Below are 72089 nucleotides of genomic sequence, written 5' to 3' on the forward strand. Positions count from 1 at the left end.
TATGAACCCCCCATCTTGGAAAAGGGCATTATATAGGGGAGGAATGCTCGACTGCCGCAGGGTCCTAAGAGGAGTCCTATGCGGCAAATACCCTCACTGAGGACACCTGGACGGCAGTTCGAGCCTAAGAGCTAAGTGGGTATGGTTGAATATATACACACAGAGTATACATAAATAGATAAAAGTGGTCATATACTGCAAACTACAGGATTACTAAAAGAAGAAAATTACAGACATGATAAATAGAAACCTAATAGTAGGAAGTATTGTATCTGGAACCGATCCTAAAGGCAGCAAAAAATAATAAAAAAAAAATAAAAAATAATAATAATAAAAAATAATAATTAAAAAATAATAAATAAATAAAAAAAAAAAAATAAAAAAAAAAAAATTGAAAATAGATGATGGAAAACTGGATGCGACTGATAAGAATTACTGTGGGAAGGACCAGGAATAAAAAATCAGGAATAATAAATAATAAATAATAAATAAATAAATAATAATAATAAAAAAATAAAAAAAAAAATAAAAAAATAAAAAAATGTATAAATAAAAATAATAATAATAAACATAAAAATAAAAATGAAAATAATAAAAATGAAAAAAGAAAAAATAATAATAATAATTAAATGAAAATTAAATTAAAAAATACTAATTAATAAAAATGAAAAAAATTAAAAAAATGAAACAAACTAAATGAAACCTGATGGAATAAATTTGAATGGATGGAGCTAGTGACAATTTAAATAAAAAAAAAAAAAGGGGAGTAGTAGGCATATAGCATACACTCTCGCAACCTTCTTTTAAATGTGAAGAAGGGGAACTGTGTGCACATGCAAACAGTGTCGCAACCTTCATTCACTATCAAGTTTAAAATACCAACTAGACTTGTATAAAAACTATCATATACCGCCTGAAAAAATACACATACATATATGTATATATGCACATACACATATATATATATAAAGGCATGATAGTAAAATGGTAAAACATATAGGTTGTGAATTATAAATTGAAGTTAAAATAAAAATAAATAAGATGGTAATATTAAAAAATTCTAATATTAAAAAAGGAGTGATAGGTGGTGTCCAATTCAAGAGAAACTAAATGTATCATAGCACATGTGACAGAGGATCATCCATCTCCCACTCTCCTTGTTGGAGTGACCCTATTCTTCCACATGGCTGGTCAGACCCCAATGGGTCAGGAGCCTCATACCAGGGAGTTGGTCTCTACTTCCTCGTTAAGGCCCCCAGGTGTTAGAGTGTCTAAGGTATATATCCAAAAAGCTTCTCTTTGGCACAGCTGTTTGAAGCGTTGGGCTGCTGAAGGCATGGCGGGTATGGATTCTAAAACCCAGACTCGTAACCCTAGAGAGGAATGATCATGGTGGGTCAAAAAATGGCGGGGAACACTGTGCTTGTCATTACCTCCTTCCACAAACCTACGGTGCTCACCAAACCTCTTCCTTAGTGTGCGAATGGTCCTGCCAACATAAAACAAGCCACAAGGGCATGTTAAACAATACACCACAAACTCTGTGGAGCAGTTAAAGAATTTTTTGATGGGATAGGTTTGCCCTTTGATGTTGTACTCTTTTTGCCCATGGGTCACATGTTTACATGTCAGACATAGTTTTTTCCGACACTGAAACATGCCCACTAATGGAATCATGTTTAGATGGGATTTTAGGGGGATACTTTTAAGTTTGCTCGGGGCCACCAAACTCTTAATGTTTCTGGCTCTTCTGTACGTGATTTGGGGCCTAGGGGGCAAGCTACTCCTCAGATGTGGGTCTTCCAAGAGAATAGGCCAATGTTTCATAATCAATTTCTCCATCTTCCTAAACTGGTTGTGAAACTGTGTAACAAAACGTGGACCTTGGGATTGTGTGTCCAATTTATTTGTTTTCTTAGCCAAGGGGCCTTTTAGATATAAATATTGTGCGGTGTCCACCAAGGTTTCGGGAAAGGATTTTTCAATAAATTTAGTTTTCAGATGTCCACTCTGTTCCAAATAATCTTCTTTATTTGTACAATTTCTCCTCAACCTGCAGTACTGGCTCTTCGGAATGTTTTGAATCCACCTGGGGTGGTGACAGCTGTTAAAATGGAGGAATGAGTTCCCCGCTGTCGGCTTAGTATAATTTTTGGCTTCAATTCTTCCTTCTCTGTGGTACAACAACAGGTCAAGGAAGGCCAATTCCGATGGGCCAGAGACCGAGGTGAAGGACAGATTGTACGAATTAGCATTGCAATGTTGGACAAAATCCAAGAAAGTTGACTGTGGGCCATCCCAAATCACTACAATGTCATCAATGTACCTCCCATAAAATATCAAATGGGAGGCAAAGGGGTTATTTCTGAAGACATAGTGGGATTCCCACATACCCATTGTCAAGTTGGCGTAGCTGGGGGCAAAATTTGCCCCCATCGCCGTGCCATTGGTCTGTAGGTAAAAAGACCCTTCAAATTCGAAATAATTATGTTTGAGACAAAAACATGTGGCATCCAAAATAAACTGGGCCTGTCCTGGATTGATATTGGAACTATTGTGCAGAGAGAGGGAGACTGCTTGGAGGCCAACCGAATGGGGGATACTAGTGTACAAGGAATTAACATCCAAAGATGCCCACATGTAAGTGGGTTCCCAATGGTAGGGTGCCAAGAGTTCTAGAAGATGTACTCCATCCCGTATGTATGAGGGCAAGTCCTGTGCCAAAGGCTGGAGAAACTGGTCCACATACAGGGAGAAGGAATTGGTAACACTTTCCATTGATGCCACAATAGGCCTCCCAGGTGGATTGGTTGGGTCTTTATGGACCTTGGGAATATGATAGAAATAGGGCAATGCATAAAAATCTCTAAGAAAAAATGCATATTCTGTTTTGTTAATAATTCCCTCTTCTTTAGCCTTATCCAATAATGATTTGGCCTCCAAGGTGTAGCCTGGCAGAGGGTCACAGCTCAGTTTACAATAAGTAGAACTGTCTGATAATAGACGCTGGGCTTCCCTAAGGTAATCATCTTTATCTTGGATGACAATGCCTCCCCCTTTGTCGGCTGTTCTGATGACCAAATTGTAGTCCTTGGACAAATCTGTGAGGGCTTTCCTTTCACTGGGAGTCAAATTGAAATTATTGAACCCAGAAAACTTTTGATGTTTGTGATTGTTGGCATGACACATGTTTTTCATCTCGGTGAATACAACCTGGTAAAAAGTCTGCACATAGGGCCCCTTGGATTTAACTGGATTGAAATTAGATTTGGGACATAGGCCCGTATGTTTAACAGGCGGGGATGTGGGTGGGTGCTGGGTGAACAACGCCAAATCCTCATCCTCATCACTGATGTAGAGTTCTTCCAGCAGCTGTTGACCAATGGCATCCAATTGGGGACAAGGTTGGATATCCTCCAACGGAGGGTCTAGCCGGATGCCTGCCTGTTCTTTGGTAGCCTGTATACTAAAGTGACGTTTGAGGGTCAATAGACGTATAAAACTATTGAGATCCTTGAAGAGTGTAAACGGATTGGGAGAAGAAGATGGGGCAAAATTCAGGCCTCTATGCAGCAGAGATGTTTCTGCCTCTGACAATATATGTGAGGAGAGATCTCGGTGAATACAACCTGGTAAAAAGTCTGCACATAGGGCCCCTTGGATTTAACTGGATTGAAATTAGATTTGGGACATAGGCCCGTATGTTTAACAGGCGGGGATGTGGGTGGGTGCTGGGTGAACAACGCCAAATCCTCATCCTCATCACTGATGTAGAGTTCTTCCAGCAGCTGTTGACCAATGGCATCCAATTGGGGACAAGGTTGGATATCCTCCGACGGAGGGTCTAGCCGGATGCCTGCCTGTTCTTTGGTAGCCTGTATACTAAAGTGACGTTTGAGGGTCAATAGACGTATAAAACTATTGAGATCCTTGAAGAGTGTAAACGGATTGGGAGAAGAAGATGGGGCAAAATTCAGGCCTCTATGCAGCAGAGATGTTTCTGCCTCTGACAATATATGTGAGGAGAGATTGAATATTTTCATCGTCTCACTAGTCGTAGCCTTTTTCTGATGAGAGTGTCTTCCCCCCCGCTTGCCTCTACGTCTAGCTTTCGCTTGACGTGGGCAAGCAGAGGGGTGTGGCCTAAAAAATCCTGGTCTAATGGATAAGGGTCCGAACGACAGGTGGACGGATCACTGGTGGTGAGTCCATGCAGGCCAACATGATCCGGACCACTGGGGGCATCCGAACAGGGCGACGAACTAGAAGCAAGCACTGATAGGGCAACCTCTCCCAAAGTGGCCTGATCAATCTCTTTTTCCCTCAAAGGGGAGGAAGGAGATGGATCAACAATATCTCTAGTACATGAAACATCCGAACCTGGATTGTTGGAAAGAACGGTCTCAACAGTCCCACTGTCAATCTGGGAAGCACTAGCAATGGGAACTCTAGGTCTCGATCTTCGTATACGCTGTGATTTGGGCCTGATAGAGCTGGATACAAAGGTGGGATGAGCAGCATTCCTAAATGTTGGAGTTCGCGGATGGGGATGGGTGTATGGTCTATTGTATTTAGGTTTGGGCCCATTGGGAGGTATTACAGGAGGAACATGACCATGAGTTTGTTGAGGGGCAGATACCTTCCTTGAACCAGAGATCGCTGGGATATCTAGTTCCATAAGGGATGGTATATGTGGGGGAGGGCCTTTCTTATTCTTCCAATTAAATACCCGGTCCAGGTTGTAATCCTCCAGATCCCGACGTATTTTACCTAATTTGGTTTTAACTTCCTCATCCTCTTTTTTCTTTGTGTGCACCTTCAAGGTGCGCAACCAAGAACTAGGCAGATGTGGTGTTATGGTGACTAAAGTGGATATTAATTCCTTTAGTGAGCGGATGTCCTCAATATATTGGGTCTCCCTCTGTTGGATTAGGAGTTGCATCCACTTACGGGTGCAAAATTCGGACACCTGACCCCATTCCTTGCTCAAAGCTGCAGAGAGGAAAGGGCATGTTTTCAGGACTCTAAGTCCTCTAGGGGAAATCATGTGGGCAATATATTGATCTAAAAAAAACCTATCCCACCATTGGTGGTTGGCTGATGTGATAAGATGTTCAATTTTCCTGAACTGGGCACTACACTCCTTTTGAAGATGGGATGGAATTGAAAAGTTGGATAAAAATAGATCTGATGGAAGGAGATCATACAATTCGTCCAAAATCTCAAATTTGGCAGACTCCACTAAATCCAAAAATTCCATCATGGAAAAAAAAAAAAAAGGGCGGGGGGGGGGGGGGAGGGAGAAAAGGGAGGGGGGGGAAGGGGAAGAAAAGGAAAAAATATATGCAATTCAGAAGGATCGGTACACTACCTATTAGCACTGTGCTAGCCACTGGGCTAATACAATGGTATGGTAAAACCTAAATTGGAAAGTGAATGGAAAACAACAATGACATTTATAAAGAAATATGTATATAAATATATATGTATAAAAATATATATATGTATAAAAATGACCACAATATCTAGAGTGTCCACAGTGAGTCGGCTATATTGCAGGTCACCTTCAATCCTATGCTGCACAGTGACCTTCTTAAAATCAACAGAAACAAACATAAAAAATTGGCGCAACAGGACTCAAAATGAACCTCAATAGCCTCCTAGGAAAATTATAATGGGAAGATGCACGGACCTGGATGTTGTGTGGCAAAGTCCAAAAGGTCCATAAAAAGCACCGGTCTGTGCACTCCAGAAGGCTGCTGACTCTCAAGTGGAGAAGTAACTTGCAATATACTGGAAGATAAGAACAGCGCCACTCTAAGTGCAGTAAACTCAATACTTTATTTGACATCTAATAATGCTGGGTAATCACAATATAAAACGATTAAAAAGCATGATGAATGTGTGTAAAAAGATCCATTATTCCAGTGCCTGGGCGAGGAGGGGCTGATGTGCTCCAAACAAGTCCGTCCGACTGCGGGAGTAGGCAGTATCCGGACCCCGAGGACACCTGCAACGCCTCCGGCGGCGGACTTCCGGGTTGGGCGTAGAACGTGGGCGTGATGACGTAGGCGACGCGTTGTCGGAGCATGCGCTCCTTCCTCAGGCCTATGAACGCGCCATCTTGGAAAAGAGCATTATATAGGGGAGGAATGCTCGACTGCCGCAGGGTCCTAAGAGGAGTCCTATGCGGCAAATACCCTCACTGAGGACACCTGGACGGCAGTTCGAGCCTAAGAGCTAAGTGGGTATGGTTGAATATATACACACAGAGTATACATAAATAGATAAAAGTGGTCATATACTGCAAACTACAGGATTACTAAAAGAAGAAAATTACAGACATGATAAATAGAAACCTAATAGTAGGAAGTATTGTATCTGGAACCGATCCTAAAGGCAGCAAAAAATAATAAAAAAATAATAAAAAATAATAATAATAAAAAATAATAATTAAAAAATAATAAATAAATAAAAAATAAATAAAAAATAATAAAATTGAAAATAGATGATGGAAAACTGGATGCGACTGATAAGAATTACTGTGGGAAGGATCAGGAATAAAAAATCAGGAATAAAAAAATATAAATAATAAATAATAATAATAAAAAAATAAAAAAATAAAATAAAAAAATAAAAAAATGTATAAATAAAAATAAAATAAAAATAAAAATAAAAATGAAAATAAAAATGAAAATAATAAAAATGAAAAAAGAAAAAATAATAATAATAATTAAATGAAAATTAAATTAAAAAATACTAATTAATAAAAATGAAAAAAATGAAAAAAATGAAACAAACTAAATGAAACCTGATGGAATAAATTTGAATGGATGGAGCTAGTGACAATTTAAATAAAAAAAAAAAAAAAAAAGGGGAGTAGTAGGCATATAGCATACACTCTCGCAACCTTCTTTTAAATGTGAAGAAGGGGAACTGTGTGCACATGCAAACATTGTCGCAACCTTCATTCACTATCAAGTTTAAAATACCAACTAGACTTGTATAAAAACTATCATATACCGCCTGAAAAAATACACATACATATATGTATATATGCACATACACATATATATATATAAAGGCATGATAGTAAAATGGTAAAACATATAGGTTGTGAATTATAAATTGAAGTTAAAATAAAAATAAATAAGATGGTAATATTAAAAAATTCTAATATTAAAAAAGGAGTGATAGGTGGTGTCCAATTCAAGAGAAACTAAATGTATCATAGCACATGTGACAGAGGATCATCCATCTCCCACTCTCCTTGTTGGAGTGACCCTATTCTTCCACATGGCTGGTCAGACCCCAATGGGTCAGGAGCCTCATACCAGGGAGTTGGTCTCTACTTCCTCGTTAAGGCCCCCAGGTGTTAGAGTGTCTAATGTATATATCCAAAAAGCTTCTCTTTGGCACAGCTGTTTGAAGCGTTGGGCTGCTGAAGGCATGGCGGGTATGGATTCTAAAACCCAGACTCGTAACCCTAGAGAGGAATGATCATGGTGGGTCAAAAAATGGCGGGGAACACTGTGCTTGTCATTACCTCCTTCCACAAACCTACGGTGCTCACCAAACCTCTTCCTTAGTGTGCGAATGGTCCTGCCAACATAAAACAAGCCACAAGGGTTGTTTTTACACACATTCATCATGCTTTTTAATCATTTTATCTTGTGAGTACCCAGCATTATTAGATGTCAAATAAAATATTGAGTTTACTGCACTTAGAGTGGCGCTGTTCTTATCTTCCAGTATATTGCAAGTTACTTCTCCACTTGAGAGTCAGCAGCCTTCTGGAGTGCACAGACCGGTGCTTTTTATGGACCTTTTGGACTTTGCCACACAACATCCAGGTCCATGCATCTTCCCATTATAATTTTCCTAGGAGGCTATTGAGGTTCATTTTGAGTCCTGTTGTGCCAGTTTTTTATGTTTGTTACACCGATGTAACTATGCAATACAAATCATACCTGGATTTTAAGTGTTACCAAACACAGGACCCTGCATTCAGTAAATCTGGTCTACCACAGTACACAGAACATGGACATGCAATAGCTTTCGTAAATATAAACTGCTAAATATATTTTTTCATCAGCAGTATATAGCAGTCGTGTGAATTGTATCAGTGTCTGCTTAAGCTTGTAGGAGGAGTTTTCATTCTCCCCTGACCCTCTGTATGGACAGTGCTGATTGGCCCTGTGCTGATCACATGCACTCTTCCAAGAAAAAAAAACTCTGTCGGAATACACACCAAACTGAGCATGTGGAGCCTGACTCCAAACACTCTGTTTTATGAGGATCAGAGAAGACAGGATCACACAGCCTTTATAGACAATGCAGAGGATTAACCCCTTAGGTTGCACAGTGAGTTTAACAAGCATGCTTTACTGCATATACAGACTGATTTTACTGTTGTGGGTTTAGTAACACTTTAAGCTTATTTAACAGAAAGTAATATGAAAATGGGTATACTGGAGCAGCAGCTGGCACACTGTATCTACCACAAGAAGTCATAGGTTTAGCAGTAGTTCACGTAAACTAACTTTGTAGACCAGAAAATTAGGTAGATTTTTGTCAATAAACCTACCAATGATTGTATTATACATATATGATGCTGCAGAGTTGTTTTTTATGTATGGATTTTAATAAATGGTGTTGCACTATCATTATGTTATCTGTCTTCCATGCCTATTGACATAATTTATCTGAGGGGAGGAAGCGGCCATATTTGGATCATTCTCTAGGCCTTCCAATGGTATTTCCCGGGATATGCCTCTGACCCAAAAAGGGTCAGAGGCATATCCCGGGAAATTATAGGCCTGTCAGTCTGACATCAGTAGTATGTAAACTTCTGGAGGGGATGATAAGGGACTATATCGTAGAGTTTGCTAAGGACAACAGCATCATTAGTAGTAACCAGCACGGGTTTACAAATGGGCGTTCTTGTCAAACCAATCTCTTAACATTCTACGAGGAGGTGAGCTGTGAGCTAGATAGGGGCAGACCAGTGGATGTGGTGTACTTGGATTTCGCTAAGGCGTTCGATACAGTTCCCCATAAGCGCTTAATTTATAAAATAAGGTCTGCAGGTATCAACGGCAGGGTTTGCTCTTGAATACGGAACTGGCTAAAAGGGCGTGTCCAAAGGGTGGTAATAAACAGCGCATACTCAGACTGGTCTGAGGTAGTAAGCGGGGTCCCCCAAGGCTCAGTCCTAGGACCAACCTTGTTCAATTTATTCATAAACAGCATTGAGGACGGGATATGTAGTTCAATATCAGTTTTTGCAGATGACACAAAATTAGGCAGGGCAATAACAGCACAGCATGAAGCAGATATCCTACAGAATGACCTGGCCAAAATAACTGAGTGGGCAACGACTTGGCAAATGAGGTTTAACGTGGAGAAGTGTAAGGTTTTGCACTTGGGGACTAGCAACATAAAAGCACAATACACGTTAGGAGGGGAACCCCTGGGAGAATCAAAAATGGAGAAGGATCTGGGAGTCTTGGTGGATGATAGACTAGGCAACAGCATGCAATGTCAAGCGGCAGCTGCCAAAGCCAGCAGAATATTAGCATGCATAAAGAAAGGGATGTATTCCAGAGATAAGACTATAATCCTTCCACTTTATAAAACTCTGGTCCGACCGCATCTGGAGTATGCTGTCCAGTTCTGGTCACCAGTCCTCAGAAGGGATGTGTTGGAGCTGGAGAGGGTCCAGAGAAGGGCAAGTAAACTAATTAGGGGATTGGAGGACCTTGATTATGAGGAGCGTCTGCAATCGCTTGATTTATTCTCCCTGGAGAAGAGACGCCTGAGGGGGGACATGATAGCAATATTTAAATATCTCAATGGGGATCTAGGCTTAGAAGAAAAGCTGTTCAGTCGCAGGGATTGCATGAGGACTCGGGGGCATACAATGCGATTAGAGGAGAAGCGTTTTAACCTCAGGCAACGTGGGGGGTTCTTTACTGTTAGGGCTACAAGATTGTGGAATTCTCTACCACAAGAGGTGGTTTCTGCAGGTAATATGGTGCCTTTCAAAAGACTTCTAGACGTACATCTCAAGGATCAGAACATTCAGGGGTATGCGAGATGATTACAGCCACACACACCTACACAGGTTGAACTGGATGGACTATTGTCTTTATTCAACCTCACCTACTATGTAACTATACTAAGATCCATCTGTTATTTACATGTGTTATGGTCCCTGGGGCCTAGAGGCTCTGGTGAGTGCATTAAATATATATTTTCTGCACGTGGTGGAGCACTCTTTATTTGAAAAAGGCATGCATATTGCATGGATATGGATATATGGACTTAAAAAACTCTCACCATTTTTTCGAACTGTAACTTTTTATATTGGAATTTTTTATACATGACGATTTTTTGGAGTATCACTTTTTATATTGGACTATTATTCACAGTATCAACTTATTTTCACTGATTAAAAAAATGTGTTGATACATTTACAGTATAAACGTATTTTCACTAATTAAAAAATATATGTTACAAAATATTGCATATGTTTATTACTCAAGTTTTAACACTATTGAATTGTTATTCTGATACCCACAATCACTATAAAAAAAAAAAAAAAAAACATTTTTGTTAGATATATGGGAATAATACTTTATGGTTTATGATTGTGTGAAGGATTTTTATATATCTATTTTTTGTATGCACACAGGCATGTTGAGAACCATTGATGTCTATTTATATTGTGTAACTGTGCATACTTTATATTTTGTATTTGTATTATTTGTGGTTTTTGCCACATGCTAAGGGGCTGCTGTTACGTGTTAGGTCGTTTTCCAAGTTATGATTGGCACCGTCCCAAGGTGTATACACCTCTTTTTGGGCAGTTTCTCCCATTCTTCTTTGCAGGACCTCTCAAGCTTCATCAGGTTGGATGCGGAGTGTCGGTGCACAGCCATTTTGAGATCTTTCCTGAGATGTTTAATCGGCTTTAAGTCTAGGTTCTGGCTGGGCCACCCAAGGATATTCACAGGGCCACTCCTTTGTTTACTTGGCTGTGTGCTTAGGGTAGTTGTCCTGTTAGGAGATGAACATTCAGCCCAGTCTGAGGTCCAGAGCATTCTGAAGCAGGTTTTCATCAAGGATGTCTCTGTACATTGATGCATTTATTGTTCCCTCGATCCTCACTAGTCTATTAGTTCCTGTTCGCTGAACAAGCCCACAGCATGATGCTGCCACAATCATGCTTTATTGTAGGGATGGTATTGGCCAGGTAATGAGCGGTGCCTTGTTTCCTCCAGACATGATGCTTGATGTCTGGAGGGATGCTTGATCTTTGTTTCATCAGACCAAAGAATTTTGTTTCTCATGGTCTGAGAGTCCTTTTGGTGCCTTTTGACGAACTCCAGGTGGGCTTTCATGTGTCTTTTACTAAGGAGTGGCTTCCGTCTGGCCACACTACCATACAGGCATTATTGGTGGAATGTTGCAGAGATGGTTGTTCTTCTGGAAGGTTCTCCTCTCTCCACAGAGAAATGCTGCAGCTCTGTCAGAGTAACCATCAGGTTCATGGTCACCTCCCTAACTAAGACTCTTCTTCCCCGATTGTTCAGTTTTGCCAGGTGGCCGGCTCTAGCAAGAGTCCTGGTGGTTCCAAACGTCTTTCATTTACGAATGATGGAGGCTAATGTGCTCATTGGGGCATTCAATGCTGCAGAAATTTTTCTGTACCCTGTCCCAGATTTGTGCCTCAATACAATCCTGTCTCGGAGGTCTACAGACAATTCCTTGGATTTCATGGCTTGGTTTGTACTCTTTTTTTTGTTTACAAAAGATTTTATTAGAAAGTCGTATAAAAAAACATCGCTGGAAGTGACAGTAGAGGAGATGGTTCCATCCCGCTGAGTCCATTGGAGGTCCCTAGGTGGTCCCAATCAGCCATAAGGATTATTGCACGGATTCCTTGCCGGACTTAGCCTGTGTGACCCTTACACAGTATTGTCTAGGGGTCCATTCCGTCCGGTAAGTGTAACATCCTGGGGGAGAGGAAAAGTCACCTTTTTTCACTGCACCATGGCAGCATGATTTTGCACGGAATATCTAGCACCTGAGCACTTTTTGTCTTGGTGGATTACCTTTCACTGGCTACTTGCTGAAGCACTTTTGAATTTTATGGATTTTTTGATTGACTTTTATTATAGTATTTATGGACTTACACTTTTATGAACTTTATATATTCACTGCACAGGGTGTACGTTAGTGCTTTTTATTGACAGTTCGTTTTGTATTGAAAATATTGCACAAAGTCTTTTAGGTATATCTGTTTCCTACATTCATATTTATATATTTATTTATTCATTTAAGGCACTTTGGTGGTTCATCACCATATGCCAATCGCAACCAATTTGCGCTGTCCTTTTATATTATCACATATAAAAAAACATAATCCATACAATACAAAAGATACAAGTGTACATTAAGGATAAAAGTATTACATACAGCAAAAGAACAGTAAACATGATAAACATGCAGATCGGATCAGGATCAATATAACATTACAGTTAGGTACTATATCCGATTTAACCAAAAACCATCTCATCCAGACATCAGTTACTAACAAGAATCCCAGATATCCCATTTGGCATGAAAAATTGGCATAGACCCATGCAAAGAATGAAAGACCCTCTCTGAAAGTCTGATATCTTCCATTCTTGCTAAAACTTGTGACCAAGCAAGGGTATCTGACCTCCAGTTCAATGCAATCATCCAGTGGATGGAGCCCATTAACTTGTGGGTTAACCTAGAAACAGGGGTGGGGACCCCTGGGACACGTGCAAAAAGGAGGCATATTTTTGGGGAGAGGGTGACCTCAGAACCTGTAACTTGTGATAGTTTGAGTTTAGCTCTATCCCAAATGGATTGTAAATAACTACAGCTCCAGAAGAGATGTAGAAGAGTACCCTCCTCCGCACATCCCCTGAAACATGAAGGGGAGACCGAGCTGTAAAAGGAGTGTACCAGGGAAGGGGTCATATACCATCTAGTAAAAAGTTTTAGGGGGGGACTCTCTGCTCGCACTAGAGCGTGTACATTTACGTAGATTCCCAATCATACCCTGCCATTCCAGAACAGAGAAAGTACAATTGAGATCCTCTTCCCATTTGCTCATATATTTTTGTTTACCCGGTATAGGGGAACAATTAACGTGATTGTACAGCAATGAGATCAAGCCCCTTCTCCTGGGAGAGGAGCAACAGATGGTCTCAAATGGTGTATAGGGTGGGTGAAGAGTCAGTGAGCCATGAGATTAAAAAAAGTCCCTTATAATAATATAGCGTTCAACTTCTGAACTAGGGAGTTTGTGTATATGCTTGAGCTGTTCAAAGGTATAGAACGTGTTACAAACAGATAAGGCCTTGAGGGAGAACAGTTCTCTGGAGATCCAGGGTTCCAAAATCTCCCTTTTTAATGGTAAAATAGGGGAGTCTATATTGCCCAGAAATGAAGTTAAGGGGGGAACCTGAGAAACCAACTTATGAGTATCTTTAAACTTCATCCACATCTGATATAGATGATTAATCACCTTGTTGGAATGAGTGATGTGCCTGGGGGTTACAGAACTACCCCAAAGTATGGAATGTAAAAAATATGGAGTTATAGAGGCCTTTTCAAAAATCAACCAGGGGATGTCTTTCTCCTCCGAATGCCATTATGCTATCTGCATAAATTTAGCTGAAAGGTAATAAGACCACAAGTCCGGGAGTCCCAGACCTCCGAGAGATTGTGGAGTGTGAAGTACATGTCTGTTGCATCTGGGCAAATCTCGACACTAGTGATGGACGAACATCGGCCGGGGTGGTTCGCGAACGCCAGCCGCAAATTTTCTCAAAAGTCCGCGAACCGCAAGTTCGCGGCGGGCCCCATTGACTTTAATGGGAGGCGAACTTTAAAAACCTTTAGGTCACATTTGCAGCCACAAAACACATACTAGCTGTGCACAAATAGTCCCAGCACATGGACAATGTCATAACAGAAGCAAATGAAAAAGTTGCCCTAAATGTTTTATTTTTTTTTTTTTTCATAAATCAGCCAGAACTGACAGCAGCCGGTAAATACATTGTCTAATACATATAGGATCCATTCACACATCTGTGACAACCACTGGATACCTGCCCCTATAGTAAAAAGACTGTAATAGACCCTAAAAAGACATTGGAGCACCTTAAATGACTTTTGTGGACATTGACATAGTGATTTGTGTGAGATCAAAATTAGCGATTTGTGTGTGACTGCAGCCGATCTCTAACTGCCCCTAAAGCAACCACAGGATACCTGGCCCCTATAGTAAAGAGACTGTAATAGACCCTAAAATGACATTGGAGCACCATAAATGACTTTTGTGGACATTGACATAGCTATTTGTGTGAGATCAAAATTATCGATTTGTGTGTGACTGCAGCCGATCTCTAACTGCCCCTAAAGCAACCACAGGATACCTGGCCCCTATAGTAAAGAGACTGTACTATACCCTAAAACGACATTGGAGCACCTTAAATGACTTTTGTGGACATTGACATAGCGATTTGTGTGAGATCAAAATTAGCGATTTGTGTGTGACTGCAGCCGATCTCTAACTGCCCCTAAAGCAACCACAGGATACCTGGCCCCTATAGTAAAGAGACTGTAATAGACCCTAAAACGACATTGGAGCACCTTAAATGACTTTTGTGGACATTGACATAGCGATTTGTGTGAGATCAAAATTAGCGATTTGTGTGTGACTGCAGCCGATCTCTAACTGTCCCTAAAGCAACCACAGGATACCTGGCCCTAATGTTAAAGAGACAGTAATAGACCCTAAAATGGCATTGGAGCATTTTAAATGACCTTTGTGAACATTGACAAAGCGATTTCTGTGCGACTGCAGCCGATATCTAACTGTCCCTAAAGCAACCACAGGATACCTGGCCCTCATGTTAAAGAGACTGTAATAGACCCTAAAACGACATTGGAGCATTTTAAATGACTTTTGTGGACATTGACATAGCGATTTGTGTGAGATCAAAATTAGCGATTTGTGTGTGACTGCAGCCGATCTCTAACTGCCCCTAAAGCAACCACAGGATACCTGGCCCCTATAGTAAAGAGACTGTAATAGACCCTAAAACGACATTGGAGCACCTTAACCTCCTTAGCGGTAATCCAGAGCGTGACTCGGGGTTGATTTTTCATATCAGGATCGGTAACCCCGAGTCACGCTCGGGGTGGATTGCAGAGAGTGCAGCGGTGTTCTCTTACCTTATCCTGGCGATCCAGCGATGATCTCTCATTGCTGAGATCGCCAGCCGAGAGTCCCGCCGCTCCTCCGTCCTCCGTCGGTCTGATCACTTCCTAGTTCCGTTCCCTGCAGCAGCAATGCTGCATGGGAGCGGAACTAGGGAGGGAAATTCAAAAAAAACGTTGCACAAAACACAAAACACATTTTATATTGTATATATATGTATATATATATATATATATATATGCATATATATATATATATGCATGCATATATATATATATATATATATATATATATATATATATATATATATATGCATATATATATATATATATAAATATATATATATATATATATATATAAATATATATATATATATATATATATATATACCGGTGTATATATATATATATATATATATATATATATATATATATACCGGTATATATATATATATATATATATATATATATATATATATATATATATATATATATATGCATATATATGTATATATGCATATATATATATATGTGTATATATATATATATATATATATATATATATATATATATATATATATGCACACACACATATATCTATATATAATATATAATGCATGAATTATAATCTAATCAATATAATTTTATTATATATATTATATATTAAATAATAAAATAATATTATTGATTCGATTATAATTCATGCGTTTGTGTTTCAAATTTATCACATCTGGGATGTCTACTAGAGTCTTATTTTGGTCAGGTTTAAGTCAGTAATTACTAAGAATTGTAGGCCTATAATACATAACGCCAAATTTCCATGAAAAGAATTGTACCGCTTTTGGTATGTAATTCCTGACATAATCATACCGCCAGGGAGGTTAAATGACTTTTGTGGACATTGAAATAGCGATTTGTGTGAGATCAAAATTAGCGATTTGTGTGTGACTGCAGCCGATCTCTAACTGTCCCTAAAGCAACCACAGGCTACCTGGCCCTAATGTTAAAGAGACAGTAATAGACCCTAAAATGGCATTGGAGCATTTTAAATGACCTTTGTGGACATTGACAAAGCGATTTCTGTGCGACTGCAGCCGATATCTAACTGTCCCTAAAGCAACCACAGGATACCTGGCCCTCATGTCAAAGAGACTGTAATAGACCCTAAAACGACATTGGAGCATTTTAAATGACTTTTGTTGACATTGACAAAGCAATTTCTGTGCAACTGCAGCCGATCTCTGACTGCCCCTACAGCAACCACAGGATACCTCTCCCTAAGCTCAAAAGATACTAGACCTATACCAAAATACCAGCCCTGGAAAGGAATTTTGTGGACATTGACAGAGCGATTTGTGACTGCAGCCGATCTCTAACTGCCCCTAAAGCAACCACCGGATACCTGTCCCTAACCTGAAAAGAGAGCCTATACCGAAATACCAGCCCTGAAAAGGACATTTGTGGCTCTTCACAGCACTATATGTGTCTAGCAAACTCTCCCTAATGAGCACAGCAGACCTCTCCCTACACCGACAGAAAGCGGAATGTGAAATGGCCGCCAGATCGGGTCTATTTATAGGGTAGGGGGACTGTCCATGTACTGGAATGTTTCAATTGGCTGTCCCGTTCCACCTGATGGCTGTGTCATGGGTCAAAGTTCTTCTGAATGAAAAAGAAAATGGCGGCGCGGACAAATTCGTGAACATTGGCAAAAGCCCGACTTTTTGCGAATTTGCGAACAAGCAAAATTCGCCGCGAACCGACCGCCGGGCGAACCGCAAGGCCATCTCTACTCGACACATCCCGCTGAAGTGAGATAATGTGGGATTTGAGTACAATAATAGGGAGCGCTCTAAAAAAGAATACTATCTTAAGAAGGATAACCATTTTTACAGCCATAATTCTACCCAAGAATGAGATAAAGTATGAAGACCATGCATTTAAGAGCGCTCTCAATTTTCTAATAATATTGGGGGAAAATTAGATGAAAATAGTGAGTCATAGTAAGGAGTGATATAGACCCCTAAGTACCTAAAATATTTTAAGCACCATGAAAATGAGAAACTTTCTTTAAGGGATACCTGCATCCAGTTTGTACTCTTTAATGTACTGTTAACTTTGGGACCTTATATAGAGAGGTGTGTCTTTCCAAATCATGTCCAATCAACTGAATTACCACAGGTGGACTCCAATCAAGTTTTAGAAACACCTCAAGGATGATCAGTGGAAACAGGATGCACCTGAGCTCAATTTTGAGTGTCATGGTAAAGGCTGTAAATACCTATGCACGTGTGATTTTTTTTTTTCATTTTTTTTTTTTTTAATAAATCTGCAAATATTTCAAATACACTTCTTTCACGTTGTCATTATGGGATATTTTTGTAGAATTTTGAGGAAAATAATGAATGTAATCAATTTTGGAATAAAGCTGGAACATAACAAAATGTGTAAAAAGTGAAGCGCTGTGAATACTTTCTGGATGCACCTTTTTTCCCTTTTCTATAAGTGATCAGCTTTCCTCTGTTCTTAGCTGCATAAGAACGGGGGGGAAGGAGAAGCAGCAGCACACTCAGTTTACCAGTAAATGGCTGTGCAGCAGGGGCATGTCAGGACAAGTCTGATCATTGGAGGAGGGCATACTGAGTTCCTAGCTTAGCTAGAGAACTAACACGATGTGCTCTCCTGCTTAGCGTGGTCCAGTTTTTTTAGGAAAACAGAGAAACTGTCAGGAACACCAGGGATTTCACACTAAGGAAGCAGTACAAAGAGAACAAGATACTTTCTCATACAAGTACATGGTACAGCAGGCACATACCAGGAATATGAAATGCTGGGGTAACAAACGCTTTAAGGCTACATTCACACTGGTGATTTGGAATGGACAGTGGATTCCTGCAACAAGAATGAACAGATGCCTTTGGCAGGTATCACTGGTGAATGAGAAAAGATACTGTTAGGAAGCCTGTACATGAACAACAGGCTGACCGTGGCAAATTATGTCTGCATCTGTCTACCTATAATAACACATGGAACAATTATCCACAGTTAGGGACAGATGACAAAAAGATTGCATCCAGGGCCAATCATCTGTCCCTAACCACAGGTAAACTCTCTTTTGTTCTATTAAATGCAGAGGGAAATGCGGACAGCCACAAACAGATTAGGCAGCTGTCAGCCTGTCATTTACTTGTCCTGGCTTCCCAGCTTCCTGCCAAAGAAACCCACCAATTCTTGCCACAGGGATCTGCTGTCCATTCTGATTTGCCCGTGTTAAGGACCACTATCACAAAAAATATTGTATCCTGGTAATTGCATATTTACCAACACCTTAGAGTCAGTCCTAGGGACACTGTCATCCCCCTTCCACACCTGATATTTCCACCTTCCAAGCTGTCCTGCCCAGATTGCTCCCATTTTTGGGTGGCACCACCTCTAATCACCCACTCAAAGCTTGTACCCTTTTTTGAGTGAAAATGCTCAACAACGTAAATAAGGGTGATGCAGTTATCTCAGGATGCAATCTGGGATACAGCATCTATGTAACTGTATGTAATTTATACATGTAATCATTTATAATTTGCCATTTAATTCTTTTTTGATCTTACACATTTTTCTTTATTTTTTTTCTATATTTACATGCATTGACAGTGACATGAGTTGTAGCAAACTATAACCTTTCAGGTGTGCTTTCATGTTTTAAATCGGCCTACAATACTCAGTATTCTAGTTTGTCACTGTCACTTTTGCTAGACAGCTTTGTCTGCCTGTAAATGTGGAGAAAAGTATAATTATTGACATGTGAAATAGTACTGAATAGTATCACTGAATGCATTAACTATATTTTAACCATTATTTGAGAACAGAAGTCCAGTTTGAAGGTAGGGGTGACCAGCGCTATGGAGTAAAGACCTTAGACGAAGGTGTAAGCTGCCAACAACCAAACCCACAAGGGGTTAAAGTGTGAAATATATATAAAAGGAGGTTGTAACGGCGCTACCTTAAAGTGAATAAGTGCTTGTTATATGTGCTAACTTAAAATAAAGTGCCAATAAGGAAAAAATGTGTCATAAAAAACGTTGGTTTAAAATAAAGTGCACTAGTGGTTTGTGGTGTGACCAAGTTAGCTGATTATTAACCTGGGCCCATAAGGTGCAACTCTGTAAAGTGCAAGTGCTGTGCTGCATATACTCAATGAGTATGAAACAATGGGTTCCCAATGTGCATTTTTTTTGTGATGACAATTAATAATTTCAGCAAATTAAGTTAAAATTCATAAATAAACCAGTGATTAAAATACATGAAAACAGTGAACATAAATTTATCCGTGCTGTGCGTGGAGTTTATATTACCACTTATGTGAAAAGTGCCAAATTAAATGAGAGAAAGAAATAGATAAAAAATGGGGTTGCAATTCTATTGTACATCCACTAGATGTCGCCCCTAAGTATACGACCTGTGCTTGAGGAAAAATGGTCGGTTTCTTCCGGGGTCCTCCAGTGAGCCAAACTTGGCTTTTAGTACCTTTTGTTATTCTGAAGAAATCCCTGTGTGCTCTTCTGTGCCTCTGTGCCTGTGCAGGTGGGCCTGAGACCATTTTTCCTCAAGCACAGGTCGTATACTTAGGGGCGACATCTAGTGGATGTACAATAGAATTGCAACCCCATTTTTTATCTATTTCTTTCTCTCATTTAATTTGGCACTTTTCACATAAGTGGTAATATAAACTCCACGCACAGCACGGATAAATTTATGTTCACTGTTTTCATGTATTTTAATCACTGGTTTATTTATGAATTTTAACTTAATTTGCTGAAATTATTAATTGTCATCACAAAATAAATGCACATTGGGAACCCATTGTTTCATACTCATTGAGTATATGCAGCACAGCACTTGCACTTTACAGAGTTGCACCTTATGGGCCCAGGTTAATAATCAGCTAACTTGGTCACACCACAAACCACTAGTGCACTTTATTTTAAACCAACGTTTTTTATGACACATTTTTTCCTTATTGGCACTTTATTTTAAGTTGGCACATATAACAAGCACTTATTCACTTTAAGGTAGCGCCGTTACAACCTCCTTTTATATATATTTCAGAAGTCCAGTTTGACCTTCATAAGAAAGTTTTCTTTTTTTAACTTACAACCAGAACAACTGATCAAGATCATTAACTGAAATGTTTATTTTTTTTATTGTATAGCAAAATACAGATATCTTTTTGTGGCATTATAAAAGTTGAAAGTTGATTATTATATTTACTTGATAAAAAATGTTTATTGTCCTCATTAAAATAAAACTGTAGAAGTATAATATAAAAGCAATGAGAAAAGTGTGTGTGTGTTTACAACAAAGGCGATTACCTGGGGCCTAAAAAGTGATAAAAACAAAAGAATCTGATTTGGCAAATGTAACCGAAGAGCATACCTAGGAACTTTTGAAAATCAGTGGGCCTGAGAATGCAGGTGGGACACAAGGAGGAGTAGGAGTTGGGGCCAATACTAACTTAATAGTTGTGAAATGGCCAAAGATAATGACAGTGGCTGTGACCGTCTCACATTGCAGCTGATCAGGAGCCCTTCTTTGCGTCCTCAGGCAACGCGGCCCACCTAAAGGGCCAGCTACTGGCACTGGCAATGGGTTAATAAACCAACCCCAATAAATGATTTATCCAATCTCCGTTTAAAATAAAGGCCCACTGACTCTTTTCCCGTTTGCTGAAATATGCAATAAGTGCATGTTTTTTTTTAAGTATACTGATAGCTGAAAGTATATACATTGCTATTGTGAGCATACTTATTGTCCATGCCATGATAGTTACTCCAGTATTCCAGGTCAGGCTGAACATATTGGTAGTATATGCTTTCTTTCCCGGACATGCACACTGGGGACAGTCTTTGTAAAACCAGCTTACTGAACTGATAGGTCAACTTTCTTCTGACTTTCATAATTTCTCCAGTTCTGCCATAATTCCGCAGGGCTCTGGCCATTTTCTGGTAAGTCATGATTTTACGGTTCCCTTTTCTTTTACCCCATAGCTCTGCTAATTTCTCTTTGTTCTTTGAGACAAATTGGAAGATGCCATTGGGTTCATCCACCCACTGAATGCAGCTGATCATGCTGGGGTCGTACAAAGTATTAAAGAGATATTCAAACAGACGAAGCTTCCTCCTTCCTGGTGACAAAACATGAGTTATGAGAAATAAAATTGCAGAAAAAAAAAAATTTACACTAGAGTAACGTTGTCCTTTTGTATATGAAACATTTCTGGAGTCCTTAGTTTTAAACTGACAGGTTTAAAAATTGACCAGATTCACAGATCAACCTTATTTAGGCATAACATGGAGACCTACATTCATTGTTTAAAGAATAACTGTATTGCTCAAACACATTCCCTCTTTTAATATTTACAGGGTTAACAAACAATTTGGTAAACGTAACCTCTTACCCCTAACTTTTTATTCTGTGTTCTTTAAGAGCTGTTATCACAGGCCAAAACCAGTATAAACATTACTTTGTGTGCCTTCAGACTGTCAGCAATCTGTATTGTACAGTGTAGACAGAGACATATCCACAAGTACATGTTAATAGGGTAATATGTGCTTAAACATGTACTGCACATCATTGCAATGTACCCCAATGCATGTTACGTGTGACATGACACACATAAATGCCAAACTGTAAAAGGGTCCTTAAGCCATTCCAACCACATGTTTCTTGTATGACAGATTTGATTATTGTAATCACCCAAGTCAACTTTTAGCCTGGGAAACCACAGCCAACTCTTTGTTTATTCTTTGCCCATTTCACATCAAAGCTATTTACCTACTGTAAAAAGGCTATTACCATGGAACACATTTTTTTCTGGGCAGACGTGTCACCAACAACAAAGTGCACTGCCTCCATGTTAGGCCTGGGACATAGATGAAGACTGCTCCAAGTGAAGGATGTTAGCTCGCTCTGGAGAATCCATGTAAGTTTATTTTAAAAGCCCCAATTCTGGGTCTATTTCAAGAGCCCCTATTTTAAAGTATTACGATATACAATTTTTCTCCTAGAATTTAGAAGCTACCAAAGTTATTATGCTCAAAAAAATGACATAAAATATTTAAAGAATAAAAAGAACATGTCACCTACTCACCTGTGGTACATAATGGTATTACAGAGAAAATATATAAAAATGTGTTCCTGGAACCGTGACCAGCATTGGAATATTGAATACTGTGTTCATAGCTGTTATGCACACAAACCTTCACCTACATTCTCAATACTCATTGCAAACCTGATTTAGTAACTTGTGAAAAAAAAAATGTTCATGTCCAGTGATATGACATAGTTCTTCATCCTTTTAAAAAATAAGCTGTCACTGTGCATCCATATAAGCCCTTTATTCTAAGTGTAATACCCTTCTAGGTAGGTGCCTGGGTTAGTTGAATTTAGTGCTGGCTTACTGTGTTCAGTGGATCTGTTTGTGTTTTGTTATGTAAATTAGATTGCCTCACTGTAACCAGTGTGGCTGCAACAGGGCAACATTGCCATGTGCTTCCCGCTCATGAGGCCTCAGGTGGGCAACCTGGGGGCCTGGATGCTAAAGCTACAGAGAGTTAACTGAGGGGCTGTCCTCTGAAGATCTAGTCTGAAATCACAGAAGATAGCTGGTTAATGATTCATACCCCAAATGGTCTAAGGTTATTAGTGGTGTACCCCAAGGTTCAGTGTTGGAACCCTTACTTTTTAATATATTTATAAATGATATAGGGTCTGGAATTAAAAGTACCATTTCAGTTTTGAAGATGACACCAAGCTGACCTCAGTGCACTGTTTAATTGGGCAACTATGTGGCAAATGAGGTCTATTGTTAAATGTAAAGTTATGCACTTAGGTCCTAAGAATATGCATGCATCATACATACTAGGGGGAATACAACTGGGGGTATCAATGGTGGAGAAGGATCTGGGTGTTCTGGTGGATCATAAGCTTAATAATAGCATGCAATGCCAAACTGCGGTTTCCAAAGCAAGCAAAGTCCTTTTTTGTATTAACCACTTAAGCCCCAGCCCTATTTCGGACACTTTTTGTTCACAAGTTAAAACCAGTATTTTTTCCTAGAAAACTACTTAGAACCCCCAAACATTATTTATATTTTTTTAGCAAAGACTAAAATGTCGGTCATTGCAATATTTTTTGTCACGCGATATTTGCGCAGCGGTCTTTAAAACGCAATTTTTTTGGAAAAATTTTGAAAAATCACATTTCACTGCATTTAAAAAATACTAAACAGTAAAGTTAGCCCATTTTTTTGTATATTGTGAAAGATGATTTCACGCCAAGTAAATAGATACCCAACATGTTACGGTTTAAAATTGCACCCCCCCCGTGGGATGGCGACAAACTACGGTCAATAGAGATCTCAATAGGCGACGCTTTAAATTTATTTAACGGTTACCAGTTTAGAGTTAGAGTGTAGCTCTTTTTTATTAATTATTGCTCACGCTCTGGCGATCGCGGCGATACCTCACATGTGTGGTTTGAACAGCGATTTCATTTGTGGCTCGACTTCAGTATACGTTTTTTTTTTTGCGCGAGCTAACGGTGACGGGGGCGGCTAAATTTTTTTTTTTCCTATTTATTTTATTTATTTTTTTAACTTTATTACAGTTTTTTAAAAAAAAAAAAATCTGAACACTTTTATTGCTGTCACAAGCAATGTAAACATCCCTTGTGACAGCAATATGCAGTGACAGGTACACTACAGGTACACTACACTTCCCTGTTTTTGCATACAGCCGTTTTTCAAATTTGCCGCCTTTTGCAGCACAGTAACCCGGAAGTGACGTCATGGACGCCGCCTCCGGGTTACGTCATCGGAGACCCGATCAAAGCCGTTTCTGGCATTGATCGGGACTCCATCCAGCCGGCGGACGTGCCGCCTGGGTGCTCGGGGCTCCCGATGGGACGGGAGCCCCGTTAAAAGCCACGGAAGGCGGCGGGAGGGGGGGGACATCCCCTCCCGCCCCCATGGTAACGATCGAACGGCTCCCGAGCCGCATCGGTCGGTACCGACGGAAAGCCAACCGTCGGCTCTAAACCACGGTGCCGGGATGATGCCTCTAGCTAGAGGCATCATCCCGGTACACTACCGCAAAATTTACCGAAGTACCCATACGTTAGTATGCGGTAAGTGGTTAAGAGAGGTATGGACTCCAGAGAAATTTTACCCCTGTACAAATCATTAGTAATACCTCCTATTGAATATGCAGTTCAGTTTTCGGCATAAGTTCACAAAAAGGATATTGGGGAACTGGAGAAAGTGCAGAGAAAGGCAACCAAACTGATAAGAGGCATGGAGGAGCTCAGCTATGGGGAAAGATTAGAAGTGAACTGAATTTATTCTCTCTTAAGAAGAGGAGATTAAGGGTTGATATGATCTTCATGTATAGATACAAAAGTGGTTTATTTAGTTAACTTGGTGTTGAGTTATTCACTTTAAGGTTATCACACCTGACAAGGAGGCACTCTTTACGGCTGGGGAAAAGAAGATTTAATCTCCAAATATGGAAAAGCTTCACAGTAAGAGCTGTGAAAATGTGGAATAGATTCCCTCAAGGGCTGGTTCTGTCCAGCTCAGTAGATTGCTTTAAAAAAGGTCTGGATTCTTTCCTAAATGTACATAACTGGATACTAACATTTATAGGTAAAGTTGATCCAGGGATCATCCAAATGTCTTTTAGGGGATCAGGAAGGAATTTTTTTTCCACTGCTGGAGAAAATTGGATCATGCTTTGCTGGGGTTTTTTGCCTTCCTCTGGATCAACTGTGGGTATGGGATTGTGTATACAGAATTGTAACAAAAAAAATGTTTTTGTTTTGTTTTCACCTTTTTATTGGTTAAACTAGATGGACTTTGTGTCTTTTTTCAATCAGACTAACTATATAACTATATAAAGGTGTCGTATGGATGTTGGAAGGAGGCAACTAACTTTCCCATTTGTGAGTACAGACTTCTGAGATCTTAAAGACTTTTGGGCTGCTGCCACCCCTCTTGTGCTAGAGAGTCAGCTGTGTATGTGTTTGAACAAAGTGGACATTGGCTCGTGTCCTGAAGAGCTCAGTCTATCTAGTTCTATGTGAAGGTACCCTGCTCTTGTTGCTCTAAAGAATAGGCTTGCTTTAGCTGCTTCTACTCTCAAGCCAAGTCCACAGTTAGCTATTGCAAGGGCTTCTACTTCAAATTTTCAGAAAAAATATTACTGTGCTCAACCTGTATATACTTCTGTTTTTGGAATATCACACTCAATTACCTCAAACCTATCCCAGTTACTCCAAAAATAAAAACAACAAAAAGAACACCCCTATACTGATTTTTGAGGAAAAGAGTGACTGTGTTCATGTGCCTAGCTGCACGGCAATTTACTAGGGAAAGAACCTGGGCAATGGGCTCCAGTGGCTCCTTCGAGGGTAGCGCTACATAAGAAAGTTCTAATCTGCTCATAGTAGACCAAAGACATGGCAGATAAGCTACCATCTTCAGCTAAGTGGCATTGTCATACAATAAATATTATATAATGTAACAGTTCTTTTCTTAAATATTGTACAATAGAACACAAATAAATTTATTACATGATGAAATACCACCTTCGTATGGATCTTTATCATCCAGGTACTGCCAAGTTCGTGCAAACCCACTGAGGGAGATTTACTAAAACTGGAGCACTCAGAATGTGGTGCAGCTGTGCATGGTCACCAATTGGCTTCTAACTTCAGTTTGTTCAATAAAGCCTTGACAATAAAACCTGGAAGCTGATTGGTTGCTATGCAGAGCTCCATCAAATATTGCCCTCTCTGGTTTTAGTAAATCTCCCCGCACTGTTTCTAAATATTCTGCCATATGGTGTTCATTCATGTAAATTTATTGGAGATTTCAAGTTAACTAATAAAGGCATTTCTATAGAAGTATCTAACATTTTAAAGGATATATGCTCACCTTCTTTTATTGGGAATGCACTGGTAGGTACAGCATAGATTAAGTGATCTTCTTGAGTGCTTTGAATACTGTGGTTGATATAGTCTTCTGAGCCACTTATCTGTAATGAAAGTTATAGCGTATTGGTGTAGGCATGTTATATCATAGCTAGATACATATTATACATAACAATGTCAATAGCACTTTATTATTTTATTATTATTATTCAGGATTTATATAGCGCCAGCAGTTTACACAGTGCTTTACAATATAAAAAGGAGACAGTATAGTTACAATACAATAAAATACAAGAGGATTAAGAGGGCCCTGCTCAGAAGAGCTTACAATCTAATGGAGTGGGGCAGGTGTTACAAGAGGTTGTAACAGTAGGGAATGAGCTGATGGAAGATTAGTGATAGGCTTCCCTGAAGAGATGAGTTTTCAGGGATCATCTGAAAGCAGCTAGAGTAGGAGATAGCCGGACAGCGTGAGGTAGAGCATTCCAGAGGGTGGGAGAGGCCCTGGAGAAATCCTGGAGACAAGCATGGGAGGAGGAGACAAGGGAACTTGAGAGTAGGAGGTCTTGAGAGGAACAGAGAGGAAGGTTTGGGTGATTGGAGACAAGATTGGTAATGTATCTTGGGGCAGAGATGTTGTGGTTAGTATTTTGAACTTAATTCGCTGGGCAATTGGGAGCCAGTGTAGGGATTGGCAGAGAGGGGAGGCAGACACTGAGCGGTTGGTAAGGTGGACAAGCCTGGCAGCAGCATTCATCATAGACTAAAGCGGGGATAGCCTATGGAGTGGTAGGCCTATGAGAAGGTAGTTGCAATAGTTGAGGCGAGAAATAACAAGGGAGTGAATGAGTAGCTTGGTGGTTTCAGTTGTTAAAAAGGGGCGAATTTTAGAGATGTTGCGGAGGTGAAGTCTACAAGTTTTTGACAATGGTTGGATTTGGGGCTGAAAGGACAGGTCAGAGTCTAGGATTACACCTAGTACCCTGACTTGAGGGGAGGGATTGATGGTTGCCTAACTAAAACCAAACACCATTTTTTTTATAGTAATTACACTGAGCTACATAATTAACCACTTTACCTCCGGCCACTGTGCTGCTACTGCGGCACAGTGCCTCATTATCGTTCCAGCGACGTAGACCTACGTCGCTGCACTCCTCCCCCTGTAGGCGGCGCTCCTGCGCCGCCGGAGGCGCGCTCCCGCTGTTTTCATTCACAGCGGGAGTCGGGCCAGGGGAGGAGCGGCGGTGATCGCCGCCGCTCTTCCCCGATCATTGGGGAATCTAGTTTGGAGATCCACCCGCTTGTGTAAACAGAGCGGGCAGATCTCCTAAGTGACAGGGAGTGAAAGATCGGAGTGTTCAGCATAGCTGAACATCCGATCTGTCCCTGGCTCACTCAGTCACCTCCCCCCCCCACACGTTAGTAAGCACCAGGCATACATTAACCCCTCCCTTCCAATAAAATTAACCCCTTCCCTGCCAGTGTCATTTTTACAGTAACAGTGTATATGTATAGCACTGATTACTGTAGTAATGTCACTGGTAACCCCAAAAGTGTCAAAAATGTCAGTCAAGGGTCCGATCTGTCCGCCGCAATGTCCCGCAAAAAAAATCGCAGATCGCCGCCATTACGCCAAAACACCAAAAATGACAGAAATCTTTCCCTTTGTTAGTAAACGCAATAACTTTTGCGCAAACCAATCAAAATATGCTTATTGTGATTTTTTTTACCAAACATAGGTAGCAGAAAACAAATTGGCCAAAAATTTTAAAAAAATTTGATTTTTACATATTTTTTGGGAGGAATTTCATATAAAAAAATTTTAAAAATATTGTTATTTTTTCAAAATAAACGCTCTTTTTTTGTTTATAGCGCAAAAAGTAAAAATCGCACAGGTGATCAAATACCACCAAAAGAAAGCTCTGTTTGTGGTAAAAAAAGGACGTAAATTTTGTTTGGGTACGGCGTCGCACGACCGCGCAATTGTCAGTTAAAGTCGCACAGTGCCGAATCGCAAAAAGTGGCCTGGACGTAAGACAGCAAAATCCTCCGGTGGTAAAGTGGTTAAAGCAGGGTAGGAGTTTTGTGACAATTCATTGGGTATCCAATTAGTAGAGGAATGTGCCAATTTCCCCTATTCTCTGAGGTGCTAGTGACAAGAGCCAACTGAGCAACAAAAAGAAAGATTGTCTAAAAATGCTATAAAATACTTGAAGGCAGCTTGTGAACCAAATAGGAATCAAGGTAAGTAGCAGGGAACTAAACCATTCAAATCAAAAGATCTTAACGTGAAATGAAAGCCTAACTATAACTATTCTTAAAATGTTAAAACTGTATATAAGATCTGTTTATAATTCGTAATATAGTTAGGCTTTTCTTCAGCTTTAGGAGTCATGCCAGGAATTTTCAATACAATATTGATCAAAATTCCAACCTGTTCTTGAAGTTATTGTGTGTCCTTTATCAGTGATACAAATAACAGAAGAAAGGTAAAGACCCATGTCATAATAGGTTTGCTTGTTAAAATACCCAAATGAGCCCAGTTGGTATTTACTGTGGTAGAACCAGTGCTAATATAATTGTCAATAAATTATGCAGATCTCTTTTTATCATTTTAGACCAGCCTTTTTTAAACCAGGGTGGCCAGGCACCCTGGGGTGCCTTGAAGTTTCTTCAGGGGAACCTTGGCAAAATGCCTAAAAATGTATCAAAAATTGTATACAAGCCAGCAGGTGGATGAAGCCTTTCTTTTAGCTACACAAAGCCGTGGGTTTTCATTTTGCACCATTATGACTTTCTAGACACTGATATCCTAACAAACAATGACATCATCAGTTAATAAGGAGGATGTCTGTTGCCTCTACAGCAGCCTTGTTTGACCCTCTTCTGCCACTCTCCCACAGTACTGGGGTGACATTAGCTGACTGATAGAGAGAAATTGAGGGAGAAGAGAAACATTGCTATACTAGTCAGTACCAGTGTGCAAAAGTTTATTTGCTTTGGAAGAATAGGACACCTCTAACTTTGGGTGGCCTAAGTATGGATGTTGGTGCATTATGTTGCTTTACTAAGCTATTAGAAATGTGTTTTACATTTTAGAATGGGATGCCTCAAAACTGTCCATAATTTTTAAAGGGTGCCTTGAGATTGTTCATAATTTTAAAGGGTGCTTAAGAATGTCTATAATTTTAAAGGGTGCCTTGACTGAAAAAAGGTTGAGAAACACTGTTTTAGACTGAAAAAACTCATAAAAGCCACTTATACAGGCCAGTGAATCCTTTTAATGCTCACATCTTCTGTCCTGGGCATTTTTATCTAAACAGTTAACTTTAGGCCCTGATAAACATTAGCAGAAAAGGCCATAACATAGGGTGATCAGATGTCCCCGGTTTCCGGGGACCGTCCCCGGATTGAAGACCCTGTCCCCGTATCTAATCTGTCCCCGGTTCTGTCCCCTGATTCAGGGGCAGCTCTGATATCTAATGCTGACAGCCCCCTACCTAGTAGCAGGACATTGAGTAGTGTGAAGAATTATCCAGCACAGGAAGGGATTGGTTGGCAAGGGGGGAGTACCGCTGCAGTGAGAGTGAGTGGAGCTGTCAGATCTAAGCATTGATGTCGGGGATGGGCGGGGCCGATATGCAGAGCTCTGCCCCTTTGTCAGACAACCTTGTAAAAGTGGAGCCAGTGCACCTGCCGAGCAGGGGGGAGGGATGAATAGTGCTGCTCCCCTCCTACTTCTGCTACCGCATCCCATCTCTCTCTGCTCAGTGGCAATAGGGAGACTGGAGAGAGCAGAGCACAGTGTTCCTCCCTCCCCCTCCCTCCTGGATGACGTATGACAAGCAGTGCAAGGAATTATGGGCAATGTAGTCCAGAGTGGCGGGATTGCCTTCATGAATTGAGGTGCAGACTCAGAATGTTATGGCCACATGCCAGGAGAAGGTTAGTTTCTGTTTTAAAATTTTGTAAAAAAGTTTTTTTTTTTTCTCCTTCACTGATGAACACTGATAGGGATAGAAATAGATAAAACTATGAGAGAGTGCAAGTGAAGTATTAAGTCCTGAAGTGCTTAGTTCACTTGCACTTTATTCAATCAGAGACACAGTCTAATGCACTATTGCACCTTAATAGGTGTTCATTGTTTGAATTGCACATTATTTATATATTTTTTATAGGTTATGTCATCGTATGTTTAGCACTGTTTTAATCTTTATATTAATTTAGCAGTGCTATCACATAGTTTTATCTATTTTTATCTTAAAGGGACACTACCACCAAAAAATGTAATGTTCCAGTGGCATATCAAGAAGTAGAGTGGAGGAGATAGAGGAGAGCCGCATCACATCTTCACACAGGACGGCGTCCCCCACTGTTCCAGCTTTAATTTGAATCGCCGGGTGCCGCTGTAACCCAAAATCCCGCCTCCTTGTTTGACTCCTTTGATAGACTTGTCCAATGGCGGGATGTGTGCCGTCTGTCATAAGTAGGAGCCGATCCAGGAAGCGGGACTTGTGTGACGCGGGAGCCCGGTGATTCAAATTAAAGCTGAAACAGTGGGGGACTGTTCTCCCGCTCTCCTCCCTGATCCCCTGCACTGGTGAGGCTGCATTCCTGGGCACTGGTGAGGCTGCATTGTTGGGCACTGGTGAGGCTGCATTGCTGGGCACTGGTGAGGCTGCATTCCTGGGCACTGGTGAGGCTGCATTGTTGGGCACTGGTCAGGCTGCATTGCTGGGCACTGGTGAGGCTGCATTCCTGAGCACTGGTGAGGCTGCATTGCTGGGCACTGGTGAACCTGCATTATTGGGCACTGGTGAACCTGCATTCCTGGGCACTGGTGAGGCTGCATTGCTGGACACTGGTGAACCTGCATTCCTGGGCACTGGTGAGGCTGCATTCCTGGGCACTGGTGAGGCTGCATTGCTGGGCACTGGTTAGGCTACATTGCTGGGCACTGGTGAGGCTGCATTGCTGGGCACTGGTGAGACTAAATTGCTGGGCACTGGTGAGGCTGCATTGCTGGGCACTGGTGAGACTAAATTGGTGGGCACTGGTCAGGCTGCATTGCTGGGCACTGGTGAGGCTGCATTGGATGGGCACTGGTGAGGCTGCAATGCTGGGCATTGGTGAGGCTGCATAGATGGGCACTGGTCGGGCTGCATTGGCTGTGCATTGGTCAGGCTGCATTTGGTGGGCACTGGTCAGGCTGCATTGGGTGGGCACTGGTCAGGCTGCATTGGATGGGCCCTGGGCAGGCTGCATTGGATGGGCACTGGTGAGGCTGCATTGTAAGAGCACTGGTGAGGCTACATTGGAAGGGCACTGGTAAAGCTGCATTGGAAGGGCACTGGTGATGCTGCATTGCTGAGCACTGGTCAGGCTGCACTGCTAGGCATTGGTCAGGCTGCATTTGATGGGCACTAGTCAGGCTGCATTGGATGGGCCCTGGGCAGGCTGCATTGGATGGGCACTGATGAGGCTGCATTGTAAGAGCACTGGTGAGGCTACATTGGAAGGGCACTGGTAAAGCTGCATTGGAAGGGCACTGGTGACGCTGCATTGCTGAGCACTGGTCAGGCTGCATAGATGAGCACAGCTGAGACTTGCATTCTTTATGTAGCTCACTCCTGAATTCTGCACTCTGTTTTTCTCTACCTTATCTTCATAACATTTGGTAGTCATATCTCAAAAAGTATCTTTTTTTTTTAGGAGGAAATGTGAGAAATAACATGTAAATCATACAATAATTCTATAAACAGATAGCACATATACTGCATATATAATATGAGGAAAATATGCTAATATAATAGTTTACCATTTGCCAATAAAAAAAAATATGTCCCCGGATTTCATTTTAAAAATCTGGTCACCTTACCATAATACCTTGCCCTCCCCCCCCCCTTTTTTTTTTAGGAGGCTGCCCAGGGAGCTTTTATAACGCGATCCCCAGTACTTCATAAATACATTTTCTAAACATAAATACAATAAATGTTGAAATAAAATAATTTGGTAAGCATACATTATTAGTTTACTAACTGAAACTAGAGTACAATAAAGTGAAATGACTGCTAGTCATTCCCAAGACTAAGCTATATGGTGCCACCTAGTGGACACTCTATGCTTGTACATTTACAGTGAAATCTTATGTGTTTTGCAGCAATCATGCTGGTACATCTTGGAGGTCTATAGTCATATTTTATTGTCAGTAAGTGTTTTGCTCTTTTACCTACATTTAGGCTATTGGTATAATCAAAGTACCAGGAAGAACATTTACCATTTTTTGCTTCCTGGGTAAAAACCAAACCTTCCTTTTGTGCAATTTTCCAAATATGCTTATGGATCTTAGTATACCTATGAGAGATAAATCAGCATTTATAAATACTGGTAGTATAATTACCTAACACCTGTCTTTTTATGTGCCTAATTCAAAGCCAAAAAATAATAGACAGAGAGAGGGAGGTTCTATGTGCCAATCAGACTCCATTGCATTTCACAATGCATGTCACAGAGCTGTGATGTAATTTTTTTATGCTTCAAGTAGTAGAGCTGAAGCAGCTATTTAGGCATTTTACAGGAGTGGGAGAGTACAGCGGTGATCCCAGCAATCGCATACCTCTCAGCATTCTGAGATGAGAAAGAGGGACACTTTTTAGAGTACAGCATGTAGGCAAAGGACACTGTGATGCACCAGTTACATGGACCATGAAGAACGGATAAGCAAAAAGTGAATAGTTTAACCCATAAGTGTTTATATATATATATATATATATATATATATATATATATATATATACTGGCTTTTCAAACTTGCCTTCAAAATTGATAATATAGTTTTGTTTTCTTGCATTTAAAACTTCTGGTAACTAAATAGTACATTTCTTTATAGAGGTCTATACATCGGGCCACAAAAAGGGGACAAATAAAGAGGAAATAGGGACAGAGGGATTTGGTTCCAAAAGAGGGACAGTCTCTCCAAATCAGGGACAGCTGGCAGCCATGCAGTCGTTTGACGCCAAGTGACATCACCCTTTGGCATATATAGTGAGTGACTCACAAGAATGATTAGACCCAATTATAATAATTTAAGCAGATAAAACAGTCTTTTGCATCTAGCTTTAAAGTGAAATTGTTGCTATTCAAGCCACAGATGACCCCTGCCTGTAGTTTTTTACTTACAGTTTACCTGCAAATATATGTAAACTCACTCACAAAAAAAAAACTCATAATGATTGTAACGGAGTCCCGACCCCACAATGCACTGCAGAATACTGCTTCCTTGAACATAGATATCAGATATTCTCGCTGCCCCCCATACAAAACTAGCCGAGAATAGCTTGTATAAGATCTGGAACATTTATTGAACAAACTCATACGGAATATATACCCCACCAGGCCAGGTGCCTGATTACATTATCATATGCAGATGAAATTGTGTACAGAACTATAATTAACATATCTAAGAAACAACCAACACAAACAGTATTCTACGTTCCCACTAATAGATGACAGTGATTTCATTAACTTGAGCTATTTAACCACTTGCCGACCGCCCCACGCAGATTTACTGTGGCAGGGCGGCTTGGCTGCGCATAATCACGTACATGTACATGGTTACATGTTTCGGCGGAGCGCGCACGCCGCCAGAGCCGCGCTCCTGATGTGATTAGACACAGCAGGAGCCAGACCGTGGGAGAAGTGGGCTCAATTGCCGCCGGCCTATCACGATCTTCGGGGAAACTGACAGAAGAGCCGCCTGCCTATGTAAGCAAAGTAGGCGGCTCTCCTGTCAGACAGGCACAGTGAGATTGTTTGTCTCAGCTAACCTGAAACACCAATCTCTGTGTGCCTTTCACAGAGCCCCCCACACAGTTAGCAAGCACAATTAGGCTTCCATTTAACCCCTTGATCACCCCCAGTGTTAACCCCTTCCCTGCCAGTGGCATTTATACAGTAACAGTGCATATTATTTAGCACTGATTACTGTATTAATGTCACTGGTCCCCAAAAAGTGTCAGATTTGTCCTCCACAATGTTGCAGTCCAACTAAAAATCTCTGATCACCGCCGCTACTAATAAAAACAAAAACAAAAAAATAAATAAAAAGTCCAAAAATCTATTATATAGTTTGTAAACGATATAACTTTTACGCAAACCAATTAAAATACGCCTTTTAGTATTTTTTTTACCAAAAATAAGTAGCAGAATACAAATTGGCCTAAAATGATGAGGGTAAACAATATTGTTCTTCAAAATTGTCTCTCTTTTTTTGTTTATAGCACAAAATCTAAAAACCGCAGAGGTGATCAAATACCACCAAAAGAAAGCTCTATTTGGGAAAAATTTGGGAAAAAAGGACAACAATTTTATTTGAGTACATCGTTGCACGACCGCGCAATTGTTAAAGTAAAGCAGTGCCGAATCGCAAAAAATGGCCTGGCCATTAAGGGGGTAAAACCCTCCGGATTCTAAGTGGTTAACTAGGTAGGGACGGATTGCACCTAAATGGGGTGGGTGCAGCCATACTGGGTGCGAGGATGGCCAAAAAGTTAGAAGGGCTTTTAAACTAGGGAATGGGGGGGAGGGTACAGATGTAGAATTAGCCAGTGGAAAGCAAGTTTCAGAGGGCAGAAATGGGGGCATTAGCGGTAGGGTGTTCGGAGCTCCTATACCCAGGGTGGGTACGGGGAAAAATCAAGAGAGCAGCCTAAAAACATCAAAATTACGAGGCTTATATACCAATGCCAGAAGCCTGGCCAACAAGATGGGAGAGCTGGAGCTGCTAATGTTTGAGGAGGACTTAGATTTTGTGGGGATAACTGAGACTTGGTTTGACAGCTCTCATGACTGGATGGCGACCATTCAGGGGTATTCCCTTTATCGCAGAGATAGAGAGGGTAAAAAAGGGGGAGGGGTATGTTTGTATATTAAGAACAGTATACAGGTAAATATGAGGGATGATATTAATAATGGAGCTATGGACGAGGCAGAATCCCTATGGGTAGAGCTTCAAAGGAAAGGCATGGTGGGGAAGGTAATATTGGGCGTATGCTATAGGCCCCCAAACCAGAGGGAGGAGGGTGAGGCGGACCTCATGTTACAGATAGGATTGGCAGCAAGGATGGGAAATGTCATTATAATGGGGAACTTTAATTATCCTGATATAGACTGGGCAGAAGGAACCGCGCATACAGCCAAGGCTCGGCAGTTCCTAAATGTTTTGCAGGACAATTTCATGGGTCAGATGGTGAATGCACCGACAAGAAACAATGCGGTACTTAACCTACTGATTACCAACAATACAGACCTGCTCACGGATATAGAAATACGGGACAACTTAGGGAACAGTGACCATAGGTCAATTGGTTTCAGTATTAATTACAGTAATAGGAAACACAAGGGTAATATAAGGACACTGAATTTCAAAAGAGCCAATTTCCCTAAACTGCGCTCGCTGCTAGAAAATATCAAATGGGATAGAACCCTGGGAACAAAGAACACGGAGGAAAAATGGGAGTGCTTCAAGAGCATACTTAACAAGGGGGTGGGCCAGTGCATTCCACAGGGAAATAAATTTAAAAGAGCAAAACTAAACCCTGGGTGGCTAAACTCCAACATAAAAATGTATATTAGAGCTAAAGAAAAGGCCTTCAAAAATACAAGACTGAGGGGTCATTGGCAGCATTTAAGCACTACAAAGAGTGCAATAAGAAATGTAAAGATGAAATCAGGGCGGCTAAAATAGAACACGAGAGACATATAGCGGAGGAGAGTAAAAAGAACCCCAAGAAGTTCTTTAAGTATATAAACAGTAAGAAAGCGAGGCCAGAACACATTGGCCCCATAAAAGATGATAAAGGAAAAATGGCCACTGAGGACAGAGAAAAGGCGGAAGTGTTAAATAATTTCTTTTCTTCAGTCTTCACAAAGGAATCGGGGGGCTACACGAACCCCGCTTGTAAGGCCGAACTAAATAATACACCTCAGGAAGTGCCGCCATGGCTAACAGAGGATAGACTTAGAGCTAAACTAGAGAAACTTAACATAAATAAATCCCCGGGACCGGATGGCTTGCACCCGAGGGTTCTTAATGAGCTCAGCCAGGTGATTGCCAGACCATTATTCTTGATCTTTAAGGATAGTTTACAGACAGGTATGGTGCCAGCTGATTGGAAAAAAGCCAACGTGGTACCAATATTTAAAAAGGGGCCGAGATATATCCCGGGTAACTATAGGCCGGTCAGCCTAACATCAGTAGTCTGCAAAATTTTGGAGGGGATGATAAGGGACCACATACAAGACTTTAGTAATGAAAACGGTATTATAAGTAGTAATCAGCATGGATTCATGAAAAATCGTTCATGCCAAACCAATCTATTAACCTTCTACGATGAAGTGAGCTGCCACTTAGATAAAGGTAAGCCTGTGGATGTGGTGTATCTGGACTTTGCAAAGGCCTTTGACACCGTTCCCCACAAACGCTTACTGTACAAACTAAGGAAGGTAGGTATGGACCATAAGTTGAGTACCTGGATAGAGAACTGGCTCCAGGGGAGAGTCCAGAGGGTGGTGATTAATGGGGAGTACTCTGATTGGGCGGGTGTGGAAAGTGGGGTCCCCCAGGGTTCTGTCCTGGGACCAATCCTGTTTAATTTATTCATAAATGATCTAGAGGAGGGGATATCTAGTACAATCTCAGTATTTGCAGATGATACTAAATTAGGCATGCCAATATCTTCTATGCAGGATGTGGAAATCTTGCAAGCAGACCTGAACAAAATAACGGGGTGGGCAACTACATGGCAGATGAGATTTAATGTAGAAAAATGTAAAGTAATGCACTTGGGGGCCAGAAACCAGAAAGCAAGCTACTCACTAGGGGGGGAACCTCTGGGTGAGTCTAGGATGGAAAGGGACCTGGGGGTACTGGTAGACAACAGGCTTGGAAGTGGCATGCAATGCCAGGCCGCTGCAAGCAAAGCCAACAGAATACTGGGTTGTATAAAAAAGGGGATTCACTCCAGAAATAAAGAGATTATTCTTCCACTCTACAAGACTCTGGTCCGGCCACATCTGGAGTATGCTGTCCAGTTCTGGGCACCGGTCCTCAGGAAGGATGTGCTGGAACTGGAGAAAGTCCAGAGAAGGGCAACAAAAATAATTAGGGGAATGGAGGACATCAGCTATGAGGAAAGACTACAAGCACTGAACTTATTCTCTCTGGAGAAGAGACGATTGAGGGGTGATATGATATCAATGTACAAATACTGTACTGGCGACCCTAGCATAAGGAACAAACTATTCAGAGAAAGGAGATACAATAAGACACGTGGCCACTCACTAAAACTTGAGGAAAGGCGGTTTAACCTTAAAGTGCGTAAGGGGTTCTTCACTGTAAGAGCGGTAAGGATGTGGAATTCTCTTCCGCAAGCAGTCGTATCAGCGGGGAGCATTGATAGTTTCAAAAAACTATTGGATGGACACCTTAAAGACCACAACATACAGGGGTATACAATGTACGGTTAAAAGCAAACACACACACACATCATAGGTTGAACTGGATGGACTTGTGTCTTTTTTCAGCCTCACTAACTATGTAACTATGTAACTATGTAACTAGCAGACTATCTGTCATCGAGCTCCTGAAATACAGTACACATTATTATAAGGGTCCTTTCACACGGGCGGTCCGTATGTTTGTTTTTCATCCCGTTTGCGGATGAAAAACGGACATAATGTATGTCTATGGGATTGCGGAAGTCGCTCTGACTTAGAAAAAGGTTCCTGCACTACTTTGGGGCGAAGTCGGAGCGACTTGCATTGACTTCTATTAGAGAAGTAGTTTGCAAGCCGCGATTAAAGTCGTGCTGCACGGGCGGCTTCAAAGTCGGTGTGAACTGGGTCTAAGTGTAAACACATCACCACAGTAGACAATAAGTGAGTTAATCAGCACAATCAACAATGTGTGGAAGACAGGTGGGTGAGCTAATGATCTGCATCTGCCATGAGTCTGACTGTGTGGAGCAGTCCTCTATTGACAATAGGCAGCTAGGCCTTTAACATGGATACTAGGGCTAGAGTCCCAGATTCTGTGTGTCTTGTAGGCAAGAGGCTAGCCTGCAGCCCCTGTCCTGAGTGAGTTTGTCACAATAATAAACAGGTTAATGTCATTTCAAAAGTGTTTTTCAAGCTCTTTAAATTTTCTGCTTTGTTTGAAATAATACCTGGTAATCCTGCCATGTAGGTGCTTGTTCAGGCTCTTCCTGTCATGGGATGACTACACTGGGATGCATGGTAGTGTCAGTACAGACCAGCCACCACTGTGCATGCATGGCATATCGGCACTATAATGCTAGCAGCCTTTCAGTAGCATGGGAGTAGAACTATATGTACATCATAGTGTACATGCATAGGGAGATATTGACTTGTACTGTGCAGGTGTGGGGAACACAGCACGACAACAAACAACACATATAGGGGTTACATTGCACATTTTTAGGGCAAAGTCTGCTTTTTCTCCTGGAAATACAAGTGTCATTCTGGGTGACAAAGCTGCCATATTGATAGACAGAGGCCTGATGCCATCTTGCCAACGTCCTGGGGGAAAATATAGAAACATAGAAACATAGAATGTGTCGGCAGATAAGAACCATTTGGCCCATCTAGTCTGCCCAATATATCTGAATCCTATGAATAGTCCCTGGCCCTATCTTATATGAAGGATAGCCTTATGCCTATCCCATGCATGCTTAAACTCCTTCACTGTATTTGCAGGAAGGTTATTCCATGCATCCACTACTCTCTCAGTAAAGTAATACTTCCTCATATTACTTTTAAACCTTTGCCCCTCTAATTTAAAACTGTGTCCTCTTGTGGTAGTTTTTCTTCTTTTAAATATGCTCTCCTCCTTTACCGAGTTGATTCCCTTTATGTATTTAAAAGTTTCTATCATATCCCCTCTGTCTCTTCTTTCTTCCAAGCTATACATGTTAAGGTCCTTTAACCTTTCCTGGTAAGTTTTTTCCTGCAATCCATGTACTAGTTTAGTAGCTCTTCTCTGAACTCTCTCTAGAGTATCTATATCCTTCTGGAGATATGGCCTCCAGTACTGCGCACAATACTCCAAGTGAGGTCTCACCAGTGTTCTGTACAGCGGCATAAGCACTTCTCTCTTTCTACTGCTTATACCTCTCCCTATACATCCAAGCATTCTGCTGGCATTTCGTGCTGCTCTATTACATTGTCTTCCCACCTTTAAGTCTTCTGAAATAATTACTCCTAAATCCCTTTCCTCAGATACTGAGGTCAGGACTGTGTCAAATATTCTATATTCTGCCCTTGGGTTTTTACGCCCCAGGTGCATTATCTTGCACTTATCCACATTAAATTTCAGTTGCCAGAGTTCTGACCATTCTTCTAGTTTTCCTAAATCCTTTTCCATTTGGCGTTTCCCTCCAGGAACATCAACCCTGTTACATATCTTTGTGTCATCAGCAAAAAGACAAACCTTACCATCGAGGCCTTTTGCAATATCACTTATGAAGATATTAAACAAAATTGGTCCCAGTACAGATCCCTGAGGTACTCCACTGGTAACATGACCTTGTTCTGAATGTTCTCCATTGACTACAACCCTCTGTTGTCTGTCACTCTGCCACTGCCTAATCCACTCAACAATATGGGAGTCCATGCTCAATGACTGCAATTTATTGATAAGTCTTCTATGTGGGACAGTGTCAAAAGCCTTACTAAAATCTAGATATGCAATGTCTACTGCACCTCCACCGTCTATTATTTTAGTCACCCAGTCAAAAAAATCTATAAGATTTGTTTGACATGATCTCCCTGAAGTAAACCCATATATTGTTTACCCACTTGCCGACCAGCCGCCATCGATATCGACGGCGGCAGGTTCCCATGAATTGCTGTACCTGTACAGCGGGAGGGATCCTGGGGGCGCACGCCCACTCGCCAGCGGGCAAGCCTATCCATGGGGCCAGCGGCCCCGATTGCCGCTGGGCACCTGCGATCGGTCCCCATGAAGAGAGAATGACGGTATGCTGTTGTAAACACAGCAGACCATTGTTCTCTCAGCTATCAACACAGGGCTCCTGTGTTCCTTCTATTTAGGAACACAGGTTGATTTCACAGGCCCACCCCCCCTCACAGTTAGAAAACACCCCCTAGGTTCACATTTACCTTTGATCGCCCCTGGGTTAACCCCTTCCCTGCCAGTGTCATTATTACAGTAACAGTGTATATTTTTAGCACTGATTACTGTCACTGGTCCCCACAAAAGTGTCAAAAATGTCAGCTAGGGGTCCGATCTGTCTGCAGCAATGTTGCAGTCCCGCTAAAAATCGCAGGTCGCTGCCATTACTAGTAAAAATAAATAAATAAAAAAAATGACATAAATTTTTCCACTAGTTTGTAGACAAATAGCAATAACTTTTGTGCAAATCAATCAAAATACGCTTATTGGGATTTTTTTTTTACCAAAAAAATGTACCAGAATACAAAATGGCCTAAAATGATGAACAAAAATTGATTTTTAATTTTTTTTTTATTGGGATTGTTATATAGCAGAAAGTGAAAAATATAAATAATATTGTTCTTTTTTTTTTAAGAATTGTTGCTCTTTTTTTGTTTATAGCGCAAAAAATAAAAATTGCACAGGTGATCAAATACCACCAAAAGAAAGCTCTATTTGTGGGGAAAAAGGACATCAATTTTTTTTTGGGTAAAAATCTTCCAGTCTAGAAGTGATTAAAGAGTAACTCTACTTTTGTTGAGTAAAAAAAGAATTCCCCTCCAGGTGATCTATGTAAGGGTTTTAACAAACTTTGTTGCAGATTCCTACCTTTTGATATTCTGAAGAAATCCCTGTGTGTTTGTCTGTATCCATGTGGCAAGGTAATCTAATGGGAGTGGTTTTCTAAATATCAACCAGCTGGTTCACCTGCAGGGCTCTAATGAGGAAAATTGCAGGACTTACATCCCTTTAAATTTGATTTCCTATTGGGAGTATCTAACTAAAAAGTATACTTTTATATAATCTGATTTGTATCTTAGTGTAGACTTCGGGGAAAATCAGTGAGCCAATCACACAAGCAGGAAATTATGTTTCTGGGGGTCATTTTGTACACATTCTGTTGATTGCAGATTGAAAAGAAAAAAGTCATTTTTAATAACATTCAATTACAATATGACTTATGTCGCAATTGTACACGCTATATTATTTATTTATTTTTTGCTATTTTTTTTTCCCACGAAAGTGGAGTTACCCTTAAAGATTGCTATTTGTAAGTAAATGTTTTTAAAGTAAGCAAGCATTTTCTTCTCTTAAAGCAGAACTAGTCTCAATCAATCAACATGAATTATTTTTATTCTTTATGCTGCTACCCTTAGTACATTGACAGAAAGTATATTATATCTACTTGTCTACTTGTTTTAAACTTTTTTTTTTTTTAAAACACTTCATCAGTTGCTTCCCAGTTTTTAGCCTAGGCCAAAATGATTTCATGCATCCCAGGAATCTTCATGGGCATCTTTTCTCTTTCATCTAGAGAAAGGGAGGATGTGCTTTCTTAGCTAAGCACATTAAGGGGGGATATGATCAACATGTAAAAATACGTAAGGGGTCCATATAGTGAACTTGGTGTTGAGTTATTCAGTTAAGGTTATCACAGAGGACAAGGGGGCACTCTTTACATCTAGAGGAAAAGAGATTTTGTCTCCAAATATGGAAAGGTTTCTTCACAGTAAGAGCTGTGAAAATGTGGAATAGACTCCCTCCAGAGGTGGTTCTGGCCAGCTCAGTAGATTGCTTTAAAAAAGGCCTGGATTCTTTCCTAGGTGTATATAATATAAATGGGTACTAATATTAATAGGTAAAGTTGATCCAGGGAATATCTAATTGCGTCTCTGGAAGGAATTTTTTCCCCTGCTGTAACAAATTGGATCATGCTTTGCTGGTTTTTCGCCTTCCTCTGGATCAACTGCAGGTATTGGATTGTGTATATGGAATTGTATGGTTGGGTTTTCTTTACTGTTTTTTGTTTTTTGTTTTTTATTGGTTGAGCCAGATGGACTTCTGTCATTTTTCAACCTGACTAACTATGTAACCCCCCGTCTGCATGCCTGAGCTAAAGGCAGATGGATTCTAGTAGTTAAATGCTATATGAATCAACTGCCCTTACTAAAAATGACCATGACTAGAAAGCTAGGAGTTTTTTTCAAAGCAACTAGTCAATAAAATAAAATATAGAGACATGGATGGATGGGTGAGTTTGGTTTGAATATTAAAGATTAATTGCATTGTATTTTTAGTTTGTGGTGCTCAGAAACAGTTTAGTTTCCCTGTTTGCTCTGTATCCTTCTCCTTCCTACTTTCCTCCTTATCGGTCCTATTTCACTCTACAGTCAAAGGACAGAGAAAGAGATGCAGAAGAAAGAAAAGCAAAGGTCCTAGACAGATTTTGCTGTATCCCAATGTCCAATTTTTTAATTAGGCCAGCCATGTTACAAAAGAGATAATGTGAGCTGACAACACTTATTTGTACCTGGAACAACCACAGGTTTCCTTTAAATCGGATGTTTTGGATCTGTTCTATAGTATGAGAGTCCGCCTTCAAATTATGGAATGTTTACTTACCGTAGAATTCCTCCAGCTGTGTGCATCTGTCTCTAAAGCTGGGGTCATGGAGCACATGTCTCCTTTTAATTGGTTTTCAAGCAGAGCTGTATAGCATTCATATTCTGTAATTTTAGTAAAGAAAATTGTTAAACAGGACGTTTTATTCTGCAAAAATTCAGCACATTTTTATAAGATTTATGAGATGTACAAAGGGGATTTTAGATACAGACTGTACCTTGTTCATATCATGCAATATAATAACTGTTTACAGGAACAAGCCACTCAAACATGAAATGTGCGGATAACTGTGTATTTAATCGTTAAAAGGCTTTTTAAATATTTTAAGGATTCGAGAGGCTGGATCTCTACTCCTACTACCCTAGGTCCCTTTAGGCCCCTTTCACACTTGTGCGACTTGGGACTGCAAAGTTGCATGACAAGTCGTGCCCCATTATTTCCAATAAGTACTGTTCATATCTGTGCAACTTCAAGTCGCAGCAGCTTCAAAGTAGTCTCTGCACTACTTTGGTCTGACTTTGATGCCTTTTGAGGTACATAGACCTCAAGATTACACAGGCATTGCTTCAAGTCCAGTCAAAATTGCGTCAAAACATTGCATGAGGCATTCCAGACAATAATTAATGCGGAACTAAATGCTCCTATCGTTTTCAGCCAAGGAAGATGCCATCTCGACCTTTATTTGATCTTCAACTGCCATGATGCTGCACATGTGATCAGTTATCACAGCAGCCACGTGCTCATGCTCATGCTCTAAATGTAAATGTTTTTTTAAACTGTTAAACAGATGGGTTTAATTTTGACTTAAAGCAGAGCTCCACCAAAAAGGGGAAACCCTGCTTGTTTGCTTCTTACCCCCTTCCCCTGCTGCCACATTTGGCACCTTTTGGGGGTAGGGAGGGGGAGCTGATATCTGTTAAAACCAGGTACCCGCTCCCACTTCCGGGTAAGATCGCTTCAATCGTTGTGCGGTGATCTATGAAATATCTGGCCCCTCCCCCCCCCGCTGCCTTCTGGAAGACACACAGGTCCCAGAAGACAGTGGGACCATTCAGAAAGTGCAGCGTGACTCGCGCATGCGCAGTAGGAAATAGGCTGTGAAGCTGCAAGGCTTAACTTCCTGTTTTCCTTAGTAAAGATGCCAGCGCCTGCAACCGAAGCCGATGGACAGGCTTGGGGTGCCGAAATCGTGGGATCCCTGGACAGGTTAGTGTCCTTATATTGAAAGTCTTTACTTTTTTGTTTACAGGCTGGAACTCCTCTTTAAAATAGAAATATGGCTTTTTTTTATCATACTTACCTAGGTGGATGCAGCACCAATGGGATGCTGCATCTGTCCCCCATCATCTCTAAGGCTAAGAACTGAGCAATCAAACACCACTGATCACTCAGTTCTCCCTGCCACACTGTCAGTCTCTGGCTCTCTGCTCTGGCAACTCTCCACCCTTCCATCCCGGCATTTTAACCTGCTGTTGGTTGAAAACAGGTCACAGGAGTGCAGAACGATCCTGTGATCAACAGAAGTACAAGCCTAATGAGCTTTGGCTGTACTTCTCCTTTAAGAACTGCAACTGTAAAAACCATAAAAACCAAGTCCATAAACTGAGCTTTGCACAAAGTAAGTGAAGAATGGCATGGAAAATAAAAGTTGGCTGCTTTAATAAACCTAGCCTAAATTCAAAGAAAACGTTTTATTTATACCTGATGAATGTTCAGCGGCAGAGTTTTCTTGTAGCACCTCCAGAGCATCTTCAAATGCTTCCTCTAGAAAATTCTGAAACACACCAATAAGCATTGTAAGGTCTAGTTTTAAAATGTGTTACATTACTCTGACTTCCCTTGCTACAAGAGTACACAATCCCCAAATGAACCTCCCTAATTTGTTTATTTAGTTTGACAGACAGAAATTACAGGAATAGTTCACATAATGCCCCATACACACGTGCAGATTATCTGAAGACTTTTGTCTGCAGACTTACCTTTTCTATCTAGTGCAAGGGCCTGCCGGATTGCATACAAATTGAAAGTGTTTAGGTTTGACCTCATATTATATGGTTTTGGTAAGTCTGCAGACAAAAGTCTTCAGATAATCTGCACGTGTGTACGGGGCATTATGATGTAAATTACATAATTTTGTTTTTTTAACGTCTTCATTATCAGAAGTCATTAAAGCCTAGCTCATCAGTTTCAAAATGCATCAGTTAAATTGCCTAAATAATTCTAAAATATATATATATATATATATATATATATATATATATATATATATATATTTAATTTTCTTTCTAAAAATTATATAATTTTTAACACAGTAATATGTTGTAACACTGTATCTCTTTCTCTCTGCACAGCTAAATCTGTTGTGCAGAGAGGAGGGAGTATGGTGATATCTTCAGGCAAGAGAGGTTTGTTTACCACACACTAGCAAACAAATGTATGGAAACGAAACGCACTCGCGCCAATCTTTATGATTGATGAAGTAATGGATTGCTGCTGTGATTAACCCCTAGGGGTGAAAGCTGGAAATTTGTGTAATATTGGATATTACGTCAACAGAGCATATCCTGTAGCAGGGTGGTATCACACACCCCCTATATTCAGGTATGCTCTGTAGGTAACATTCATTATACTACCTAGTACTATACGTACACCCTCAGTAGCAACCCCTAAGTCATAGGTAGACTTGTTGGTGCCAATACCAACATACCTGGTATCACTAATCCACATACCATCCCATACAGCATTTTTCCCATACCACCCTGCTACAGGATATGTGCTGTTGACGTAATATCCAATATTACACAAATTTCCAACTAGCAAACAAATGTTCAGTTATTATCATCATGGTGATCACATTGTGAATCGCATTCAAATCGCACAAACAGAATTGTGGGACGCCTTCTTTTGGGTGACAGGCATCAAATTATTCTGTTTGCACGATTTTATTGCAATTCATCAGGCGACAATCGCGGCAAAATCTCGTCACATTTGGGGTGCCATTAGAATTAACAGGAATCGCACGGTGCGTCTCGCGATTTGCTGTGATTCAGGATTGCGGGCAGATTTGCGGCGATTCTGCCCGTGACTTGGGACACCAATATGTGAACGTAGTCTACATTGTAGAGGGCATAGTCATCTAGGGGTTAAAAAGCAATATTGTATTCCAGCAAAAAGTGAAACTAGTCGGATACTGATGCTGTGTAGCCAACAATGCATTTGCTCTTAAGTCAGAAAGTCCACTCAATTTACTCTTATCTGACACCTGTGTGTGACCCCCTGCATCCAGAACTGAGACAGCTGTTCAGATTTTCAGTAAAGGTGTACTTTCTGAAATCTGTTCTCTGTGTATCAGCAATCGGATTTACACTTCCAAGGCATGTTTGAGTTTAATTAGTGATTGTAAGAAACTTCCTAGCCCTGACCCTTGGTTACATCAATCTGTTCTGTAGGAGAAGTAGTAAGGTGCTGAGCGTGCTCAGGAATAGTTGTCTGCATAATGGACAGGTAAGAAAAAAAAGATCTCCAGAATATCCAAAAAGGCAGCAGGGTGGACTGGGGTGCTACAGCAATGATGACAAAGTAAAGTGAAGCAACAAGCAGACAAGGCTATGCTCTTAATGCAAGTTTTAAGGCTTAATTTTCAGCTTTGACAGGTGTACTTTTAATAAAATATTCCACCCCTTGGTCTTCAAAATATTTTGAGTTCTATAGTGACCCTCAACAGTATCCTTATTCTCCAAAAAAATCTATACACATCCACTACTTAATAGCCCTGTAATTTATTTTTTACAAATTTGTTTCTTACTATGTTTTTATGCCTCCTAGTTATGTCCTCAGTGAGTTCTCAAACCCCTCCTTTTCCCCCTCACTTCCTTTAGTGCATGTTACTTGTGGTCATTTGCACTGCTTTATGCACACTATAATCCTGATTGTCAGTTGTTCATCTATGGAGTGAGCAAGAGAGGGTGGCTGCATTCCTACATACAATGGGATCATAGAGAAGGAACGTAGAAACCCTCTAACAGGAAGAACATAAATAGCGCATATATATATATATATATATATATATATATGTAATTTCTAACAGGAAGTACATGAATAGCATATATATATATATATATGTATATATATATATATATATATATATATATATATATATATATATATATATATATAAATATAAACTTTTAACAGTTTAGTGTTGCTTTAACTGATGAAAATGTTGCCAAGAACAACTAGCCTTTGAAGGCTTTAGTGATTCCTTGAATTGCATTGATATGGCTGGCAATGGGTATTTTTTTCTAATAAATGAGCAGAACTATTCAAAACCTGCTAAAATAGCAGAAATCTTCAAGAATGTTCAATGTATTTTCGGTTTTATTTAATTTGGTTTTGCACAAATGCATACAAATCACAAAACTACAGCCAAAGCTACAGACTAAATTCATATTAACAGACACTGGTGCAAATAGAATGTTAACTTAAATTAGCAGAGTAGCTAATATGTGGTAAGTAGAGAAGAACACAGCGTTCAAGGTGACACACCGTGACCAAACGTTATGTGAGATGGGACCAGAACACATTTCTATGTGTTCGAATGCTGGATAAACACAACAGAACACTTTGAAGTGAAGCCAGTGCACCAGACAGAATGTATTTACATCACATCACGAAGATAGAGGACACAAGACACTCAGGGCCTAATATGTACCTATTGATGTTTCAAAATTAAATAGGAGAAATAAAATAATTCTGGCCAATGAGCATTTCACTTACTCTTTACATGCTTTTTAAAGGCATTTACATTTTTTTTAGTTCTTGTACTTTTGGGCCAGTAATAATGGTGGATATTAGGTCAGACTACAATGTAAGTATGTTAATTTTGAAGACCTTTTTAGGGAAAATAATGTCCCTGAAGATGTGTTGAAAGTAGCAATTGCAATTTGTTGTGTATAGGTCTATGTAGCAACAGAACTGTTAGGGAGCCTATGCTGACCCGTGACCCACAATGAGTTTCAAGTGTTGATTTTGCTTCCAAATTCTCCAGATCTCAATCCAATCGAGCATCTGTGAGATGTCCTGGAAAAACAAGTCAGATCCATGGAGGCAACACCTCGCAACTTACAGGACCAAAAGGATCTGCTACTAATGGCTTGGTGCCAGATAACACAGCATGCCTTCAAACTTCTAGTGGCCTCCACGCTTCAAGGGGTCAAGGCTGTTTTTGAGGCAAAAAGGGGACCTACTCAGTATTAGGTGGACGTTCATTAATGTATGTGTGATTGGTGTAGTTTGGTTACCATCTTCGTACAAAATAATTTTTTAGCGTTATTCTGGAAATTAAAAACAACTTTAGACAAGTAAAGTAAAGAGTAAAATTGTGGTATTATGTAACACTAATGGCCATTGTAGAAGTGCCCCTTACATTGGTGGTCAATGTAGCTGGGAGAGCAATACACCATTGCTCACTGAGCATGGCTTTACTGAGTGCAGATCATGTCAGATTAATCCGATTTAATTTTTTTACTATATCACCAATGTTTTGGACTGGGGTGGTTCTGTGGACATAGCCTATCTTGATTTCAGCAAGACAGTTCAAACATTTTTAAATAATGACCTAATACAAAAGTTGTACAAGCTAGCACTTAACCCTGGGTTGGTTCAGTGGATATACAGTTGGCTAAGGGATAGATACCAGGCTGTGCTTGTAAATGGGATTCATTTGGAACAGAGACTAGTCACTATTGGTGTACCACAAGGCTCTGTACTAGGTCATGTTCTATTTTATCAAAAGTACTGTACAAAGGTTTTAGGCAGGTGTGAAAAAATGCAGTAAATTAGAAAAGCTTTTAGAAATAGAAGTGTTCATTTAATTCATAGTTCATTTTTATCAAATAACAAAACGGAAATTAAATGAACAGAGTTTTTGAAGGAACTGGGCAGGTAAGTTATTTCAAACAGCTTGGAGAACTAACCACAGGTCTTCTGTGGGTGTAGGCTGCCTCAAGTCCTTTTGTCTCTTCATGTAATCCCAGACAGACTCAATGTTGAGATCAGGGCTCTGTGGGAGCCAAACCATCACTTCCAGGACTCTTCATGCTATGTATCATGCTATGTTTAACACTCATTTGGAATTTTGTTGTGTGTAACATGATTTGAAAATTTGGAAGTACTACATAGACTTGAGAAATAGGCTGGGTTCACGCTGGATTGCGGAGTGGCTCGCAGCAGGTCTGGTGCGTCCCATTCACCCTTTCAGATCCGAATTCGGTCCGAATTTTTGGCTGAATTCGGACCTAAAAACGAATCAGAAGACGCACACGAATTTCCTCAAAAATGCTCTGCAGCTGTCCCAGAGCTGTGTGAACCGGCTCCACTAAGAACCGGTTACAGGCTTCATCCAATTCACACCAGTGTGAACCCAGCCTCAATGAATGCTTTGGGTCACCTCAGTACATCCATTGTACATTACAAACCTCAATTAAAAAAACATCAACTTCACATGATGTAATGACCTGTATAAAGCATTAAGTACTAATAGACAAGTAAACGTCATTACTGTGCTTCACTGTATTAGTCATAGATTATATTAACATAGAAAATAAAATAATGCTCTGTACCAGTGTTAATTTTGGCAGCAAATTTCAATTTAGTTTTAGTCTTAGTCTTAGGACTAAAATGGCATTTTAGTTTTAGTCCCATTTTAGTCTTCTGCAAGTGTTTTAGTTTTAGTCGTATTTAGACAACTAAAACGTCCTACATTTTAGTCGACTAAAATGTCCTACATTTTAGTCGACAAAAATGTCCTACATTTTAGTAGACTAAAACTCATTTTAGTCATCTATAATCGAATGGGTGTAGTTCAAATGTAATTTGTAATGCATTATTTAAGCATTTCTCTACAATTTCCAAACTCATTATATACTACTGCTGGTCCTGGAGTGAAAAATCTAATATGTTATTATTGATGGTATTAAGCTTTGAGCATGCACCAGTGTTAATTTTGGCAGCAAATTTCGATTTAGTTTTAGTTATAGTCTTTTGACTAAAATGCCATTTTAGTTTTAGTCGTATTTTAGTCCTAAGACTAAAATGGCAATTTAGTTTTAGTCGTATTTTAGTCATCTGAATTGTTTTAGTTTTAGTCGTATTTTAGTCGACTAAAATTGTGTTAATTTAGTCGACGAAAACGTTTTAGTCGGCTTTAGTCAACAAAATTAACACTGCTCTGTACATACCCATGAAATGTACCGTACAAATTATTGGTGCAATAATTACCCTAATCAATAATGTACCTTATCAGTGAAAATTGTGCTGTATAACCTAATAATTTTCTTGGAATAAGATGTGGCAACAGAGATCAAAAGCTCAATACATTGATGGCCAGTAGATTTTAAGTCACCATTATCACCATTGTCAAATACTAAATAAGATTCACAATCTGAGCATGTCAATAACATTCCTAAAACTGCTTTAAATAATTTAGCTAACTACTAAAATCTTGTTTCTATAAATTGTTTTTCTTCTTTGCCACAAGTACCAAAGCTGAATTTTAGTAAGGAAAATGATAACTTGCTATAGGTAAAGAACTTGTAACAATGTTGTTTAACAGATGTACTCATCATATACCTTTCTAAATTTCAAAGTTTTTTTAGTCCTCCAAACAAATGATAAAATTCAGAATATAACTATAAGTTTTACAATAAATTTTAAAAATATCTATATATAATTTACCAAAATAGCCCAAAACTTACCATAACTTTTTGTTTCCTCTGTGTCTCTTATATACAATAACATCAAAATGACTTGTCAAGAAAACCAGTTCAAAGATACACAACACCTGAAAAGTAAAGTAAGTTTTTCACTGTGTTAGCTTTAAAAGCAATGCATAAATCTATATACAGGTATATCAAATATGTTTTGTAATCCCATGGTATAATACAACTGGTTTACCTTTGTTGGAGGGTTCCATAAATTAGCACAATGTGGTAGCAGATATTTAAGTCCTTCTCTTTTTGTACGTCACTAAAACATGCTACTATTTAAATTGCAGCACAGAGAACTTAACCCTTGAAGTTTCTGTGCATGTTGTAGATAATGGCTTAAAGCAAAAGTAGAATCATAATATACCAGCATACCATGTAGAAATGTTTACATGTTTTTTGAGAGTATCATAAAAAAAAAGCTTTTGATGAGTTGCATGTTTGTTGAAAGATTATTATAGTTTATTACATTTTCTTGTTGTGATGGTAGCTCTGCTTTCGATTTATTTATCAAGCTTACAGATTATGGTTAAAGGGCACTAATTTTAATTGAAGATAATTGGAAGATTTTATTGATATTTCTTTGTAGACAATATCAATTATAATACCATTTTACACAGTACCATATTGTGTAACACTGCATACAGTAGGCAATCCAATGTTATTTTTAGCTTTTAAGAGCTCAATTTTTACAGCATCACATTTTAACCACTTTACCACCGGAGGATTTTGCTGTCTTACGTCCAGGCCACTTTTTGCGATTCGGCGCTGTGCAACTTTAACTGACAATTGCGCGGTTCGTGCGATGCCGTACCCACGTCCTTTTTTTCCCACAAACAGAGCTTTCTTTTGGTGATATTTGATCACCTGTGCGATTTTTACTTTTTGCGCTATAAACAAAAAAAGAGCGTTTATTTTGAAAAAATAACAATATTTTTAACATTTTTTTATATGAAATTCCTCCCAAAAAATATGTAAAAATCAAATTTTTTTAACATTTTTGGCCAATTTGTTTTCTGCTACCTATGTTTGGTAAAAAAAATCACAATAAGCATATTTTGATTGGTTTGCGCAAAAGTTATTGCGTTTACTAACTAAGGGAAAGATTTCTGTCATTTTTGGTGTTTTTTTTTTAACGAGTAATGGCGGCGATCTGCGTTTTTTTTTTTGCGGGACTGCGAAATTGCGGCAGACAGATCGGACCCTTGACTGACATTTTTGACACTTTTGGGGGTACCAGTGACATTACTGCAGTAATCAGTGCTATATATATGCACTGTTACTGTAAAAATGACACTGGCAGGGACGGGGTTAATTTTATTGGAGAGGGAGGGGTTAATGTATGCCTGGTGCTTACTAACGTGTGGGGGGGAGGTGACTGAGTGAGCCAGGGACAGATCGGATGTTCAGCTATGCTGAACACTCCGATTTGTCACTCCCTGTCACTTAGGAGATCCGCCCGCTCTGTTTACACAGGCGGGCGGATCTCCAAACTAGATTCCCCGACGATCAGCCCGACTCCCGCTGTGAATGAAAACAGCGGTAGCGCGCCTCCGGCTGCGCGCGAGTGCCGCCTACAGGGGGAGGAGTCCAGCGACGTAGGTCTACGTCGCTGGACGATAACGAGCCACTGTGTCACAGTAGCAGCACAGTGGCTGGTGGTAAAATGGTTAAACAAGCTACAGTTTATGTGATTAAATTAATTTTCCTTTTATTTTAGTGAAGTTAGTGGACTTCCATCATTCAATCACAATAAAGCAAACTTTTTTTTATTTTTTTTATTTTCCTTGCTTGTGATTGGGTATTCTTTGCAAAGTGAATTGTTACCACATTCACTAAGGGAAATTTGCCTTTTAAAGTGAAATTTCTCTTGCAAAGTAAACAGCCTCTTCAAAGTGAATTTGCCTCTAATAAATCAACCCCAGCAAAATGCATGTTTTCTTGAGTGTCCCATACACACAGGCACTGGATGGAGGCTGTGTAGTACTTTCTTGGTGTCTGCAAAAGCCCCAGATGTTGCAAACTCACTGACTTTTATTGTTCTACTCAGCAATTTCCTAGATATTTGGTTGTATTCCTGCATCCAGTACCTCTGTGACAAAAGAAAGACTTATACAGCAACTCTGAACCTCCAACTCTGGGGATACTTACCAGCACAACAGCCTTATTGTGTAAGCCACTGAAATTTACAGTAAGGGTGTACAAAGTGGTGCATCTCACAGTAATCATTCAATCATGGCTTAACTAACCTGCCTGCAGTAAATTTACATTTTCTCCTTTCCATCCTTATATTACAAAAGGAAAGAGTTGTCAGCTGGGCCCCACTAATACATATCTAGTAGTATTTACTAGTATTTGCTCATTTATAGTTACTATCTTTAGTAATTTTAAATAGAAAGTCAAATCAAAATTTCTGTTTTGGGTAAATGCTGTGGTCAGATGATAAAAGTGGCTATCAGATGACATTTTGGAGGTGGGTAATAAATCAATCATATTATTCAGAAATCAGCTGCATTAAATATACAAAGTAGCAATTTTATCAAAAAGAATGATTTATCTAGAAAGAGACAACCACATTGCTTTTTTTTATAAATTATTTTTGAGTGAAAGATACTTTTGAAAATCATTTTTTTAAATCAATAATCACTTGATGGTTGACTGCACCACAGTGCACCCTAAACTAAGCTACTTTTAAGTGGTTTTATACTTAAACGTATAGGTTTCACAATGGTGAACTGTCTATTGTTCCAGGACGGCGTAAAATATCACTTATTCTGATATAATATTTTGCCCTTCTAAAACACTTGTAAAAATGGTATACTTTGTCTTACTGCATACATACATTGTATGTACTACATCCAGAGATGTTATTTAAGTTTGTTATTAGATTATAGCGTGATACAATCAACATCAAACATAATGCCACTGATGCCTCTATATATTATAATGCATGCTACAATATACAAGGAGCATACGTTAGGGCATGAAATACAATATACATTTTTTTTCTATTGCTGAAAAGTGTAAAGCAGACAGACAGACAAATTAAACTACTCGGTAACAGGGCAGTATATTACATATTTACATGGTAACTACGTAAGGTAGATTGAAAGAAGACATCATTTCATCCTGTTCAACCTGAGTGTGCATGTGTGCATGTGAGTTTATTTCACTACCATTTTTTACATCCCTTTGGGTCTGGTATGAATCTTAAGGATCTAATGCCAAAACAAAAAGAAATGCGTAGGTTCACCCCCAAAATCCATACAAGACCCTTTATCCGAGCATGCAGCCTGGCAGGCCAGGAAAGGGGGGACGAGTGAGTGGCCCCCCTCCTGAACCATACTAGGCTACATGCCCTCAACATGGGGGGGGTGCTTTGGGGTGGGGGGGGCTCTGCAGTTCTTATATAACTATGGGCGTGGCAATGCAGTGACATCACCCAAAGAACCCACCCCTTTTTGACATCACCGCCTGGGCATGAGGGGTCTGTGACGTCATGGGCAAGGTCTCTGGATGACATCACTGCATAGCCCCGCCCCAAATTTACATAGGAACTGTCAGACACCGGAGCTGCCAGGAAACATTAGTCGGGAAAAGAGCATTTTTTTTTATCATGGCAGCAGCGGCAAAGGCCATCATGATTGATTTTGGAGCTACCATGGGGGACATTATTCCTTTTTAATAAAGGACATGATAAAAAAACTGCCTCCTTTTTCTTACAATACACTCAGGTCTCAGGTCTAAGGTCTCAGGTGTTTTTTTAGGTGAATGGGACCCCATACTCATTCACAAGGGGGGAAGGGACTGAATCTGGGGGCCCCTTTTCATAAAGGGGGCTTCCAGATTCTGATAAGCCCCCTGCCAGCAGACCCCCAAAACCATCAGGGTTGTGGCGAACAGGCCCTTGTCCCCTTCAACATGGGACAAGTTGGTTTGGGGTGGGGGGAGCAGAGCCCCTCCTGCCCTAAGGCACCCCCTATGTTGAGGGCATGTGGTCTAGTATGATTCAGGAGGGGAGCGCTCACTTGTCACCCCTTTCCTGACCTGCCAGGCTGCACGCTCAGATAGGTTTGGATTTTTTTTTTTTAATTTTGGTGTGGGGTTTTTCCTCAAGACCCTAAGGTACTAGACCCAAGTCACACTCAAAATCGGATCAAAATCAGACCCTTTTTATTAAAGTTGCATGGAAGTCAGATCGATGTTGGCCTGAAATTGCAGGGCAAAGTCGGATTAACAGTCACACAATTTTCATGTCGCACCAGTGTGAACTGGGCCTAAGTGTTTCTTCTCTGGGAAGAATAAGTTAATTGTTTGTAGTCATTCCCCATAATTGAGGTCCTCAAGCCAACTTATTAGCTTTGTTGCCCTTCTCAGGACTGTTCAGTTCTAAGACATCCTTCCTGAAGACTTGTAAGTCTGGATGGCATACTTCTGAATGTGACTAAACCAGAGTTTTGTAAAATGAGTAATTTCATGGGCAGTGTTAATTTCGTCAACGAGAACAACATGCGGCATTTTTACAGTGACATAAACGAAACGAAAAGTACAGCACATTTTGTCCACTGACGAAAACTACTGTATGAAGAAAATCAAATCCGTTTTCATTAACGAACAAAAACGTGATGAAAATGTGAGGCAGGGATGTTTACCCTTGTGAACTAACTTCCGGTTTTCATGGAGCTCTGCCTGCTTCCGCTCATAGCAAGCAAGAGAGTTGAAGCGACTGTGTGAACCGTTGATGGTGACTGCCAGAGACCAGAGCACTACAGGCAGGCCTCCTGAGTCCCGACTCACGAGACGACCACCCAAGTCCAGAGCAGAGAGCAGACTGCGAGTGAGTATTTCTAGCGTACATTACAATTACAGCAGGTCCGAGGCCTCCCCCCAGACCGCCGTACGTCCAGAGCACTGTGTGTGCATTATTACAGGCCTCCTCTGACCACTGACAGTGGCATCCAGGGCACTGTGCATTACAGGCCATCCCTTAGACCTGAGACCACCATCCAGCACTGTGCAGCATTACAGGCCTCCTCAGACCACCATCCAGAGCACTCTGCAGCATTACAAGCCTCCTCAGACCACCGTCCAGAGCACTCTGCAGCATTACAGGCCTCCTCAGACCACCGAACAGAGCACTGTGTAGCATAACAGGCCTCCTCAGACCTCCGTCCAGAGCACTGTGCAGCATTACAGGCCTCCTTAGACCATCCAGAGTGACTAAATCTGTATCTGTGAGTTTGTTCAAACCTTAATACCATAAATAATAACATGATATTATATTTTTTTACTCCAGGAGTATATAATGAATTTGGAAATTCTATAGAAATGCTTAAATAATGCATTACAATTTAACTAAACACATTATACTAAAAGTATTTTATTATATTTAAATGTACTGGAGACATTAGTCGACTAAAATGGGACAATAACTAAAATGCCATTTTAGTCAAAAGACTATAACTAAAATTAAATCAGAATTTAATACCAAAATTAACACTGCTCATGGGTATATAAACTTTTTAATGCATTATAAAAGTCTGATAGCCTTGCTTGCTACAGTTTAGCATTGCATGCTATCTACTATTACAGTTATTTAGTGAACACTACAGTTAAACATTTGTCATTTTCTATATCTGAAAGCCAAGTCATAACATTTTGAGTTGTTTCATTGTCTTCTTTTAAGAATAAATGGTAATACCCTATGAGATCTTTTTCATGTCTTCCTGTCCTTTACTTTTCACAGTTGGTCTGTGTGACGGGAGTCACTTTGTTTGGGGGCCCGTGGAATCCAGCTTACTTTAGAGAGGTTGAGAAATCCCTCTCTCAGCTCCCTAGGCCCCTCTTATGTGTAAGTCACCCTGTGTCTATTAGGGGGACAGGGTGACCAAGAAAATGATGGACAACTACTTGATGGACATTGAGAATATGGTTTGGATTACTTCAAATGCGACAGTAATATTTATCAACAAAATACCTCAAGAAATACAGTATCTCACAAAAGTGAGTACACCCCTCACATTTTTGTAAATATTTTATTCTATCTTTTCATGTGACAACACTGAAGAAATTACACTTTTCTACAATGTAAAGTAGTGAGTGTACAGCTTCTATAACAGCTTGTGTAAATTTGCTTTCCCCTCAAAATAACTCAACACAGCCATTAATGTCTAAACTGCTGGCAACAAAAGTGAGTACACCCCTAAGTCGAAATGTCCAAATTGGGCACAAAGTGTCAATATTTTGTGTAGTCACCATTATTTTTCAGCACTGCCTTAACCCTCTTGGGCATGAAGTTCACCAGAGCTTCACAGGTTGCCACTGGAGTCCTCTTCCACTCCTCTATGATGACATCACGGAGTTGGTGGATGTTAGAGACCTTGTGCTCCTCCACCTTCCATTTGAGAATGCTCCACAGATGCTCAATAGGGTTTAGGTCTGGAGACATGCTTGGCAAGTCCAACACCTTTACCCTCAGCTTCTTTAGCAAGGCAGTGGTCATCTTGGAGGTGTGTTTGGGGTCATTATCATGTTGGAATACTGCCCTGCAGCCCAATACCTGAATAGATGGGATCATGCTCTGCTTCAGTATGTCACAGTACATGTTTGCATTCATGGTTCCCTCAATGAACTCTCCAGTGCCCGCAGCACTTATACAGCCCCAGACCATGACTCTCCCATCACCATGCTTGACTGTAGGCAGGACACACTTGTCTTTGTACTCCTCACCTGGTTGCCGCCACACACGCTTGACACCATCTGAACCAAACAAGTTTATCTTGGTCTCATTAGACCACAGGACATAGTTCCAGGATTCCATATCCTTAGTCTGCTTGTCTTCAGCAAACTGTTTGTGGGCTTTCTTGTGAGGAAGGGGTTTTATGGTCTCTGTGTTGCCCAAATACTCATTTTTTGCCACCGTCCCGTGATACGATACTGCGGTTTGTTGGGTGCCTCAAAGCCGAAGGATTGGGACTTTAAGGGCAAAGGTGAATCGATTCTTATGTAAAAAATAAACACTTTATTGAACTATTTACAGTATAATACAAAATAACAGGTGATATGGGTAACATCCCATTATATGAGCATTCTAGTGACATGGGTGAAGGCCCATTGTGAAAGGTGAAGAAAAAGTATGGAAGTTTGTGACAGGTGAAAAGAGTGACTTTTGTCAGACTTTTGTTCTCTCTGTTGTTCCATAAGTGAGGAACTGTGTCCAGAAAGAAGTCTGTAGTGTTATCCTATGCGTTTCGGCCAGGTATGGCCTTTTTCAAGGATTAGTCATCAATTCTATGAATGACAATAGTAAACATAATATTAGGATTGATGCGTACACACAATACTATTTTAAATGTAATATAACTATTGATGTGTTACATACATCTTATTTTGGGTCCGTTCCATGCATATATGTATGCCTTTTCCAGTGTTTTAGATTGCAGCAGGAACTTCCGCTGCTCCCATGTGGATGGTGTAATAGCGGTATATTCTTAGACCTCCTGATAGGAGGAGAAGAAAAATATGATTTTCAAAACTATCAGACATGTATCGTGTGTTGGTGACTATATTGTGGCAGAGAATCCAATCATTGACTTGAAAAAAGTATGTATAATATATATTTACTTTGGCCCAGCAGTTTAGCTTTTTACTGTGGCGGTATATTACCGGTTGTGCGTTCCCTCAGGTTGTAAACCCCGGGGAGGTCTGTAGACTTGAAGTCTGAAAGGATTACAGATTTTGTATAAATGTCTGATAGAGATGAGACAGGCTGATAAGTGATAAAAAATTGTGTTTTAATTCTAAAACATTATTTAGGGCATTTGGAGGATCAAAAGATGTCCTGTGGGCTTTCTTGTGCATCATCTTTGGAAGAGGCTTCCTTCTGGGACGACAGCCATGCAGACCAATTTGATACAGTGTGTGGCGTATGGTCTGAGCACTGAAAGGCTGACCCCCCACCCTTTCAACCTCTGCAGCAATGCTGGTAGCACTCATACGTCTATTTCCCAAAGAGAACCTCTGGATCTGACACTGAGCACGTGCACTCAACTTCTTTGGTTGACCATGGCAAGGCCTGTTCTGAGTGGAACATGTCCTCTTAAACCACTGTATGGTCTTGGCCACTGTGCTGCAGCTCAGTTTCAGGGTATTGTCACTCTTCTTACAGCCTAGGCCATCTTTATGTAGAGCAACAATTCTTTTTTTCAGATCCTCAGTGAGTTCTTTGCCATGTGGTGCCATGTTGAACTTCCAGTGACCAGTATGAGAGAGAGAGCGATAATACCAAATTTAACACACCTGCTCCCCATTCACACCTGAGACCTTGTAACACTAACGAGTCATATGACACCCGGGAGGGAAAATGGCTAATTGGGCCCAATTTGGACATGTTCACCTAGGGGTGTACTCATATTTGTTGCCAGCTGTGTATTGAGTTATTTTGAGGGGACAGCAAATTTACACTGTTATACAAACTGTACACTCACTATTTTACATTGTAGCAAAGTGTCATTTCTTCAGTGTTGTCACATGAAAAGATATAATAAAATATTTTCAAAAATGTGAGGGGTGTACTCACTTTTGTGAGATACTGTATATGAAGATTTAATCCCACTTTACTCTGTGAGACCCAGCTGCCTGTTGTAGACCATTGCCATTAAGTCTGTGATTCCTAAATAATTAAAGTGTTGCTTAGATGTAGATTCCATGTACTTCAATGTAGTAGACGGACAGTCTGCTACTGGCATCCCCTACTTTTGTCTGTTTAATAAGGTGTTCTGTGTTTATACTTAGGATAATGTGTAATGTATTTTGTTGCAGTGCTGAGTTAATTAACATGTTAATTATAACATTGTCTAGATGTGGATTCTCATTCACCTATTGTTTCTGTCCAGATGACTAGGTAATAAGTTCAGGTTAATTATATTTCTGTACACAATTTCATCTGCTTATGATAATGTAATCAGGCACCTGACTTGGTGTGGTATATATTCGGTGTGAGTTTGTCCAATAAATGTTCCAGATCTTATACAAGCTATTCTCGGCTAGTTTTGTATGGGGATGGCTAGAATATCTGATATCTATGTTCAAGACTGAAGGAAGCGGTATTCTGACAGTAGCCCACACGCGCATTGTGCGGTCGCGATTCTGTTACAATTATTATGAGTTTTTGAGTGAGTTTACATTAATTTGCTCATGGGTAAATGAACTTTTTAATGAATTATAAAAGTCTGCTAGCCTTGCTTGCTATAGCTTTCCTTTGCATTCTATCTTCTATGACCCCTAGTTATTAAGTGAACAGTTTAAAATTTGTCTATTTCTATATCTGAAAGCCAAGTCATGACAGTTGTTTCATAGTCTTCTTTTAAGAGCCTGCTTTTTTTATAATTTGGCATCCTCTATTCTGGTTTTATTTCTGTTCCTGACATCTTACTACATATTCCATTGTAATTGGGTACTATACACCAGGGCTCAAAATTTCAAGTCATGAGCTACTAGCCAGGCCTTAAGAGTTACTCGCCACTTGTTGCCCCACCCAAACCCTACCCTGCTCCGCCCCTAAACACGCCCTTGTAAAATATCTCATAAAATAACACTGTTAAATGCTTTAGCATGTCCCCTTTCATTGCAGAGTGATCACAGCATGTCCCCTTTTTTATTGCAGAGCGCCCACAGCATGTCCCCTTTCATTGCAGAGCGCCCACAGCATGTCCCCTTTCATTGCAGAGCGATCACAGCATGTCCCCTTAAATTGCAGAGCGCCCACAGCATGTCCCCTTAAATTGCAGAGCGCCCACAGCATGTCCCCTTTCATTGCAGAGAGATCACAGCATGTCCCCTTTCATTGCAGAGCGCTCACAGCATGTCCCCTTAAATTGCAGAGCGCCCACAGCATGTCCCCTTTCATTGCAGAGCGCTCACAGCATGTCCCCTTTCATTGCAGAGTGCCCACAGCATGTCCCCTTTCATTGCAGAGCGCCCACAGCATGTCCCCTTAAATTGCAGAGCGCCCACAGCATGTTCCCTTGAATTGCAGAGCGCCCACAGCATGTCTCCTTTCATTGCAGAGCGATCACAGTGTGCAGAGAGACCAGCGTGCACTTACCTGCAGCGGGCGGCTTCTCATCAATCCTGAGCGTCCTCCGTGTCTCCAGAGTCCACCTCCACCTCCTCCTCCTCCTCGGCCAGTTACAATCGTTCGCCTTTCGGCCAATCAGGAAACACCTGCCTCCTGATTGGCCAGTAGGAGGATCTGGAGGAGGATCCCTGTGACAATAGCGAATATTCATTCGCTATTGTCACACAATGGGAGGGCTCAGGGCGCAGTGCTCTGCTCCCCGAGCCCATCCTTTTCTAAAAAAGAAAGTAATCGCAGGCTGCTGTGAACGGCGGCAGTGGCGGCAGCAGGCACAGCTCGCCATCCTCAAAATTCCACTCGCAAAATGCGAGCAGGCGAGTGGAATTTTTGAGGGCTGCTATACACTGTTACATGTAAAAAATTGGAAAGATCCTTGTAATTCAATGGGCAAGCTTCACAACTGACAATTGTGAAAACCACATTGGAGGGAGCCATATAGGCCTGTTGCCCAGATAGGAAGCTCTAGTACTACCAGTAACTGATTAACTCTGATGGCCTTGGACCCTTCATTTGTATCCCCTATTCCACTCCTCTTATTGAAGGTTAGACTTAGATACTAACCTGATGACGTCCCGGACTTGGCGAAATGCATAGGGACAGGACTTCTGGTTCACGCCATTTCTGCCTTCTTCCTTCTGGCTCCCATGCAGCTTAGAGCGGCGACGTCTCTATACAGAGTGTTTGAAGATCAATCTGGGTGCTGGAACGGGCACCAAACATTGTGAGTGTAAAATGTTAACACTTTTTAGCTGGTTTTAATAAATGGTAATACCCTATGAGATCTTTTTCTTGGCTTCCTCTCCTTTACTTTTCACAGTTGGTCTGTGTGACGTGAGTCACTTTGGTTGGGGGGGCCCTTGGAACCCAGCTTACCTTAGAGAGGTTGAGAAATCCCTCTTTCAGCTCCCTGGGCCCCTCTTATGTGCAAGTCACCCTGTGTCTATTAGGGACACATGGTGACCAAGAAAATGATGGACAACTACTTAATGGACATTGAGAATATGGTTTGGATTACTTCAAATGGGACAGTAATATTTACCAAAATCCCTCAAATACCTCAAGAAATATATAAAGATTTAATCCCACTTTACACTTTGAGACCCAGCTGCCTGTTGTAGACCATTGCCATGAAGTCTGTGACTCCTAAATAAATAAAGCATTGCTTAGATGTGGATTCCATGTACTTCAATGTAGTAGACGGAGAGTCTGCTGCTGGGGTCTCCTGCTATTGTCTGTTTAATAAGGTGTTCTGTGTTTATACTTAGGATAATGTGTAATGTATTTTGTTGCAGTGCTGAGTTAATTAACATGTTAATTATAACATTGTCTAGATGTGGATTCTCATTCACCTATTGTTTCTGTCCAGATGACTAGGTAATAAGTTCAGGTTAATTATATTTCTGTACACAATTTCATCTGCTTATGATAATGTAATCAGGCACCTGACTTGGTGTGGTATATATTCGGTGTGAGTTTGTCCAATAAATGTTCCAGATCTTATACAAGCTATTCTCGGCTAGTTTTGTATGGGGGCGCCTAGAATATCTGATATCTAGGTTCAAGACTGAACGAAGTGGTATTTTGATGGAAGCAGACAAGCACATTGTGGGGTTGTGGTTCCGTTACAGTCTGTGTATTATACCATCAACAACCTCTGATGAGTCTGGACCCTATAGGGGATGCAGGTGGACAAAAGGAGAGGAGGAGATTGAAGTGGATTTGCATGGCGTACTAAAGCACTTTTGGACACATTTTTGCACTTTATTTGGCACCACAGCACTTTAATTTTAGACTGTAAACAATATAGATGAATTGATAAATAATTCAAGTGGATTTATATACATTGCATGTTAGGTCGTATGATATTAGATTTGCATGGTGGTAGGGTGAGCGCAGCCTCTACTTTTCCGTACCTATTTAGACCTACAACCTTACACATGCTATCTTCATCTCCTAATAAAGCAGATGCTCATGTCAGAGAAATGTGCTGAGTTTTGCCCTCATCCCACCATAAAGGAGGGTAATGAGAAAATTCCATTGTACACCCCCTGAGATTGCAGGCACCCCAGGTTGGGTATCTCTGGTTCAAATACTCTTTGTTGTAATTCCAACAAATTCCAAATCCTGTACTGTTTATTATTATTATTATTATTATTATTATTATTATTATTATTATTATTATACAGGATTTACATAGCACCAACAGTTTTTGCAGAGCTTTACATTATAAAATAATAGAATTTAATACAAGAGGGTTAGGAGAACCTGTACAGTATATAGGTACAATTCATTCTATTTCATTGTATATATAGATACAGATATAGATTTTATGATCTCTTTGACACATGTTTTAACATTATAGCACCTGAAAAGTCCCAACAAATTTTGTTCTAATAGTGTTTGAACTTAGAGTTCAGCTTTAAAAGACATGGGAAAATTTTCTAGAACAGAAACACAATAGAGTAGCTAACAAAACCTGAGCAGTATTCATGTGGAGCAATGTGTACACATGTCCTATCAGCTGCCTCTGTTTGCATACTGTATATTGGAAGTCAGTTCCATGGGAGCTATAAAATGTGCCAGATTTAAGATGCAATTGTTACTATTTACCTACACAACTAATTTGCTTAACTTCACAAGTTTTTTCTCTGCAGCTGGCAAGTATCACTTTCACACAAACGGTATCTATTATTCCAGTAATAAAACACATCATATTACATAACAGTTAAATAACGTTATTGTTAACGGGCAGCCTTACCTGGAGTTAAAAATGCATTCAAACTCAGATTTTTTAAAATGGTAAACAAGTTCACATATAACTAAGCAGCTTTGATGGATTCAGAATACATATTCAGCGCAGAACTGTTTTAGGGAAGTGTAGCAGCAAGGGATTTTCCAGAATCGTTTTGCCTTACTTTTTTGCTCCAAACGTTATAAAGAATATTTCGTTCAAAATATTCGTACTATTACATAGTTACAGGGCCGGCCTTAGGGGTGTGCGAGCCGTGCGGCCGCACAGGGCGCCATGGGCAACAAGGGCGCCGTGCGGCCATCACAGCTCGCAGAAGATCAGGCACAGCGGGAGGTAAGCGGCGACCGCGGCCTGGACAGGGTTAACACAGGCCGCGGCCGCCGCTTACCTCCCGCTGTGCCTCGGTCACCTCACCTACTGCAGTGCTGACAGTCTGAGGCAAGCTGTGTATTACACACAGCTCAGCCTCCGATCCACCACGGTGACATCCCTCCTCCCTGCATGGATCGTCAGCTCCTCCTCGCCTGCCCTTCTCCTCCTCCTCCTACCCCGCCCACACTCCCCGGGGATGTGTGGGCGGGAAGTTTAAAGAAAAAAAAAAAAAAGCTGCAGAGCAGACATCGTGAAGTAAGTGAGGTCTCCTTAAAAAAATGTAAGGGGGGTCTCTGATGTGGGGGGCTCTGTGTGAGGGGGGCTCTCTGATGTGGGGGGCTGTCTCTGATGTGGGGGGCTGTCTCTGATGTGGGGGGGCTCTGATGTAAGGGGGCTTTTTGTGGGGGGGGCTCTGATGTAAGGGGGCTTTTTGTGGGGGGTCTGTGATGTAAGGGGGGCTCTCTGATGTGGGGGGCTCTGATGTAAGGGGGCTTTGTGTGGGGTTCTGTGATGTAAGGGGGCTCTCTGATGTAAGGGGGGCTTTGTGTGGGGGGGTCTCTGATGAAAGGGGGCTCTGTGTGTGGGGTCTCTGATGTGAGGGGGGTTTTGTGTGGGGGGGTCTCTGATGTGAGGGGGGTTTTGTGTGGGGGGGTCTCTGATGTGAGGGGGGCTTTGTGTGGGGGGTCTCTGATGAAAGGGGGCTTTGTGTGGGGGGTCTCTGATGTGTGGGGGGATCTCTGATGTTAGGAAGGTTTTGTGTGGGGGGTCTCTGATGTGTGGGGGGGGGGTCTCTGATGTAAGGGGGCTTTGTGTGGAGGGTCTCTGATGAAAGGGGGTCTCTGACGTAAGGGGGGCTTTGTGTGGGGGGTCTCTGATGAAAGGGGGCTCTGTGTGTGGGGTCTCTGTTGTGTGGGGGCTCTAAATTAAGGGGGACTTTGTGTGGGGGGTCTCTGATGTGTGGGGGGTCTCTGATGTAAGGGGGGCTAAGTTATTAGTGATCATAAAAAAGAAAAGTCAAACAAAGTGCAAAAAAGGTGCAAGAAAATGCGCGCGCGCGGGGGGGCGCCACAGGATTAGCTCGCACAGGGCGCCTGAACACCTAAGGCCGGCCCTGCATAGTTAGTTATGCCCCATACACACGTGCAGATTATCTGCAGACTTTTGTCTGCAGACTTACCAAAACCATATAATATGAGGTCAAACCTAAACACTTTCAATTTGTATACAATCCGGCAGGCCCTTGCACTACGTAGAAAAGGTAAGTCTGCAGACAAAAGTCTGCAGATAATCTGCACGTGTGTACAGGGCATCAGGTTGAAAAAAGACACAAATCCACCTGACTCAACCAATAAAAAACAAAAAACAGTAATGAAAACCTAACCATACAATCCCATATGCACAATCCTATACCCGCAGTTGATCCAGAGGAAGGTGAAAAAAACCTCAGTAAAGCATGATCCAATTTGCTACAGCAGGGGAAAAAATTCCTTCCTAATCACCCAAGAGGTGATCGGATATTCCCTGGATTAACTTTACCTATAAACATTAGTACCCATTTAAATTATTTACACCCAGGAAAGAATCAAGGCCTTTTTAAAGCAATCTAATGAGCTAGCCAGAACCACCTCTGGAAGGAGCCTATTCCCCATTTTCACAGCTCTTATGGTGAAAAAGCCTTTCCGTATTTGGAGACTAAATCTGTTTTCATCTAGACATAGAGAGTGCCCCCTTGTCCTCTGTCTTGACCTTAAAGTAAATAACTCAGCACCAAGTTCACTATACAGGCGGTCCCCGGGTTACAAATTTTCGACTTACAAAAGACTCCTACTTACAAACGGAGGGAGACAACAGGAAGTGAGGAGAAATCTCCCCCTAGGAAGGGAAATTCACTCCTGTAAGAGTTATCATGGTAAAAAGGTGTCTCCACTGAAGCTTTATCACTAATCCTTGTTTCCACAACAACCCAAAATTTCCAGTTGTCACAGGGACAGAAAGTGAGGTGAAATCTTCTGAACAGGGGTACAGACAGCAAAACAAATGGTACAGGGGTGTTAACCCTTCCCTATGCTATCCAAAAAACTTAAAAATTATTATTTTGACTGGGGCTACACTTTAAAAATTTACCTGTTCCGACTTACATACAAATTGGACTTAAGAACAAACCTACAGTCCCTATCTTGTTTTTTAACCCGGGGACCGCCTGCATGGACCCCTTATGTATTGATACATGTTGATCATATCCCCCCTTAATCTCCTCGTCTCAAGAGAGAATACATTCAGTTCCTCTAATCTTTCCTCATAGTTGAGCTCCTCCATGCTTCCTTTCAGTTCGGTGGCACTTTTCTGCATTTCTCCAGTTCCCCAATATCCTTTTTATGAATTGATGCCCAAAACTGAACTGCATATTCCAGATGAGGTCTTACTAATTATTTGTACAGGGGCAAAATTATATCTCTCTCTCTGGAGTCCATGCCTCTGTTAATGCAAGAAAGGACTTTGCTTGCTTTGGAAACTGCAGCTTGGCATTGCATGCTATTATTAAGCTTAGGATCTACCAGAACACCCAGATCCTTCTCTGCTATGGATTCCCCCAGTTCTACTCCCCCTAGTATGTATAATGCATGCATATTCTTAGCACCCAAGTGCATAACTTTATATTTATCAACATTAAACCTCATTTGCCACATAGTTGCCCAACAAAGCAGTACATTGAGGTCAGCTTGTAAGTTGGAGACATCCTGTAAGGAAGTTATTCCACTGCAAAGCTTGGTGTCATCTGCAAAGACTAAAATTGTACTTTTAATCCCAGGTCCTATATCATTTATAAAGATAATAAAAAGTAAGGGTCCCACCACTGAAACTTGAGGTACACCACTGATAACCTTAGATCATTCAGAGTAAGAATCATTACCACTACTCTCTGAATTCTATCTTTTAGCCAATTTTCTATCCATTTATTCAATTGATCTTTCCAAGCCTGTAGACTTTACCTTACACATTAGCAGCGTGTGGGAAACTGTGTCAAACGCTTTTGCAAAATTCAAGTATACTACATCCACAGCCACCCTTCTGTCCAAGGTTTTACTTACCTCCTCATAAAAAGAAATCAGGTTTGTTTAACAAATTCTGTCTTTAATGAATTCATGCTGTCTGTTGCTTAAAATATTTTTTTCAGTAAGAACTCATCTATGTGGTCTTTTATTAAACTCTCCATTATCTTCTCGACTATAGAAGTTAAACTAACAGGTCTATAGTTATTTGGCAAAGACTTTGATTCCGTTTTAAATGTAGGCACCACATTGGCCCTACGCTGATCCAGTGGTACTATTCCAGTCCTTAACGAGTCCCTAAAAAATAGAAACAAAGGCTTTGAAATTACAGCGCTCAATTATATTAGGATGCGTGGGTGGATGCCATCTGGTCCAGGCGCTTTATCCACCTTTATTCTGTCTAAATATTTCTGGACCATATCACTTTGAGCCATTGTGGATCATTTGGGGCTGTGTCAATAACATCCTCATTATGGTCATGAGCTCCCCATGCTCCTTTGTATACACAATAGGTAAATATGAATCAAGCAGCGCAATTTTAAATGTAACTGGATGCTCAAGAAAAGGCAAGATACACTGACTGGCTACCATTAATTGCATCTTACAATATATACATAGTAAACTATATATATATATATATATATATATATATAGTTTTTTTTGGGTTGTCCTCAAAACAGTAATAGAGGGAAATCTTCCAAAGGGGACACTAGTTATGGTGACCCTGGTAACCACCAAGTTTCAGTCCTAGTTATGGTGACCCTGGTAACCACCAACGTTAGGGATTGCCTCTAACGTTCTATATCGGTTATCAGACAGGAAGTGAAGAGAACAGACACCCCTTCATGGACCCTTACATAATTTCTTTGTGTTACTGTTTTTACTAGGGCTTGGGATTGTTGCTTTGCTAATTGCAGGTCTGTTGCCAAGGGTACAACATGGCTGTGCAGCTTTCTGACATGTAGATCATGCCTGATTGAAATGCCTTTTATTGCCTCTGAGCATGCAGACTCTGCATCTGATTTTCCCTAAGTGATACTTCTCTGGAGCTGATAGATCTTATAGTGCCTGGAATGCTTTCTGCGTTCCACAGCAGCTTGGGGTAGAATGAAGGTACCTGCCAGGGCGCTCGCATGCGAGCAATTTGAATTGTAACTACTGTACATCTTTGTTAAAAATGTATAATGTTGACAATTCCCTTGACTGATCCATGAGAATAAGAGCCCATTCACACTAGCACGACTTGTGAGGCGACTTGTGTACCCTCAAGTCGCCCCAAGTCGCTTGACATAACAAAAGCAATGTTAATCAATCAGTGCCGTCTTAATTGGCACTACTGAAGTCGCTCCGACTTCAGAAAAGGGTCCTGTACTACTTTGAGGCGGCTTGTGATCCGACTTGTCCCATATACTTCAATGGGAGTCGCCTCCTTATCTTAATTGAAGCGACTTGTGATCCGACTTTCCATAAAAATGGTCCTGAACAAGAAAAAAATAGCATTTTTCTTATAATTTTTAGTAGCACATGAATATGGCTTCTCTACACCTGGCCGTTTTTCTTGCAGGCATTTATCGGGCATTTTTGGAGGCAGGCATGACTTTTTTTGGATTTAGTGTCTGGGGAGTCTAAAAAGTGTACCTGTGAAGTTTCAGCTCTGTAGCATATCCAGAACCACAAAAAATATAATTTTTCTTATAATTATTAATACAGCAGTGTGGTGGCTTCTCTACACCTTGCATTTTTTCTTGCAGGCATTTATCGGGCATTTTTGGAGGCAGGCATGACTTTTTTTGGATTTAATGTCTGGGGGGTCCAAAAGGTGTCCCTGTGAAGTTTCATCTCTGTAGCATGTCCAGAACCAGAAAAAAAGAGCATTTTTCTTATAATTTTTATTAGAACAGGAATATGGCTTCTCTACACCTGGCCGTATTTCTTGCAGGCATTTGTCGGGCATTTTTGGAGGCAGGCATGACTTTTTTTGGATTTAGTGTCTGGGGGGTCCAAAAAGTGTCCCTGTGAAGTTTCATCTCTGTAGCATGTCCAGAACCAGAAAAAAGAGCATTTTTCTTATAATTTTTATTAGAACAGGAATATGGCTTCTCTCCACCTGGCCGTTTTTTTTGCAGGCATTTATCGGGCATTTTTGGAGGCAGGCATGACTTTTTTTGGATTTAGTGTCCTGGGGGGTCCAAAAAGTGTCCCTGTGAAGTTTCATCTATGTAGCATGTCCAGAACCAGAAAAAAAAGCATTTTTCTTATAATTATTAATACAGCAGTGTGGCAGCTTCTCTACACCTTGCATTTTTTATTGCTGGCATTTATCGGGCATTTTTTTGGCGTCTCTGGAGGCAGGCATGACTTTTTTGGATTTAGTGTCTGGGGTGTCAAAAAAAGTGTACCTGTGAAGTTTCAGCTCTGTAGCATGTCCAGAACCCACACTGAACCCACTGAACCCACACTGCTGTATTAATAATTATAAGAAAAATGCTTTTTTTTTCTGGTTCTGGACATGCTATAGAGATGAAACTTTTTGGACCCCCCAGACACTAAATCCAAAAAAAGTCATGCCTGCCTCCAAAAATGCCCGATAAATGCCTGCAAGAAAAACGCCCAGGTGGAGAGAAGTCATATTCATGTGCTCATAAAAATTATAAGAAAAATGCTCTTTTTTTTCTGGTTCTGGACATGCTACAGAGATGAAACTTCACAGGTACACTTTTTAGACCCCCCCCAGACACTAAAGACATGCCTGCCTCCAAAGACGCCCAAAAAATGCCCGATAAATGCCAGCAAAAAAAAAAAAAAGGAAAGGGAAATTAGGTCACAACACATCATATTCTGATTGGCCAAATACAAAGTACTACAAAGTCGTCTCGCTTAAAATAATTCACAAGTCGCGGTGAAGTCGCGCTGAAGTCACGCTAAGTCGCGCTAAGTCGCGCTGAAGTCGCGCTAAAAGTCGCGCTAGAAGTCACGCTAGAAGACGCCCCTTATGAGGCGACTTTAGTGGTCGCGGCAGTGTGAACCAGCACTTACAGTATTTTATCAAACTTGTTGCAGATTCCTACCTCTTGTTTCTGTTCTTAACCTCCCTGGCGGTATGATTATGTCAGGAATTATATACCAAAAGCGGTACAATTTTTTTCATGGAAATTTGGCGTTATGTATTATAGGCCTACAATTCTTAGTAATTACTGACTTAAAGCGGAGTTCCGGGCAGAGAAATGTTTTTTTCCTGAACATACCCCCGGGACAGTCAGGGCTAGCACATTCCACAATGGCTAGCCTCTGATCTGTCCCGGTTCGCACTTACCTTTTAGAAGAAATACTTACTTAGAAATTTTCTTCCACAGCGTTTCCATCTCGGTTGTGGGCAGCTGAAGCCGGCGCGGTCCTCTTCTCTGTCTTCTTCCGCGTCTTCGTGTCCCAGAATGCACTGCACCGGCCCCTCTCGTCACTTCCGGTGCGGCGCCGCATTCCTAAACAGCTTCTGGGCATGCGAGGCAGGAAGTGACGGGGTGAGCCTCGGCGCTGGAGGAGGAAGCTGTCATAGGTGAGTATTTACGATCTTCAATAAAAAGGTGAGTAAACAAAAAAAAAAAAAAACTATCCAATTCCTTTTCAGGTGCGGCATACCTAGCGGAGGGGCACAAAAAAAAAAATCTTTTTTGTGCCCGGAACTCCGCTTTAAACCTGACCAAAACAAGAGTCTAGTAGACATCCCAGATGTGATAAATTTGAAACACAAACTCATGAATTATAATCGAATCAATAATATAATATTTTATTATATAATATTTAATATATATAATAAAATTATATTATTGATTAGATAATAATTCATGCGTTATATATTATATATACAGTGGGTACGGAAAGTATTCAGACCCCCTTAAATTTTTCACTCTTTGTTATATTGCATATTGCAGCCATTTGCTAAAATCATTTAGGTTCATTCTTCTTCCTCATGAATGTACACATAGCACCCCATACTGACAGAAAAACACAGAATTGTTGACATTGTTGCAGATTTATTAAAAAAGAAAAACTGAAATATCACATGGTCCTAAGTATTCAGACCCTTTGCTGTGACACTCATATATTTAGCTTTCCATTTCTTCTGATCATCCTTGAGATGGTTCTACACCTTCATTTGAGTCCAGCTGTGTTTGATTATACTGATTGGACTTGATTAGGAAAGCCACACACCTGTCTATATAAGACCTTCCAGATCACAATGCATGTCAGAGCAAATGAGAATCATGAGGTCAAAGGAACTGCCTGAAGAGCTCAGAGACAGAATTGTGGCAAGGCACAGATCTGGCCAAGGTTACAAAAAGATTTCTGCTGCACTTAAGGTTCCTAAGAGCACAGTGGCCTCCATAATCCTCAAATGGGAGACGTTTGGGACGACCAGAACCCTTCCTAGAGCTGGCCGTCCAGCCAAACTGAGCTATCGGGGGAGAAGAGCCTTGGTGAGAGAGGTAAAGAAGAACCCAAAGATCACTGTGGCTGAGCTCCAGAGATGCAGTCAGGAGATGGGAGAAAGTTGTAGAAAGTCAACCATCACTGCAGCCCTCCACCAGTCGGGGCTTTATGGCAGAGTGGCCCGACGGAAGCCTCTCCTCAGTGTAAGACACATGAAAGCCCGCATGGAGTTTGCTAAAAAAACACCTGAAGGACTCCAAGATGGTGAGAAATAAGATTCTCTGGTCTGATGAGACCAAAATAGAACTTTTTGGCCTTAATTCTAAGCGGTTTGTGTGGAGAAAACCAGGCACTGCTCATCACCTGTCCAATACAGTCCCAACAGTGAAGCATGGTGGTGGCATCATCATGCTGTGGGGGTGTTTTTCAGCTGCAGGGACAGGACGACTGGTTGCAATCGAGGGAAAGATGAATGCGGCCAAGTACAGGGATATCCTGGACAAAAACCTTCTCCAGAGTGCTCTGGACCTCAGACTGGGCCGAAGGTTTACTTTCCAACAAGACAATGACCCTAAGCACACAGCTAAAATAACGAAGGAGTGGCTTCACAACAACTCTGTGACTGTTCTTGAATGGCCCAGCCAGAGCCCTGACTTAAACCCAATTGAGCATCTCTGGAGAG

General features: G+C 40.7%; 1 protein-coding gene across 1 annotated transcript; it reads right to left on the reverse strand.

The window, feature by feature from the left end:
• Positions 1-20634: 20634 nt before the first annotated feature.
• On the reverse strand, positions 20635-44699 carry SPIC (Spi-C transcription factor; the record flags this gene model as incomplete). Its single annotated transcript, XM_082253566.1, has 4 exons — positions 20635-21445; positions 26255-26354; positions 42905-43008; positions 44606-44699. 4 exons carry the CDS (start codon positions 44697-44699, stop codon positions 21018-21020), a joined length of 726 nt encoding a protein of 241 aa, XP_082109692.1. The 3' UTR covers positions 20635-21017.
• Between the last annotated feature and the right edge of the window lie 27390 nt (positions 44700-72089).

The sequence above is a fragment of the Pelophylax lessonae genome (assembly GCF_965119305.1).
Source record: "Pelophylax lessonae genome assembly, chromosome: 4".
NCBI classification, from domain to species: Eukaryota; Metazoa; Chordata; class Amphibia; order Anura; family Ranidae; genus Pelophylax; species Pelophylax lessonae.